This window comes from Apteryx rowi, unplaced genomic scaffold (assembly GCF_003343035.1).
Source record: "Apteryx rowi isolate R43461 unplaced genomic scaffold, aptRow1 scaffold_407, whole genome shotgun sequence".
NCBI lineage: Eukaryota > Metazoa > Chordata > Aves > Apterygiformes > Apterygidae > Apteryx > Apteryx rowi.
The window spans coordinates 187285-258920 of NW_020450598.1; the positions used below are offsets into that span (position 1 = coordinate 187285).

The following is a 71636-nucleotide window of genomic DNA, read 5'->3' on the forward strand; positions in this document are numbered from 1 at the left end:
GGATGCCCTGGCAGGGGCTGTGCCATGGGGTGACCTTCACACCAGACCCAACCGAAAACACCAAACATATTGTTGACCATGACCACAATGGGATGTAAACCTGGAACTCCAGAGCAGAAAGTGCATTTAACTACTCGAAGGGTCAGGTTGTCACAGTGGGATTTTCACAAGAGGCTGAAGGGTTTTCACTTTCAGAAGGATTTGAGCACCCAAATCCCTTAACCCCTTTGGAAACTGCCTGTCTCAATCACCTCCTCCTCATATGGCAGGAGCCAATTTCTCTTCCCATGTCAACTGACCTTTGAAACTTCCCTGGAAACAGGAGGATGTTGTTAGAAGAGTAAGTACCAAGAATCACTACTGCTGGGGTGTTTGAAAAAGTGGAATAATAGAATCCAGGATTTACAAAGCAATAGAAAGCCAGAAATTTTGGGGGACTCGGAGCCATCCGTGCCTGAGGAGGGGAGAGAGATTTAGCAGTAAGAGGCATTCCTGTTCTGGACTTGCTTGTTTTTCAATGAGAAACATAGATGTTTTGGTCTTTGGTGTGTGGGGTTTGGTTTACTCTTTGCCACTGAGCTTTAGCTGGACTGCAAAATGTCATTGAGTGCAAGTATCAAAAGCTAGCTACCAGCAAAACCTAAAACTGGCTGCATTTTCTGCTTTTTCCCAAAGTTTCTTCTCAAAGCCAAGCAAGTACATGCATTTTTGACAGTTCTAGGTCTTACTGGGGTTTGGTTTTGCTCTTTTGCAGCTCTTTGCATGTCAAACAGGGCTACATTGCTGTGGGAACATCAGTGGCAGAGACATTAAAAATGGGCAGTGGGATTGCTGATCTGGTGAAAGACGGCTGAGAGGTTACAAGGCTGGCTTGGGGCCATATTTCAAATCTCTTCCACCTTTATTTTTCTAGCAATCCTTACTGGCACTTTGTAAATTGAAGTACTAGGCAGGATAGTTGCCTGGCACTTTGTAAGCTGAAGTACTGGGCAGGATAGTGACAAAAGGTTCCCAAATAGCATGGGACTCATAATAATAAGGAAATGTCCTTTGGTTTGGGGGAATGAAATATCCCTGTTGTTAAAGTGAATGTGAAAAAAAATGCCAGCTCAGTAGTACTAAATGAAAATTTATGAGCCAAGCTCTTTGAGGAGGAAGGTAGAGAGAGGCAATGGCTTTGTTAGAAGTGAAATCATCAGCTTTGAGCCTGACCTTTGGCTTCTCCTGACCCCAATACTAATGAAGGGGAAAGGGCCTGATCATATAAACATGTCACAGCATGAGGTTCAGTAAGGCAAGATCTTATTACAGCCCAGCAGAGCAGTACCAGAAGTAACAGTTCCAGGCCAATGCTATGCAGTCATGTTGGGACCAGATTCCCCAAATCTTTCCTCCTAATAGGGCCAGGGAAGCCCAGGGATGGGGAACTCTGTTGCAATGGCTTCCTCTGAGAGAGCTTTTGCCTTTGTGTATATTCCCAGCTGTTTCTCACCAATGCTCTAACATTGTCTGTTGGGAGGAGAGCAGATGGAGGAGAGCCGGTGCACTGCTTTACACAGGATAGGTGCTCCCTGGATGTGGACTCAAGGATGGGGCAGGAATGCATACACCGACGGTCCTAGTCCTAGTAGTACCAGATGGTTGTTCTGCAGCTCTGATGTATATTTAGGGGAATTTTTCCCATTAACAAATGACTGACAGGAAAGAGCAGTTTTTAATAACATATCATCTCATGTTGCTCCTGAAGTTCACATTAAAAATACTGGAGTTTGGATTTTTTTTTGTTGTTGTTGGTCTGAATGAACTAAGATTTAATTCTTTTTTAATGAGGTATTAAAAGGTATGGACTTACAAAAGCAGTGCTGAAGTCCCAATTTAGCAAAGCAGAGAGTTTGGTTTGATAAAATTATAACCTGAAAACAATATATATGGGTCTGAGGAGAAGTCTGAATGACCCATCCATCTACACACTGAAGTATTGATGTACAGTCTGCAAGAATAGGCAGATTTTTGTTTACCCTCCTTTCTGCACTGCATACTAAACCTTGTCTTACCCTGACAGTTGATAAGACAGCCCTATCACTGCCAAGTGTGGTGGCCATGGAGGCCTAATAACGAGTGGCTTCACTGTGGCTCATCAGGGGAAGTGTCACGGCTGCTCTGGCTCGGCTGGGCCTGCTGACATGGAGAGTCAAGTGGTAACTCATTATAAACATCTCTCCAGCCAACTCTTTTGACTTCATTTATCCCTGTAAAAAATAGAAAATCAATAAGAAGGAAATTAACCAGCCTTCATGGCTTCATTATCATTCATCATTCATTCAATTAACCAGCCTTCATGTTAAAAATTGAGTGCAGGCACTTAGGCTGTCCTGTAAACCAGATCCATCCCTCTCCTAACCATAACTGTGAGAGAACAGACCAAGACAGCCTCCCCAGAAGGAAAGGAGTGGTAAATGGGGCAGGACGAGTCCTTGAGAGGCGGCAGGCATCCATCCGTGTGCAATTATTTCATAGCTTCCCAGTTCTTCGCCCCTGTGGCAGGAAAAGCTTTGGAAGCCAGTTGTGCTTGCTCGCTCCCTTCCCCTTCCCTGGTTGCCAAAATGCTTGGCAGGAAACAGCATTCCAGCTCTTTTCTTTTCCGTCTCATGTTAGCACATCTCCCCAGCATCCCGGCTAGTGTGCTTGGGTTGTCTGGAGGACTGCAAGGCCACCAAGAGACTGTGACACATTGGTTTGCATAACCCCCACCAAATCCCAAGGAACAGTTCAGATGTCCTTATGCTCCTCAGGACCATCAATGCCCACCTGGGCATTTTGGCTTTGTGTTGCATGTCCATCTGCTGGAAAGGAATTTGGTAACAGAGCAAGGTAGTGGCAGGAGGGTCAGATGGCTGCCATGAGTAATGCAGCACACATCATGAGTGTCCATGAAACTCTGCTCGTGTGCAGAAAGGTCTGAGGAAATGTGATCTGGTAGAGACCAATAGAGAGGGATAGAGGTGTTTAGGGGAAAACTATGGAGAAAAAAACAGACCAAATACGGAGATATCAGAGGCCTCAGCTTGGATACATGTGATGGCTAAAGAGCAGCTCTGGTAGGCTGTGCATAAGACTCACACCTGAGTAAGCAGGATGTGTGAATGGCCCTGTGGCAGAGATCTGCCAACTTTGGTTTGAGCCATGCCAGTGGGGTAGGAGAAGTTTGTGTCTATGTGAACATCACAGTGTCTGCTGTGAGTTGGGCCACTGTGTATCTGAGGTGGTGCCAGGAGTTGCAGAGGGCAGAGCCTTCTGCCTTTCTGCCCTTCAGAGGGCAGAAAATCAGGATTTTTCTGTGCTGGAAGTTTATCACYACCCTTCTGCCCTTGCACAACCTGCTCTCCCCACCATTGAAAGATCTGCCCTTTCCAGCATTTCTCCCCTTTTCAGCCAGTCTTCATCTGAGAGCACAAACAGTCTTTGCTTGTGGAAGAGCAGCAGCAGACAGTGGGTGATTGATGTGATAGTGACAGCATCCTGATTTGAGTGTGACGATCTTCCTTCTTAGACAGCTGTCAGGGCTGAACCATCACTCAGCTTAGAGATCCCTTGCCTGGTATTTTAGGATGATCATCCAGGCAGGACTTCCCCTGTCAGCTGGTGGAGGTAGAGCCCTCTTTTGTACCCGGGCCCCCTGCATGGCCCCCAACATGTGCTGATCACTTAAAGAGGTGAGGAAGAGGAAGGAGACCTTTTTTCTCCTCTGCTTTAAGCAGTTAGTTCCTTATGCCAGTTAGACCAATATATGCAAATCACAGGGCTGTCAGAAGGAGAGGGATCATGGTCAGAAACCAATAGTGCAGGTGCCAAAACTGAGACTTGGCATCAGATCCAGGAGGGCTGGGAGATAGTGGCATGAGTTCCCACCTCCCACAGCATTCTGCGAGCCATTGTCTTGCACATCGTCGGGATCGCGCCAGTTGGTTCATTGCCCAGTTCCTGCTGAGTTTCCACCAGATCACTAATTTGGGAAAGACAGCTACACTCTGGCAGGCCGCTCTTGAAAGAGGTTTCTGAAATAAGGGATGTTAGGAAATTTCATTATGTATCTTGTGGCCATGTGCTAAGCAGGAACGTTTTTTCGAGTAACTACCTGGACAACTCAAAGACACGATGAACTGCAGATGACCCACAAAGCCCATTGTTTCTAGTAGCTGGAGAAAAAGCCATAGTGACTGAGGCAGAGATGTCAGGCCTTGTTTAAAAACAAAGTTGCTTGAAGTGGTGGCGTAAAGTGGGGGGAAACCCCCCATCAGCAGCATGACTTGGTGCCACAAAATGTGGGGGGAACTGAAAATAAGAATAAACCCGGAGCAAACTGCAAAAGTTCCTGGCCTCAAACCACCTTCACGTAAGAGTGAACTTAGTCTTGTGTGCCATCCCTTTGAATGCAGAGCAAGCATGCCAACATTGTAAAGACTCAACTGGAAGCACTTGCTTCAGCCTTATTCATCATCAAGGCTGAAATATGGATAAGGGAGGCGGGCCCTTTTATAGTATTGGCCATAGGAAATACTGCTTATCTTAAAGAAATGAATCATGTTTCAGAAAATGCTTCCTGCAGAAATATTTTTCTCACAGCCTTTGTTTTGGGTTTTGGCAGATCTCAAGTTGCTGGCGTTAGCAAAAGCAGTCCTTCCCGCCCACTGTTCCTGGGGCTTGAATAAGAAATAAGAAATAAAGGCAGAGGGTATGTGGAAGGCTAAATTCATCAGCACTTATCCTCCGTACTGGAACAGGATATGAAGCTTAAGGGCAAATTTCAAAGGAGCTCCCTAGACTGAATCAAACATAGCTCTGTGCCTGGCTACTTCTGCAAACATGCCTATGTTGGGCATTTAACTTGTAAATCTGTCCTTATGGCCTTGTACAAATTCTTTACAAAAGCTGTGAAGTTCTCTGCCAGTTTGGTTCTGTCTGCTTCCAGAAAAACACTGCTGCCCTGGAGGCATCAGGGTAGGCTGAGTGGTGGGGATGCACAGGAAGAGTTGTTGGGTGCAGAGTTTTTTTGCAAAACAGCACCCACTTCCTTCTTTCTTTCCTGAAACCTAGCATTTTTGGGAGAGGAGGAGGGAATATCCTGTTTAGGTTTCAGAAAATTCTTTGTTCATTCCAGAAAAATGAAGTTATTAAAGAAGCAGCTATATTCTTTCTTGCAAATCAACCACTGTCTCCTCATCTCCTTCTGTGAAGCCTCTGCCAATGTCCCTGTCTGTCTGTAGGGAGAGAGCACCATTTACAAATGTCATCTGGGGCTGCAGTTCAGGAGGGGAGGGAGGAAGAAGTCCATCTTGATTCTGGAAAACTTTTTTTTTTCCCAGTGGTAGAGAATTTTTCATGGGAAGGCAATTTCATTCCTCTGCCTGGTAGGCTCACCAATCATTTTAAAATAGAGCCCCAGGGGAATAAGGCCTTTAAAAGCTCCATTTGCTCCCAGTCATTTTACACAGTAACCCAAGCCGAAGTGAAAGATCTTTATTTAAATATGAATTAAGCTCCAACCTTACCCTTTACTGCATTATTTTCCTTTGAGGTTTACTTTGATATTATTTCAAAGTCTTGAAGCTAACAAAATGCTGGCCAATATTTAAAGTGACAGGAGAGTTCTGGAAAAAGATTTAGGAGGCAACTGAAGTCTTTCAGTGCAAGACTCTGAAACAAGACAGGAAATCATAAAAAGGCTGAGTGCACTTTACCATACTCAAAACAAATTCTGAGACTACAAAGGCGAGTCGAATGGCATCAAAACCACAAAAAGCATCAAGATACAGCTGAAAATCCTACATCAATTTGAATTATTGAATTAAAACATGGGTGAAATTCTGGTAATGTATGGTATTTGCTTCTCAATGAAGTTTAGGATAGCATGGTTATGGTTACCGATTTCCTACTAGAAGTCGGAGAAATGTTTAAAGATGAAGCAACACAAACCTGTGACTTTTAATGTGCTGTGAACATGCAGAAGGAATGAAGGAATGGGTTGTGGAAGAGGGTCTTCTGCTTTGCTCAACCTTTTCTTTTGCCTGGCATGCCTTCCAGCAGACCAGTTCCTGCTGAGGCAGCTGCTGGAAGTGTTTTGTCTGGCTGAAAAAGATGGAGGACGTCCCCAAGGGAAGGGTCTGCTCCTCCAAAACTGCTATGTGTGTTGGCCAGTTAGGTGGGGCCAGATTTGATTTCCCAGGGAAGCACAGGTGAGGTCTTCCTGGGGTGATGAACATGGTTTTTGATGTTCATAATTGTAATTTCTGCTCTTGCTGAGTGCTTTAAAAAGGGATCTCCAAAGTCCAAGCATTCAGAAGTCTATTCTGGTTTTCAAGATCCATGTTTTGTTGAATCCAGCAAAGAATAGTGCCCTCATTCAAAATACCTGGGGAGATTTCTGGCCAATGCTGTGAGTAAAGCTATACAGAACAGACGTGGGAGACTTCTATACTGGAATATGGGTTGTGAACTGCAGCAGTTAACCACTTGCCCATGCTTTGCTCCTGAAGCCTGGACGTGCTGTTTTCGTGATGTTGTTCTCCAGTGTTGACTCCCAGATTGCTCCATTAACCACTGGCAGGGTAGATGTCGTGTTTCTTTCAAGGTTGGTGTACTGTCAGAGGACAACAGCCTACTTGTGCTGCCCATTCCCTCTGCAGCTGGAAGATATCATTTGAAGTTTAGATATTTGGACTCTGGCGATGAGCTGGGCAAGTCTCTGCTAACTAAATATGAGATTACAGTGTTTGCACACACACACAGAAAAACAAGGTTCTTGAAGACAACTTCAGTTTTTCTCTTAGTCAGAGCTGCACTATGACTACTCAGAGATTTAAAAGTGAGCTACAATGCTTTCTACCTGCTAAGTCCTGAGGGAAGGTTAGCACATTTCTCCTCAGCGGCACACAAGATTAGTTTCAGCAAAGATCTCAGGGAACAGCACTCTCCACATTGCTTGGGATTTCAGGGTAAGATTTTATCTTTATGTTCAACCCTGATAAAGGTGGCTATGTCACTGTGCTTCAGAATAGCCCTTTCTTTCTCTTGCTGAAGTCAATGGGAGATTTATCTCTATTCCAATTATATAGCTGGCTGCATACAGATGCCCGTTGAAATCTCATGGGCTCCCTCCTCTCACAGTTTTGGGTAGGATGCCTGCTGTTCTAGCCAAGGTCTCAGTGCCAAGATAGTGTGATAAAACTACAGCTAACCAATTGCTTGGAAATGCAGATCGACTACTTCTCTTTGTGGTCACCCTTGCAGGGGGGTTGAATTTTCAGTCCCAGAAATGGTGCTTGGGTGGTCCCAGCCAAGCGAGGACTCCACTTTACAAGCTTCTCTGAAAAAAATTGTCAGTGCTTCCCCCTCCCTGATCCCTCCTTGCTGTCAGTGTCACCTGACTGTATGAAAACAGAGTGACCTTGAGGAAGGTTAGGGAGAAATGAGATCCCAGATGGAGGGACTGGTGGTTTGGTTTTTTGTTGTTGTTGTTTTTGTTGTTATTGTTCATTTGGTCTGTTTTAAGGACTCTGGCTGAGAATGCAAGTGGCAGCTGAAAACTTTTTCCCTTTCAAAAGTGAAGGGTTTGTCAGTGCTTGGCTGAGCTGGGATTGAGTAAAAAATCAGTACACTTTATATCATGACCTCAAGACTTGGCTTCTTTCCCGTAAGTACTTTACTTGGTTGTAACCAAGTCTCCACACGTGATAGCATGCGCTGGATGTTTTCTGTAGCCTTTCACRTATGCAGAGGCCGAACAGTTCAGGAACGATATTTAGCTAGGTCCTGCACATGTGGTTGTGGTGCCGTGGAGAAGCTCCTCTTGTGAGGAGCAAACACTTATGGTTGAGGGATTCAAGGACCCCCCAGTAAAGGATTTGGGTTTGATTCTGTTTTGCACATTGGAGTCTGTCTCTGTCCTTGGGCACATCTCCTAATCTCTCATGGGGCTCAGGGTTTCATGCACAGATGGTCTTGCTGAAGATAAATCCAATTGCATTGGGAATCAGAGTGATTGGTGTTGTGATAAGCATTATTGAAAGAACTGACACGTAGTAAAAAAAAAAAGTTAATATGTCCATGTCATGTATCGTGCATGGCAACACAGCTATAGTTTTAGGATCAGCATTTTGCCTTTAATTTGGCTTCTTCCTAACTGACTCACATTGCTAGTTACAGGTTGCAACTCGTTCGAGAGGAAAAAGGAGAAAAGCCTTTCCATGAGTTGATGAAAAAACGTATCTCTCTTTATCCATCAATTCAAATGTGTTTCCTATTACAATGTGTTATTCAGACAATTGTCAGTACTTCTTGCAGTCTTTGATAATCTTGATTCTGCCCTCGGGGACTAAAATCATTCACCTGAACCACATGGCATTATTCTGTTTCCTGACTGGCATGACCAGCTTTTACAGTTGCTACTTTTTCTGTCTGAAACAATTTTTTTTTATGACTTCACATTTCTGGCCTCCATGCCTCCAAATTTACTTCTCCATGGACATTCACCCACAGGAACTTTGGCTAACCCCCAGTATTCACTAAAGATGTACCAACTTGTGAGCATTTATTTGTGCCATTCACCCAGAGAGCACTTTACAGACAGAGCAAATGCTTTAATCTACCATGACATGTCCTTAAATGTATGGCTTTGGAGCACTGAGATGACCTGTCGTAGCATTAAGGAAGGCATACGGTAGCCAAGGTGATGTTAGGTGGCTCTGCTGCAATCATTGCAGAGCCAATAAAACACATCTGCTTTGTAGCTTGGGTAGGTCTGACCATCTCCTCCTATTTCTAGTTAAGTCCTGGGAGAGCAGAGCAGCACGATGGGCTCTTCTGAAACGCCATTAATGCAGGCAAAGCTGGATGTAGGTACCCACGTTCGGAAAACTTCATTCCTTGGGGTGAAGCCAGTTTGGCAGAATCTGGAGCTTCGTTAAAGATTCACAAGAATGCAGAACCTACAGAAACTATACATCCCCTACTGCCCCCCCACCCCGAAAATAATTCTGTTCACTGCCATTCTGCATGACATATGTTAAATTCACCTTCCCCAATGGTATTTTGGGTTCTATGGATACCAAATAAGGGCTTCTAATGGGTTTGATCTATTTTATCCTTTGCAACTGTGCTTGTTCTAAAATAAACATTTGGCCTTTGAGTTCTGAATCCTATCACACAATTAATGCATTTAATATGCACATGTATGTTCTTGATTTGGCATGTTAAAATGTTTTTCTCTGAAGCTGGTTTAGATGGAATGATACAATTTATTTTCTAATGGCTTTAGACACCACAGCATTGCTTTTTTTTCCATCACTGATTACCTTTTACCATCTTCCCCCCCTCCCCCGCCCATACCTCATTCTCTGCCAATTTCTGAGCAGATCTTTCTCACAAAGATCTGTTTTGTCTCTTGCTTTGCAAAGTTGAATTGATAATTCCTGCAATGGATACTGAGGCTCCCAAACTGCCTTCACAAGGGKCCAGCTGTTTAATCAATCTCTCTCTGTCACCTCAGTGTTTCAGTCCAGATGCTCTCCAGTTAACTGGGGTTGTTGTTAATCCAGCAGGGAAAGGGTGTGAGAACAAAAGGTCATTTGGGATAATTTATCCCCATGTTTCCAGATCCACTGTGATTGTTCTTTAAAGGAATTTTTTCAGAATGATTTCTTTTTAAGCATGTTATTTATGACCTGGAAATTGAAACCTGGCTTCAGCATGTGTACTACCAACAGTCTGAAGAGTCTCTGCAATGCAGTGGAGGAAGTTCAGTGAACGCTAGAAGAGCCCATGGTGTTTGTTACCAGGGTGGAAGGTAAGTAGAAAGGAGGAGCAGGCCAGCAATTCTGGTAGGTGCCTATTTCCATAGTGCAGCTCACGCTCTTTGCCTGGATTGTGCACTTATTCTGGAAACAATACGCAAAGGCCCACAAACAAATAGTAATTCCAAGGCTGAGCAGTTCAATTAAACTCTCTCTGCATGCAATTTGTTTTTAAATGATTACCAAGAGGTCTTAGGAAGGCTGAATGTTTTCCTTGAAAATGTGGAGAAGGGGAACCAAAACAATGGAGGTCTCTTTCTGAGTTGTTGCATGGCTTTTCTGTCACCATGCCTTTGCACAGCGCCTAGCAGAGCAGTGTGCAGCCCTTCTTCCCTTTGAGAAATGGTTGCCCTCAATATTTTCGGCAGCGAGAGTGGTAGAGAACAACATACTGCTATTCTAGCTGAATGCAAGCATACAGAACTGTGGCCCCCGTCGGATGTGGATCGGTGCGTACAGAGGAACATTGCATTTTGTTTAATAAAAACCTCTGCTTTTAGCAGAAGTCATGCAAGCAGCATGTGTGAGGCAACAGCGCAGCAGAGGTGCAAGCCTCCTCCACAGCACTGCCAGACTGAGTAAGTCTCATTAGCACTGATGTGAGTTAAGTAACCAATTACTCCCGCCTCACTCTAGACTATGGGTAGGGAGAGGCTGAGGTCTGTCCACATAAAATGATGCTGATCTAATATCTTTTGTACTGTGGGCTGCAGGATTGTAAGCAGCATTCCCTTTTCCCATCACTCGCTACCTGAGAAACTGATTTTAGTTGAACTAGTGAGTGTTTAAACGTTGGCAGGGTGCAAGGAAGTCACTTAGCTCCTCAGCTTCTGCTCTGAACTTGGCAGTCAGAATGTAAATCAAATACCCCCAGTAGCTGCATGACATCTTTATTTTTATTGGCAAGAGAAGCAGTATACACAGCAACATTGCAGTCTCTTAGCTCATTAAAAATATCTCAATAAATAAAACAAATAAGCAACATATACACTGGAACAGAAAATGAAAAAAAAAAAAGTGGGGGGAGTTAGCGGTAGCAAATCATGGAGCAATAAGGAAGAGGAAGAGTGTGGAGGGTAGTCTGTAATCCAGGCTTTACTTGAAACAAATCATGCAGGGAGCTAGGGACACTGTGGGTTTTTCCTTTGTTTTTTCTGAGAGCCTTGGTCCAGTTTTGACATTACCGTACAAGAAATCAGGTTTTGAATTTAAAAAAATAGACAAAAAAAAAAGAATACAGCTAAGGAAAAGTAAAATCTGAACCCAAAGATTTCTCATAAATGTATTCCTGAATTAAGATTTTTCAGAAAAAGAATAGAAATAAAACCAAACACGCAGGCAAAAACACACAAAACCCAACAACAACGAACAACCAGGAATGTTGCTTCTCTTTTCTCTTTGGTCAGTCACTTGGGGAGAGATGTTGCAAAGTTTCAGACTGTTAGCTTCGGTGCTATTTTTCTGCTCAGTCTAAGTGCTCTGCAGGAGTTCAGAGCTAGGGAGGTCAAGAGGGGTCTTTTGGACCAGTTTACTTGAGGTTGTTAAGGTTTCAGAAGCTACAAACTTGGATACATCCCAATTCCACTTCAGTCTCAGACACTGGACAGTCTAGAGGAAAAAAAAAGAAAAGAAAAATAAATATACTGAATACAGGACATCTTTCTGAGTTGCCTTTTCTCATAAGCTCTTTTCCTGTACAAATCAAGGCCACGGTTCGTGAAAGCCCATGACTGTGTGCTAAAATCTGACCCTGGTTACAGCAATGTGTAGGCACACAGTAAAATCACATCTTCTCATTGAATGAATGTGCACAGACACAATTACTCTTGTCTCCCCCAGTAAGTGCCAGACCTCTGTGCGTACCTACTCTACCTCTTCAAAAGTAAGGTCTTTGGGTGACAAAACCATGCCTTTCAGCATTGCCTCGGTGTGGAACTGGAGGACCAGGCCTCATCAGAACTTGGAAAAAAGCAGATTATACACTGCTGCCAAAGGTGTTTTGGTTGGGCTGTTCTGCTGTGTTTGCAAGGAGCACACCCTCTTTGTGCCGTCCTCATTCCCCAGCAGCTGGGTAAGCTCCAAAGCACCAGAAATAGTCCATGCGGCCTCTTAATCAACTAAAATGGGAATATTGGATGTTCAGTCCTAGCGGTGCTGCCAATTTTGTGTTGCACTTAGCACAGGACTCCCACCAACTCCTGTGGAGCAGAACGAAGCGTCTGAGATGCAGTTTAGAAAATCCCACCCACAGTGACTCTCGGCTCTTCCTGCAAAATCAGGCAAACCCCACAGGAAATGAATACGTTTTCTTTCCATCTTGGGGTAACACGTTTATGCAATCACTAAGCACATCCAAAAAACAACAACAACAACAACAACAACAACCAATTACTTTGAACTTTGTGTGTGTGAACTCCACAGGCTGGTAATGTCACAGTCTTTTTTGCATTGTACAGTGAAAGGGTTAAATCTATGGGCAGAAGCAATGCATCTGTCAAAAAGTCTATATGCTTCCAGCAGCTTCTTTGATCCCAAGAGTTCTGCTACACCCCTGTTTTCCATGTAGTTCCTTGCGACCCAATCCTTTCCAACCTTCCTCTGCCCCACTCATTGGAATGCGACAGGATTCAGGTGACACACCTGGGAGCCTTTATATCTGTGGGGTTTGCTCTGATCATCTGCAGCAACCTGCTGCTGCTCACTTGTGGGCTGGTGGGACAAACTCTGCGACCCAGCAGTGCCCATGGGATGTCCCATCTAGTTTGGGGGAGGGATGTCTTTTCATGCAAGATGCTGTTTCTGCCTTCAGAAAGCCAGCGCAGCTCATATATCAAAAAGGAGATATAATTATTTCCTCCCACTAAGGAAAGCTTCCATTTAGCTTATTTCCTTTCCTTTCCTTCTCAAAGTTATTAATTATCTAATTACAACCACATTCTGCAGACGAGTTCAGAACTTGACAGGCTGCCCAGGACCACTTAGGAAAGCTTAAATGCTTGGTGTGTGCGAACGGCAGTGGTTTGTGTGTGCACACATCTGATGACAGACTGGCCCTTTCTTAATGTTCATGTTGCTGCAGCTCTAGCAGGGGGACTCAGGAAAAAAAAATAGAATAAAAGGAGGAGGAAGATACCATGGAAAGTTTTTTTGCTTGAGCTTGGGGCAGCCCTTAAGGGCAGCACTCTTTTTTTTTTTAATGATCCTTTCCAGCAAGTAGAAGATGGGGTAGAGGGTGCTCACCATCAACTACACGACAAATTGCTGTGTCCTGCTCTTTTCTGAATCCACCTGCTATATCAAACAAGCTGAAATTGGATAGAAAGTGCCCTAATAGTGAGCTGACCTATTTCCCCCAATTTTTTAAATCCCATCCAAGACCGGACAGGTTGAGACAAGGCTGCTTTTAGAGCAAAGCTGGCAATTTGCAAGTTGCAGTCTTTAACCTCAGATAAGACACCTCAGTCTGGCCTGCTGCTGCAGTGCTGGGATCTGCTTCTCACTGCTTCTTTCTGATCTTCAGCAGCTCTTTTGGCTCTGGCAACTGGAAAAATGAGAATTTCACAGTAGCTCAGTGCTAACAGGGAATTTTGGCTTCCCCATTACAGTGAGATGAATGACCGTGGCCTACCTGGCAAAGAACATCACTGTTGTGCCCCAGGGCACTGGCTTGGCTTTTCTAGGTCACCTCCCATACTCCAAGTTTTTAACCCAGCCCTTCCAGGGCCATGAAGGGGCGAGTGCGTGGGCAGATGTGGCTGTTATTCGGCCACTACTTGGATAATGTCTAGTCATCAGCCCTTGCTGTTGTCTCCTTGCTTTCTTTGTGATGGGCCATGGGACCCCTGTCTCACACCAAAATGGTGCTGCTTGACTGCTAGTCCATGCTTCGCTGTTACAGCAGTGCAAGTCATCACAAATTTAAGCCAGCACTAAACTTTGCCAAAAATGAAGGTTGTTCAGCTCTCTTGAGACAAACTGCCAAGCTGCTGCTGGCTACATAGATTAATTTGTTAAATTGTCCTCTTGGACCTTTTAGAATTGAAATGACCCCTTGTGGACATGACCTTGCTTTTTCATAAAGCTGATCAGTGCACTCATTCTCATTATGGGTGAAACCATAGGGAAAGAAACACTGTTTGGAGAAACAATAAAAGGACATAGTAATAATAAAAAGTCATTTCTCCAGCTCCACTGAAAGTCATTTCCACCCTCACAGTAAATAGTCAGAGGAACTGTTGTTCCCAGGAGCACCTGGTCTGCATTGACTGTAATTCAAACAGGTATGATACAATCACATGCTCCTGGGGAGTAAATGCCAAAAGAGTCCTCAGGCAGCAAGCCTCTTGGGAAAGACTCTTTTAATGATTTTTTTTTCTTTCGGTGATGTAAAGTTAATAAATTAGACCAAGCAACAGGTAACCTGTTATCTTCTGCTCCTTCTATACAGTGGAATCACTAGAAGTCTGTGGGAATGGGTTAAATAGCCCAACAACCACCTGTCCTTGGTGTAGCCAATCTACATGCCATCTTGCGCAGCAGTGCTAAGATGGGACTCATCCATAAACACACAAAAATTAGGCCAAATGTTGAATGTTCCTTTATTACTTTTGCTCTCCCCCATCTTTTCTTCTGTGTGAAAGTATGATTTGGATTTGGGGGGTTGTGTGTATGTTTGTGAATCACTTTCTGAAGTACTACATCTTGCTAATGATTTATGAACTGTAGGAAGGGAAACACAGGATCAGGTGATATGGTAGGCTATTTCCACTCCTATTTGCTATGATTATCCATTGAACATTAAAACATCATCTTAGCTGATGGAGTAATACTGTGGTAAGATACAAAGGTCACCCAAAGGAAGCAGGTATACCTGCCCATGAAAGGACACAATTACTCTCCCCATCTTGAGACGTATTTGTGTTTGGGTTTATACTGTGTAACATTTTCTGACTTTTTTTATAACTAAGATCCACAGCAAAGAATAAAAACCATTCATTCACAGGCAGACCCGATCTATCAGCTCAAGAGAGGGAAAGAACTGCACAACATGAGAACCTGTTTTTCTTCTTATGTTGGCCTTAGGGACATTGGATGCTGACCTCTTTTGAGAATCTGGCTCTAAGAAGCAATTTTGAAAACATGCAAATGATTAACAAAAGTAGGTGGGCATCTCCTTATTGTGTGAGGAACACACTTTGGTGGCAGGATGTGTGGATAATGATGGTGGGCAAAGAAATGGCAGAGAAATGGCAAGATGAGTGGCGTCTGCATCCATCTCTCCCCAGCTTGTTTGTCCTCAGTAACACCCTTTAGGTGATTCAAATAGAGGAGTACTGTGCTAAAAACCTTCTGGTATCCCACATGGAGCTTAATAAGGTGAGAGGACTTCAGTGGCTTCTCAGTTTGCTTCAGAAATAGCTAAATATATTGGAGAAATTGTACTCTGAATCTGGCTTGTGATTCTCTTCTCACAAACCTGGTCCTTGATATTGGGTGGGCTTGCTCACTGCAAGGTTTTTGAGTCTTGTAGGAGGAGGATTAGCTCTGGGATGAGGAAGAGGGATGCTGCCCTGAGAATATGGTCTTTTCTCTGCTCCTGCCTAGTGCCAGCAACACCACTGCAATCAAATCCTTCTCAGTGGCTGTTTCCTCCTGCCCCTTATTTCTGGAGAGCCCCAACTCAAGGCAGAGGAGCTGGGCACTTGTACCTACAGCAATGGGGACCATGCCCAAGAGTAGGGAGTGCAGCAAATTTGAAGTGTCCCAATAAAACCAGTGCCTTGCACCCAGAACAGCTGGCTCTAATCTCCCAACTCACTGTACAGAAAGGGGACAAGCACTGCCCTGTTCCTTCAGGAGTTATAAAAAGGAATCAACAGGGTCCTTCTGGCTCCACGCACTGTTAAATTATAGAGAGCTTTTCCATAGTGTTTTCATGCTTTAATGGACCCTCCCAAGGTCATGCTTCATGTTTATGATCCTTTAATCCCAGCGGGGCTCAACAAGGCATTCTTCAAAGCCTGCTAATATATTCAGCTGGCAGCTACTCCTAAGGCACTTCTCAGCTCTGCCTCTGTGAGCTGGACCCAAAAAAGTTTTGAAACGAAATCCTGCAGGCCTGGCTCAGTTGTGGCTCTGCTGTGGGTTTTCTATGACAGCTGAATGACTAGGTATGGATTTACGGGCCTCTTTCCTAAAAAATACAGCACAACCCATAGCAGATTTCATAGGGGGGACCTAGATTTGGGGGACACTTGCTTGAATGGCACTAAGCCTGCCTGAAGTGAGGGATGCAGGATAGCTCTGCAAGTTTATAAATGCACAACTATGTATGACTGCTGTGTCCTCCAAGTGGGTATGACTGCTATATTCTCCAAATGATAATATTCTTTGATATACTGAGTAATAAGCCCCCACAGATGGAGTGGTTTTTGTCCCCAGTCCCTTCCTCTTCCAAGCTGGCATGGTGGGACAGAGCTCAGAGCTCAGTTTTAATCCCAGTTTATGCACAGGATTTTATGTAATTGCTCTCTGTGCATATGCCTCAGTTTCCCTGGCTTGGCATGTGGGTTTTAATTAACTATTGCCCATAAAGCACTTTGCAATACTCCAGGCAKAGTTGAAGGGTGTAATATTATACGATAACAAAGCATGATTATAGTGTCTGGACTGAGAGACGATAAGCTGTGAAGTTCTCTGCTGAACATAGCTTCTAAGCATTTCACTTATGCTGTAGCTTGTAACATGGAATATAATTCCTATACACTTATGATTCTTGCTCCATTTCAGCCCGCATGCAGCTTCCTGCAATGGCACAGACCTATGTACAGTGAATTGAGGGCTTGCCATTCTTTTTTTGCTTTAGTCCTCAGACCCAGAGAACAGCTTGGAAACCATGGCAGCTGAGAGCAGGATACTTGATGTAAAGTGGCAGCAACAGCAGGGACCTGATCACAGGAAATTTTGCAACAGGCCCCTGAGGTCCTCACTTATACAGGATTAGGTTTGGGTTTGGTTACCAAGGGGCTGAAATCATTTCCATAACATGGTCAAGAGTGCAAAAGCAATAGGAAAGACGGCAAAAACCCTCTGAGAATTCTTTTTCTTTAAGAAAAGGATGCTTTTTCAATTTGTTTTAAAGTTGGGGATGTCAAAAATGGTTCCTTATTTCYAGCAGAAAAGCCTCTCATGCTTGATTTGTTGTGCACAGCTTTTTTCAGGGTGATTGCTGCCAGCGGTGGGTTGCGGGCTGGGTACAGGGAGGATCTAGCTGTCTGAAATGTCATTTAAGCAGAGTTGAGGTGTCGAAGGCCAAATTTATGAATTGCAACAGTCCTCATCCGGCAGCTGCCTCCCTGGAGCGGTGCCCAAACTCCAGCTATACCTCAGCATCCGCCAAGCCCTGGCACGTCCCTGGATGGCTCCTGGCAGTCAATGTGCAGGCCCACAGGACCTCCTGGAGGAACAGGGTCCCTGGCAGACAACTCCATCTCAGGTCCTCCTGCACATCCCTGGAGGCAGCAAGATGGCTGGGCAAAGAGCCTCAGGGACAGGGCACAAGCAGCGTGAAGGGCCTAGCCTCTCTTGACCCACATGGGCTTTGGCTAGCCAAAACAGCTGCTAGGAAGGTCCCAGCCCACCTCAGGGATTGTGGACTGCCTGACCCTATTGCCTTTTGTTTGGGGCTGACTCTGGGGATGGGGTGGGCAGTGAGTGGGGAAGGCGAGGGGAGAAAGTCGGACAGCCCAAAGCAGCACACACCAGCTGCCTGCCACTGTGCCAGCTGTTACTGATTTCAGCAGTTGCTGAGAGGTTTTTAGACTGTTTCCCCCCCCTTCTCCTCAATCTTGGGGAAGTATAATACAGTGCGAGTCAAAGCTGAGACCCCAGCCCCTCTCCATCAGCACATTGGTGAAGGGTGTGCCATCCATTCCCGCGGGCTGATGATGCTACCTTGATAGCCTCCTGAGTGGATGCTGTTTCTGACCAAATATTCTTCATTGCCAAATGGAGTTTGAATTAAAGCAATAATGAATTCCTTATAACTGACATCAGCAAGCGTGGTCCTGACTGACCCCATGTGCTGTTGTCCCTGTGATCCCAGCTAACAGAAATGGGGAGGTTACAGTTCCCCACTAGTCCAGGTTGGTCCTGGTGACTTTGCTGTATTTGGCACAGTCTCCACTGCTGCACTTTGTCTCCTTTGAAGTTTCCCTCCCCAGACCGTGCTTGCTCTTTAAGTGTCCCCACACCATTCATTTTAATGGGATGTTAACTTCAAAGGCTGCTTTTTTACAGACTCTGGGGGCTTACAGGGAGCAGGAATTCCATGGGCCAGGCTGGCGAGTGATGGGGATGCCTAGTGCGATTAGGTAGGTTACAAGAAGAATAGGAAGTGCTGTTGGGCATGGACAGGAGCAGAGCTCTGTGATCTTCCTCCCCAGGAAATAAACATGCACCAAAGAAACATATGTTAAACCAGACCAAGAGAAAGCCCCAAAGAAACTCAGTCTGATTTCCCCATCACCACTGCCTTGAAGCTCATCCTTCAAAAGTGAGACTAACCAGAAGAGACAAATGCAGGAAAACATAGGACAAAAGACTACTCAGACTGTCACTAGTCCTGGCCCATGCTGATGATCAAGGCTTTACTCTGTTAGGTGCTGCACAAGAGCTGGTAGTGGGATTTTCCTCTCCCAGAAGACTAGCAGAACAGAACCCGATTTCCCTGCCCAAGGAGAAGCTGCAGGGCCCTCTGCTCCCAGTGAGCAGTACAGGGCTGTCCCTATTTCCCCTGATAGTGACTGGAGCATAACTTTTTGGATGGGGAAGCAGGTTGCACTTTTCACCTGATGGGAGTCTTCTGTCCCACACTCCTGAGACTTGGGGCTTGGAGATAACACCTTAGTGAGAAGGGGCAGGCAGTCTTCCCTTCTCAGAGCACGAGTGCGAGGCTCTCTGTAATGTGAGGCAGTTATTTCTCTAGCTGTTTTTACCCAGGCCCATATTTTCAGCACTGGAGATTCTCTGTATATTTATAAAGAGGAGGCAGAATGCGATGTAGCCCAGTTATTTTGGAATAGTCCAGCCACCAGGTTGAACCCCAGTAGATTACAACACAAAAGGGGACGCTCCACTTTAGAAAATCAGTAAAACATTTCAGCCAGTGCTAAGTAGCAGCTGCCCTTAATAATTTTCAGAATAAATAAATGTGGCTAGTTCAGCTATTGCATTATGTCATACTCCCAGTATGCCCAGCCTCCACGCCAGTGCTGCGTGCGTATTGCCCTGTAGGCATGCCGTGCTTGGGGACTGGGAAAACAGCAGCGAACAATGTGAAATGTGACATGAGATACACGTATTCACACCCGTGCCTTTGGAGAGAAAAGGTCAGCATGGCCTGATGTGAATTTTTGAAATGCCAAAGCAAACAGCTCCAGAAAATGGGTTATTCTTTTTTAGATTAGGAAATGACAAGCTGGAGGGGAAAACAAATCCCAGTGTCTTGATTCTCAGGCCAGAAGGTCTGAATTTGGACTAGCTCTAGCCACAAGAGCCTCCTCTCGCTTGGCTCCCAGGGGCTGTGGGTTGGTTGCAGCTGACGACTGGTGAGCTAGACTCATGAAAGCATKCTGTAAGAGGCTGTGCTCTCTCCCCAGGGCCTGTGATTCAGCTCAGCTCCAGATTTGCCAGCCAAGAGGACTGCCATTAAGTCCTAATTGGCAACTTGAAGGGCATAGGTCTGAGCTACCCAGGATGAACTTGCTGGTTGCACAGAAATCATCTAACCTGGCTTACGTGGGGTTATCATCACAGACATGGTCCCTAGATGCAATGCTTCAGCTTAGGCACTTACCACCAAATGCCCCCAAAACAGCCCTTAACCTTGCTCAATCCTGAGCTCGGTGGAATGGGGGCCATTGCTTCCAGCTGTCTTGGAGGTGGCTGCTTTAAAAAAGCATATTGCAAGGACCAATCATAATATCAAGGGTCAGGTTTGTAAGCTTTGCCTTCCAGCTTCCTGTGTTCTTTTTTTTAATCTGCTCATAACCTTTTGAAGCTTGTGCTCTTTGAGCTGAAAATTTTCCATGCCTGAAGGTGATTCCTCTTTCTTGTTGTTTTCATTTTCTGGAGTCTAGGCAAAAATGGCCCAGCTGTTTTGGAGCATGGGGAAGTGGAAAACAACCACTCTCCAAAATGATAAAAACTTCCCTTTGACCGCACGTTGGAGACTGCCATGGCCGCCGGTTGAAGGCTGAAGGGCAGAATGCAAATTGCCTGGTTTGAAAAGCAGCATCCCACCTGGACCTGGAGGAAATTAAGTTTGTTTTGACTTAGTTCTGAGCCTCTCAAAATCGCCTTCCAATCATGCACAGGGTGAGCACTTCTGTGAGCCATATGAAGTAGACCTATGGCAGGAAGCATAAGGAATTATTTTGGCTTGGATTTTAACATAGTGCCATTAGGTCCAGTTAAACTTGCAGCCGCTGTAAGGCAGAAGGAATGTGCTAGGGCGGATGCAAGGTGCGTGGCAGCTTCTGTGGAGAGGAGCTGGATTCATGCCTGGCATGTTGGGATGTACACAAGTAAACCAGGCATTTGCTAATCTCCATCCTGGGGGATTAAGAGTAGCATGTAACTCCATGCTGCTATTGCCCCTGTAGATCAGAAAAGCTAGAAAGGAGCAAAGTGAGTTGCAGTAGAGATTTGTAGATGAAAACCTTGCTCTGATTTCCTGTTGCATAGGAGAAAAGAGACTTGTCTATAATCAGCCAAACTTCTCAGAAGCAATACTTGAAAGGAGGGGCCCCATCCTGGCTTCCCCAGTTGTGGAGCTCCAGTCTGCGGGGGAGTGAGTCTCCTTTCTGAGTGTCCATCAGGCCCCAGGAGAGGTGGAAGTGAATCTGCCTTTTGGATGTGTTTCCCTCAGCACTGGGGAACATGTAGGTGCCCAAAGCAYGGTAGAAGCCTGTGTTCCCAGCAGAGTGCCTGGTCAACTTTAGCAAACCAGCACAGCTCCTTAACTCTGGGAAATGGGATGCCTTTTATCTCCCTTCCACCTGAAGAAACACATGATGTCACATAGTACGCTGAAGTCAAGGTATGCCCAAGCGGAGGCAGTACATGTAGTTTTGCATCTCTACCACCACACCCACAACCTGAGCCCTTCTAGGAAGGGTCCTGTTTACAGAATACTGTCCTCCCCTGCTCCTTTCTCTGACCCTTTCACACCAAAACAAGAGCAAATGCTCCATAGTTGGTAGTTGAAGGCAGTCCTGCCAGCATCCAGCATGGCCTGGCCCTCTCTGTCCCTCCCAGACTACCCCACGAGGCATAATAAACCCAAGATCAGTGCTTGAGCATCACAGAAGTGAGTACTTCCCCTACATCCCATTTTCATCATGGCCACTTCTGAGTGAAATGGTGGACCCCCAAGACTGAGAGCACTTTCATCAAACTTTGGTACTAAAGTACAGAGTCCTGCAACAGGCCTCTATGCTCAGATTGGAAAAAGTGAGCACAGAGGTTTTGTTTTCTTTCCCTACTTGGATAAACGTTGGTGGCATCCCATCCTGTGAGATGCCTGTGCTCGGTGCAGGACCACTGAGATGGACTAGTGGAAGCTTAAACAAGGAAAAACACTGAATCAACAGGAGAGCTACCTTTTCCTGAAGCTTTCCTGAAAACCTGCACTTTTGGAAATAGAGCTCCATTAATTTTTTTAAGATCTCCAGGGATGAGAAGTGTCCCAGTTCAGAAGACATGTTTAAGAGCCATCCCTACTTCACTAGCTTCCTGCTGCAACAAATATGGTCTGCAGGAAATATATCTCCTACCAGGAGATTTTGACCACAATAGTACATGGCTTGGTTCAGATTTGATCAGCTTCTTGCTTCTAGGTAGGCAAACAGACCCCCCTCAACAGTTTTCTAGAGAAACTGTTGCTGTGTCAATCAAAACTGGTTGTCAGAAAGCAGGGTGGAAGGTTTGGCGTGATATCAGAAGAATTTTCAAAGGCTTTTCAATTCTGCGATTTCCATGCTGAAATTTTTACATATAAATGTAACTTGTAGCAAAAAGGCTAAAACCAAATTGAAACACTCAGAAAACTTGAACTGAATTCCTTAATCTTTAGGTGTGTTTATGAAAACTTCAATCCGTTCTGTTTAAGGATGGGAAAACTCTGTATATGCACATATGTTTTGTTTGTGTGTGTTTACGCAGAGTTTATATATGCTCAAGTATTTTTATAGCGAAGCCAAAGGAAGAAAGGGTATGTTGTTATGCATACAGTGTACACAAAGCTACACACGCTGCAGGCATTGGTTGGATCTGTATCTTGCAGAGGGATATTCTCAAATTATCTTAAGGATTTGTCAGCTGTCCCCAGAGCCAAGGTAGACAGTAGTGTATCTTTGAGATTTAAAATATTTTTGTATTTGGCTGGCCCCAAATTTGCAACTTTTTGAGGAAAAGGACCATAGCTCTTAGCAGCAGCAGGATCTTTATTAGCAGGTAGCTGCACACACTCTCATGGGGGAAAAGCCAATGTGTGACAATCCAAGAGAAGGATCGAGAAGCTTATTTCAGAGAGCCATTTCCACCCACCAGAAAAGTCTCCCTTCCACTTGACAGCACTGCAACAGATTGGCTTGATGGGGAAAATGAGATGACAGGGGTATGAGATGGAAAAAACAGTGCTTTAGTTGTGTCCTTGAGCACATCTACCTTGCTGACCATGCATCTGTCTGGCAAACCAGCCCTTATGTCCTTGTGCAATTCTCCCTGGGGATCCCCAGCTGAAATGCAGAGGGTTGCTGACCTCTTTCTGAACACACCCAGAGGCAGGTGGCAGAGGTGAGACACAAAAGGGAAATGAAGGCACAAAGGAATGGCTCAGGGGAGCAGTTAGGTGGCCAGAATAGCAGCAATCCCTGGATCTCTAAGGCATTTCCCACCACAAAAGGCTGAGAAGATGCCAATGGGGTATAAATTATCATCATCATGGTTGCTTTCAGCCCTTCCATGAGTACCAGTTTTTGTGGCTGCGGCACAGACACCTACTTGGGCATTAGTTGGCCCTGGAAGGAGAGGGCCTGCTTTGGCAGCTGATCCTAGAGCAACGTGTGACTGCTTCTCTTGCGTAAAAGGCACAAGGGTCTGTCTGCAAGACTTCAGAAGGGAGGAAGCAGTGGAGAAAGGAATTCAGATAATTGTGTACATGGAGTGGGGGGAGAAGGCCAAAATCAGATCTAATGCTGCGGGTAAGGACAGACTGAAACCAGATACCCTGGCTTGTGTTTTTCTGCCTTTGCTGGTATGAACCCTTATCAACCATCCGCTCTTGAAGTCTCCCAGATGAAGGAAAGCCACAATTATGTTCATCTTACAGCTGGGAAACCATTTAAAAATGTATCCCTTGCAGTTGTTCATTCCTGAGCCTGCAGCCCTCCCTGCTATTGTCAAATGTACCCCCTGCTTCAAGTGTTCTTCATCGGCCAGAGGAAAGCCTCTAATCTAATTTACCCCAGGCTTTTCAGACCTTGAAGGATTTTCTGCCCATTGCTGCTCCAAGGCAAAATATCCTCCCTGTGTCCCAAAGCTCTCTGGTTTGTAATTCAGCACCATTAATGCGAAGGTAACTAACTGTTTGAAGGGGACGTGGAATAAGAAGTACAGCCCATCTCGAAGGAGATTTAATCCTTTCAATTCTCTTCCCTCCAAGCCTGTTTATGTCTCCCCAACCTGGCCTGACAACTGTCAAGAAAAGCTGAAAAGCTGAAAAGCTTGCTCACACCTCACAGTCCTGGAAAAATAGTGGTGATAAATGACCCTAAAAACAACAACAACAAAAAAGAAATCAATAGGAGACTTCATGACCCTGGTCCCTCCTGCCCATCTCTTCTCTTAGCCAATGGAGCAGGAGGGAGGACATATGCAAACCTCGAGACCAGCACAGCTGCCAAAAATGGTACCTTGCCCACAGCTGAAATAAACCTGAAGCACATATGAGTGCTCCTCATAAATAACTATAAAAAGGAAAAGAGGATTCAAATAAAAAAAAAAGTCTGAAGTCTGCAAGAAGCCAATAGTGATTGAAATAACTAATCAATCTGGCTTTAAATATGTATTTTTTCTCGTTCTTCTCCTCCAGAAAGGCTCCTTGGTACCTGTTGCCTTGCATGGACTGTTTCTATGGAATAGATATCAAGGCTTGCTGCTCAGGAAGATCTGCCAGCCCTATAAAGTGTTCAAGTCCAGTTTTATAATGCTGACAGGTATTTGTCATTGTTTATTTTTTGTTTCCATTTTGTCAGATGATTTTTGAATTAAAAAAAAAGGAATTTAACAAAATGCAGAAAACTGACATTTTAAAAGTGTACTAGATACCATACATTTGTATGGATCCAGTGCCGTTGATGCTGTTTTGTTTGAAAGAATGGCCTGCATTTAGAACTGTTTTATTAATCTATAACCTATAGATTTATCTACTAATGTATTAATCAGCAGTTACTTGACTGTTTTTTGATTTCCATATCCTTTACTATTTTGGAGTCTATACAGCTCATTTTCTTGCACCCACTTCTTATTTACAGATTAAAAGCTGGAAAATGAGCTTTCCTGTTCTCCCAACTTCAAGTGTGCTGCCTGCAAAGCCAAACTACCTGGGGATAAAAGAATTGTCTCCTGTACTTGCAGAGGCTAAGGCTGTCACAAAAAATTTAGCACCCCTCATACTCTGGTTTTGAAGTTTGCTTGGCTCCTGATAACGGAGTTGTTAAACTTCCTTACAGGTTCAGTTCTTTTTCACTTTAACTTTTGTTTCATTTGAATGTGTCATAACATATGAGCCATTTGTGCTTGGAAAGGAATAGGGGTTGTGATAATTTCACATTACATTTCAAAGAGCTGTGTTTTAAAAAACGTACTATTTTCTTGAGGTAGGGGACATCAGTCCACTGACTTGTCCAGATAAATTTTTTTGAAAACTTTTCAGAAACTTAACACTTTGGAAGCCTCTATCAAACTGATTGACACCAACTAACCAGTTACAAAAGCTGAAGAGAGATCATAGTTGAGGGGTTGGTACAGTCCAAGCTTAAAGCCACAAAATGCCTAGAAGCTCAAAGGTCCCCTGACAGTGGAAAACCAGCTTTGCCTCTGATGTAAATCAGCATAATCAGGTGGTGCTCAGGTACACATGCTACTGCAGGATCTGGATCTGAAAGCTGAGATTGCCTCTGTCATATACACAGAAACTGGTGGGGTCAATCACTTTCRCCAGGGGAACTTGCCCTTTTGGGTCCTGAAACATTTAGAGAAAGCCTCTTCTTTTGCATTTTGGCTTGCGGCTGATTATTCTAGTCCAGATAAAACAAGTTGCATGGGATAAGCCTTGCAGGAGGGAGCACAAGAGAGAGCTCTACAACGGAGTATTTTGCTGCTGGGACTCTCAGTGTTTCTGTGTTATGTCCTGTCTCTGCAGCAACCTACAGGCAGTTAGTTTGTTTGCTCCAAGGTGCTGTGTCCCTCCCTTGCCAGAAAAAAAAAAATTGTTTTAAACAGGAAAGAAACCCCCAAAGGAATAGTTCCCCCAGCCCTCCACTCCTCCACAGTCCAAGTGTTGGCCTCTCTGGGCCGGTGGGGTTCATTGCAGCCGGAGGAGGAGGCAGATTTGTGGGAGCCCCTTGTTAAAATCTTGGCAGCACATCACTGAAAGCACGGCTAGAAATTGCCAAAAGCCGGAAGCTGTTAATGAACAGTTGGAGCATGAAAAAGCAGAGCTGTTTCAACATTTGAAAGGACCATCTAAGCTCTGTCCTCAGCTCTAGCCAGCCGCCTCGTGGGTGGCTCGGAAGAGTAAGTACTTGGGGACATCACCAGCATCCCCTGACCAAAGAAATGGCTCACCATGCAAGAGGCTAGGGAAAGCAAGTGGACAAGAGCCCCCAGAATGCACAGAGAACAGGGATGAGATGGAGCTGGCAAACTCTGGCCCTCCCAGCTAATGGAGCAGTAGAGAAAGACAGAGCCTATCTCTGTGACAGGTTTCCTTGTGTTCTTCTCTCCTCCCCTCCTCAGAAGCAGGGATGCTGTTTTTTAAACTAAAATATGACCTCAGCTTTGCAAGAAAGGTATGGAATAAAGAAGGAAAGAGGGAGGGGAAGAAAGTGAATGAGATTTTCATCTTGTGAACCTCAGGTAAAATATATGCAGGATGGGGGAGGAGAGGTAGCACACATACATGCATATCCTTAAACTATGGCACTGATGCTAACGAGACACATGCTAAAGATGAGTGCAGTCATTTTGCTTGTGTTAAATACATTCCTTCTCATATCTCTCTGTCTCATGAGTTCCAGACCTTCTAGCTTCTGAGCTTCTCACTTAAATATGGGTTTCAGCTGCTACACAATAAGCAGTTTTGGTTACAGCAGGCACTCGACCCACCCTGCCTGAAACGCACAACCAATATACTCATGGGCCAGCCAAAGCAGTGTCATTTTGTGAAAATATAGTATGTAGAAGCCAGATAAGGAGGGCAGTGTTGTCATGCAGGGGCAATACACTTCTCCTGAGGTGCCCACAATAAAAGCTATGCACAAACACAGCCAGGCTGTTTACTTTAGGATATGCTTGTATGACCTGTTTGCTTAATGACTTATGCCATCACCTGGCCTATGATGACTAACCATGTATATGCTCTAAGCTGGCCCTGTTTGCAAAGCAAAATATCTTGGTGCGTAAGAGATCTGTGTTCTTGTAGGCTGGCTGAGAATATCTGAGAGAAAAATATCAGTAGGAACGTGGTTCTCCTTCCTCTTGAAAATATGTGAAGATGGTGACTTTGGGCAGCTGGCACTACCTCTTGGAATGTTAAGTCAGGTGTAGGTGAATCAGTCAGCAGTGGTGTCTGGGAGCTGTGCGCAATGCAAACACTGAGCATCACAACTCATTCCTTGAAAGCATGCCACACTACCCAAAATGCATCTCTATGACCAAATTCTGCTAGGATAACTGTGCACCTTGGAGCATGCAGATGTCACATTGGCTGTGAATTGGGGCAATGTGCATCTGTTGTATTTGAATCAGAGTGGGGGAAAGAGGAGAGGAGAGAGGGGAAAGCTGCTGGACACTTTCCTATGTATCAGCAAGCAAAATATCCTGGTCAGCCATGGAACTGCCTGCCAGATGTAGACCTATCTTATGGCATCAGCAGCAAGGCTGAATATCTGCTTGTGGGCAGCATTTGCCAGGAGGGATGCAAAGTGAGCTGAAAGTTAGAGAATCCTGCTGCCACCAGGTCCTGTCTGCAAAGCCTGCAGGCTGTGCACACCATGTGGGGCAGCTTGTGAGTGACTGAGGGTTCCCAAACAATTTCTTGCTTTCTTCCCCTGAGTTCTCCTCTCAGCCTCTATCAGAAGCAGAGGCTAAGATCACTTGCAAGAGGAGTACTCTTCTCTGTTCCCTGTGTTCCCAAGCCAGGATTTGGCTTCCCAAGCGACAGGATACCCTGACAGGGTTTGCCTTCAACAGGAAATGTGTCTCTGGTCCCTGCCTGTCTCTGTAGGGATGAACAAAACTGAGATATGAGATGGTCTATAAAAAAAAAACCCTGAGCCTCCAGCCCCTTTCTTATACACATCTTATCAATGTGTATAAGTATCTGAAGGGAAGGTGTAAAGAGAATGGGGCCAGACTCTTTTCAGTGGTGCCCAGCGATAGGACGAGAGGCAACGGGCACAAACTGAAACACAGGAAGCTCCATCTGAACATGAGGAAAAAGTTCTTTACTATAAGGGTGACAGAGCACTGGAACAGATTGCCCAGAGAGGCTGTGGAGTCTCCATCCTTGGAGATATTCACAAGCTGTCTGGACACGATCCTGGGCAACATGCTCTAGGAGACCCTGCTTGAGTAGGGGGGGGGTGGACTAGATGATCTCCAGAGGTCCCTTCCAACCTCAACCACTCTGTGATTCTGTGAATAGTACAGAATATTGGATGAAGGAAAACCCTTTCTCCTCCCTTTCAGTTCCTGCCAAAATAATGCAAATTCTAGGAAAAAACACCTTCTCCAAAAGTAAATTTATTAATCTCTGGCTTTATTCTTTTGCTAAGGGAACTCTTTCAGTCTGGCCTGCTCAACCAACAGTTTCCCTGCCCTGCTTATTTTTCCTGTGTGCGGCATGTATTCAAATGCAGTCTCTAAACTTCATGAAAGACAGCGTCCCTCTGTGAAGAAAGAAGTATTGTTTACTGGCTCAGGCACTGAGATTGGGCACTAGCAGGTCCAATCCTTTGGATAGGTCCTTTCTTACCACTTTCCCCACTCCTCCTGTCCCTACCCTATTTAGATTAAATACTTTAGGGATGGGAACAAGTCTTGCTGTGTCTGTACATAGCTGAGCACAAAGAGGACTAGCCTTAGCCTTTTTTCATCAGTGCAGCACAGAGACTTTGTAATATTGTTGACATCTCAGAGTAAATCAGCAAGCCATCCATTATGACTGACTCAGCTATGGAGATTAATGCCAGCAGAATTAACAACAGCAACAGAACCCCTTCTTAGAGAACATCTCTGGTTTAAATTCCATACAAAAAAAAAAGAAAAAGAAAAAGAACTGGGGCCACCCATTAAAAAGCAGAGACAGGTTGCATAAAATCAATGGTATTTCATGGGCTCCTGTGAACAATCTGTGGGACAGGTATGATTTCCTTATGAACCCAGGGTGCTTTTTAATGTTTAATACAGTTACTGACAGATAGCAGCTGAAACACCTGTATGCCAGATGTGCACAGCTGTATATGTGCTGCTGATGATCAATCTTCAGATTACATCACGTTCCAGATGCTTGACTTCAGAAAGGCTTGGAAGAGAGATCTGGAGTGAGTGAATTGCAAGATAAAGCATTTCTTTCTTCCTGACAGTGATGCTGTGCCTCCTCTGCACGCAATGCCGAGCTCTTTTTTGTCACCTTGTCCTGTGCAATGGTACCCTCAAAGAAAAAGAGGGGCAGCTCCAGACAGTCATTTGAGGAGAGACATTGGCATCCCATACTCATGAATAATGTCTTTGCATAAATAATGTGCAGGGGAGATGGGCTACATACCATTCACCCTGCGTTTCTACTACCTGAGACCAAAAAACCATCAACATCAGCCTTTGAAGAGGTTTATTCTGCTGTTTCTCCACACTACAACACAAAGGACTGCTTAAACCTCTCTCTACAGGCACATGTGCATGTGTGTTTGTGAATGTGTGAGTGTGTGTGTGTGTGTGTGTGCGCGTGCGCGTGTGTGTGTGTGTGTGTGCATGTTTGTGTGTGCATGTAAAGGAACAGTTGTGAAAGTGAAGTGATTTTAACTTTAAATGGATTCATTTCCCACTGGAAGGACTGGCACTTGTTCTTATGACACAGGGAAGTGAAGCTTTGCTTGCCCTGAGAAAGACTTGGAGGTATTTGCTGCAAAAAGGCCCCATTTTTTGGATTTAGAGTGGGGAAGATAGTTTTCCCTTTGCTGCATGAAGCTGCATTTTCTCTTCAAAAGTGGCAGTGATGCCAGGACAGATTCCCCAGAGCTCTGGGGATTTTACTCTCCATTTTTACATTAAGGTCCTTTATAGAGCATCACAACAAGCCCTTAATGTGAAGGAGAATGATTTCCCTCTGTTTGCTTGCCCAGCGTGCTGCATGTCACCATTTCTGGTTTTTGGCAGAGCTGGGAACTTGCATTCTGAATCACATTCACAAACATTTGCAGAGAAAAGAGTGATACTTTGGCATCTCTCCTCCTGACATGAGGCAGTGTTCAAAGAATGTGCCCTCGCTCACCACACCCTGGTCCCTGAAGTCGGCAATCTCAATTGCTTGGCCCAAGTCAAGCGGTGTTTTACACCCCAGCAGGTGCAGGTTTTTGATAACCACCCAGACTCTGAGTAACTGCAGTGATTCAGTATATGTGTTACTAATCTCCCAGGACTTTTGGAGGGGATTGTACCAGGCCAGGTCTCCATATGGGATTAATCAACACAGATTCATTGAAGTCAAGGGGCCAAAATCTCACTTGGAATAAACCAGCTTAACTTCACTGAACTCAATAAAGCTATTCTGATTTTTTTTTTTATGACAAGAATAGCCCAGCTCTTTAAAATATATGGGTTATAGGGTGTTGCCCTTATGCAGAGGGAGTTACATTTTTATATGCCAAACAGTCCATCGAGGTAAGAAGTACCTGGCATTGAGTAAGGGTACTCTGATGTCTAATGGTGATGTACAGCAGCCCAGGAAACACAGCCCATCTTCCTGGTGCTCCTGTGCCCTGGTGCGCCCTTAGGCCTGGGCTCTGCTCCTGTGAACCCCCTCTCTGTGGGCAGGAATGGATGGTAGGATACAGCAGGCCAGGAGCCATGGTGCCTGCACGTTAACCACCACTTCCACTTCAGGGGAAGGGATTGCCCACGATGCAGGGTTGGGGTGAGCACAGTGCTTTGGATCGGGATGGAGCATGCCAGGCTTGCAGGCGGCAGCCAAGGCCCAGCTGCATAATAACAGGTCGGCTATCCCTCTTATAAACTTTGCAGCCTTCACCTTCCAAGCAGACGGCATTGCGGATGCTTAAAACCAGCCCTCTAGCTGTCAGTCTGCAATGAGACCCTCTCGCTTGCTGGTGTTCACAAGCAGCCCTGATGCCAGCTTCTTCTCAAGGCTGGCTTGCTGCTGCCTAGAGTACCCGTATTGCTTTGCATCAGAGGACCTTTCCAGGACAAGTGGCAGGAGGTAAGGTAACTTGCAGAGCAAAAAGGGGGTTCAGAGCCTGCAAGGTTTTTGTCTGAATACACTGCGCTTCAGCACAGCGTTGCTCACTTTGCTTTAAACCTCTTGGCCTCTGTTGGCTCTGGTCCCACAAATGTGTAAATGTCTGTGTTGTTCTTTGGCTCTGTTTGTGCACCTCAGGCTATGGTGGTTACTAGAGGGAACCTTAATTAAGGCAATGGCAGGGTTTTCTGGAGAGGAGGGCAGTAATGAAGTGGCTGCAGTGAATAACGTGGCAATTAATCTCTCTCAGGGACTGGTCATAGGTGAAATATTTTATCTTTATTTTTGTGGTTTCTGATGTCACCATCCTACCCAAGGAGAATGGTTTCCTGAAGAAATAATAATATCCCACCAGTCACTGTCCATGCACTGAGTAACTGTGAATCACTGTTTTTCCAAGACTTGTAAGACAAGCATCATTGCTTGTAATTTGGATTTGGGTTGGCCGGCTGCTTTACAGGCTTTCCTAAAGCTGTTAACAGGGTGACACAGGACAGGCAAGTAACGGGAAGCAGGAAAGGGAAGAATCTTACTCAGAACCTCTTTTAGAGACATGTTGCCAGTTCAGATGGTGCTGTGAGCCTTTGCTGGCCAGCTCTGCCCCCGGTACTGCTCCCCTGGGATGAAGGCACCCCATCCTACCCAGACTTGCTGCTCTGCTCCAAGAGGCTGCGTGGCTACAAACTAATCCCACTCTCGCTGCAGTCCTAAGGGCTTTAATCTCCTCTACACTGAAGAACTGGTGATATTTCATGGACATCAGTGGACTGGAAATGAACACAAAAGGTGTTACATTCCGGTTGCTGTCTAGCAGCTTTATATGTTGATATTTCATGTTACTTTTGTATAAATAAGCTATCCAGAGGACATTTTCAATTTTTCATTTCAGTTTGCACAACATTTCTAGAATTTATAGCTTCATGAGAAGTAAAACATGAAGTTCATCATTCCCTCACTACTCATTTTCAATGGAGAGCAAACACAATCTCACTGTAGCAATGAAATATCTTCGTTAAAGAGGCAATTTAGTGAAGAAAGCCAGTGTGTCCCTAGCTTGTCTCCATTTAGCAAAGTACTCAATCACACGCTTAATTTTTAAACGTGTGTCTTAAGCCCCACTGACTTCAGTGGGATTTAATGTATGCATTAAGATGTGCTGTGTGCTTTGCTGAAACAGAATAGACTAACAAATGACTACTGAGAAGTTGAATTTGATGCAATATACACACAGAAGCCTATTAAAAAAAAAAAAAATTGGTTTCCTTGGTCTTTTCCAGCCTGTCATTCTGTAAAGGATAGATGTAAATTTTCCTGACTCTAGTTGTCAGATTTCTTTTGTTGTGTTTGGGTGCTTAAATGAATGAGTTAAATCAACACTTTCAACCAAATTATTGTGTGGATGACTCAGCTCGACACCAGCTGGCTGGTCTTATTTAGGTTTGCCAGCTGCAAGCTGGACTTGTTTGAACCTTTGAATCTGAACCCTGCTAGGTTCCCACTGAGCTAATAATCTATATTGCTGTGGTATCAGCACAATCTTTTTTTTTTTTTTTCTTGGTAGGGGAGGGAGAGAGGAGCTTTCTGTATCTTCTCAAAACAAAGACTTTGTGCTTTTGTGCTTTGATTTTGGCAATGTTCTTCCTCTCTGAATTTCAAGAACTGCCCTCGGATTTGCAGACTGTATGCTTGACCTAAGCTTGTGCTCCTGTGAACCAGGCACTCTCTCTGAAATAGCTGCCAGTGTACTTCTCATCTCTCTGACTGCCTGGATTTGTGACCAATGCTGAAGAGCTTTTCTGTTGTACACAGCTGCATTTTACATGCAGCTTATTCTTGCAGTACTGCAGAAGTTTAAAGCTTTTTTCCTAAGATTTCTTGTCCCCCAATTAAAAGTGCACATCTGTTTGTGATGAGTGAGGGAGGTTGGACATCATGTCCAGTGATTGAAATCAAAGTTTACAAGGCTCAGTAAGAAATCTAGGTGCAGGTAGGGTATAGGGAAAGTGTTGGTCTATGCGTCTGTCTAGAGAAGTAAGCGTGTGTGTGTGTGCTTATACACACACTACCTAGATATATCATCTGTGATACAATATTTATAGCTCTAAATATACTATAGATATGGAGGAATATAGGATATCTATAGTGATTTAACTTAGTTTTCTTTCATTCCTCTGCTTTTTTCACCAGTTAAGAAAGATGAACAGATTTCTGTTTTCTCTTGCTGAACTCCAATTATTCTGGACACCATTCTCATGATGAATGAGATGCTTACATCTCTGCCTGAATATCTATACATACACTGCACACTTCCCCTATGCCTGTATACCCCCATACTATAGCACTTGCCTGTATATGTGCATATTTGTTGGTGTGGGTGTATATATATAATTACATACTTTTATATGTATGTATATATATGTAATTTGTGAAGCTGGTGTTCAGCTGGTAGACAGCACATCCACAGGGATAACACTGAGGTCTGTGTATTCAGTTAGGCTCTTGGTGTAAGCCATAAATAGTTGTAATTCTTGTTCTTTGTGCTTGGCTAGAAGCAATGTGCACACAGGGATCCTATGGCCCGTAATCACTTTAAAGAGGGAGTTTCCACCTTCCAGCAAGGAGGAAACTGCTGCTTTCTTCAAATGTGACATCTACCTTGAATTTGCCGATGCCGTAGGTAACATCTCTCTGCTAATCTTCCCTAGACATCAGCCCACCTTGTCCTCCTGGATGTCTGCAGTGCCAATAAAACGGGAACAAAGTTTGGTGGAGAGCTTTGCTTTGCTCTTCTGCCCAATGCCCATCTCACCTCTGTGAGAAATAGAGAGCAGGCAGGGGTCACGTGCTTGGGGCAATTTTGGCCCAGCTTAGAGCTGTGGCCTGGGACCATGCTCACGCCATGGGCTCAGAAAGGTGAGGGCTCTTGGTGCCCTTCGTTTGGAGTACCAGGGCAGAGTAAGGGAAGCTTTTAAAGCTATTCACTTGCTGTCTCATCAAGTTTTCTCTTGAAAGATGTTTTCCCCCTTTAGCTAAATTCTTGCCAAACTCTTTTTATCAAAAAAAGTGAACTCCTGAGATTTTAACTTTTTTTGGACAACCACAATGATTCTGGTTTTAGACACCAGATCTTGAAGAGACAACCTTTTTCTCCCCCTTATCCTCCATTATTAGCAAATGTGATTAGATGCATTTCTCATTATTTGCTCACTTGAAAGGTGATTAAGTAGGTTTCTAAGGATCAGCTGTTCCTCAACTTAAAGACTCACCAAAGACAGCAGTCATTTAAACTCACATCAACACATGAGTGAGCCTTTGAAGTTTTAGTGAGAGGAGATAGGCTCAGGAAGACTGGCTGGTACATAAAGCACAGGCTTTTTTTCTCAGAGGAGGAAGGAATAAGAGAAATGCAAATGGAAAAAAATTTAGCCAGGGTTTCCCCTACCCAAATACTTCAGCTAGGAAGGATGAAGACCTTTAACCAGAGTAGCATGCTTGGTTGGAAGTTAGTCTCTGCAACATGTTTGAAGTTGCAACCCATTTGAACTGAAGCTGGAAATCCTGCTGCAATGCAACATGCTTCAGTCCCTGTGGGACTGGCAGGAAGTGCTTGGAAATCAAGCACTCCACACAAATGCAAATGCTAGTTCCTGCTCTCTCGTGCCATGCCCAGTGTCTGGAGTTGCTCGCTGAGACTGGTAGAATTTTCTGGCCACATTTGTGTCCTGGAAGTACATACATGCACCCTACAGGAAATTTAACCTGACGTCCCACGCGATTTGGCCGAACGAAGCGATCTCTGCCCTTTCCAGGGGAACGGATTACTTATTTATATTTTTTTAGTTGACTGCATAATCTGAACCTCTAGAAAGTCCCTTTAGGAGGTCACACAGCTGAAATAATAGCTAATGAATTTTAAAAAAATGATTTGGGAGTTATTAAATACTTTCTTCTTTCTTTCCTTCCCTCCCCTCACTCCCTCTTTGGCAAACACTCCTGGGTTATTCCACAAGATTGCTTCCTCTTCCAGAGCAGGGTATGTTGGAAAAGCATCCTAACATGTATGAACAAAGGACCTACACTCACCTCCAAATGTTTGCATGTCCTCCCCTCCCGCCCCAAACTGCATAGGGTGGTGTAAGAAAGCTAGCTGAAATAAGAAATATCACAGTAGCTCCAGACAATAAATGGACTATTGGCTTTGCTTTTCCTTACAGAAATGTCCCTCTTCTCTGTTTCCATCACCACATTGTTTCATCTCTGGTTATGGGATTCTCTTAAATCCAGGCATTGGTGTTCCCAGGTCTCTCCAGTATAAACCAGCTTGTTTCCACCCATACTCCATTAACCAAAGGGGGAGCTCTGTTTGTTGCCTTCAATGGAGCTATGCCAGGTTACACAAGCTAAAAATCTGGCAGCAGAAATCAGTGGCTTGTATCTGCCCTGGGGGAATCTGCTCCCCTTTTCCATGTGTGCAAAGACCCCTCCCTTGCTCCTGCATGCATGAGATATGGATGGGATGCTTTGTTTTCCGGGGGCTCCCTGACTGGCCAGAGGATCGCATCACCACAGTCCCACTTCTAGGAGACTGGACTGGGGCTGAGAGCCAGCCAAGTGGTCCTGTTGCATGAGGATCACTCCTAGGCACCAGAGAGCCAACAGGAATGCCCATGGGCTTCCATGCTGGGAAAGGAGGTTTTGATTTTGCCCAGGAATAAAATGATTGCTTGCTGACAGCAATAAGAGTGATAATTGAGGGGGTTATGCTCTGAAGAGAGACACGTTTGGAGCTGTGCAGAGATTCAAAGCTGTGCCTTGTGTTGCTCAGCAAGCAGCCTCTGGAGGGGTAAGGACTTCCCAAGCTCTGTTGTGGGAATGGGGCTCACTTCTGCCTCCCCGTGCTGTGAAATGGGGCATCCCAGCCTTCCTAGGAACAGCTGGAGAAAGGCAAAAAGGAGTTAGGCAGTTGCTTCTGGGCTACAGAGCCCATGTGCCCAGGCTTTCTCTCTAGGCCAGGGATAATAACACTGCCCTTGCTCCAGGGTGTGTGGTGAGGGTTTGTGTACAGTGAGCAAAGCATTCCAGCTTTACTGAGAGTTATACTGATGTATCAAAAAGACTCTTTGGTTACAGGTGCAGGATAGTGGTGGCTGTCTGCGGAGATGGCCTGGGCTACTGGGCTGGGCTACTACTGGCTACTACTGGGCTACTGCAGTAGCAGGATTGCGAGGGAGTACTCTGAACCAGCTCATGTCTTCTCCTGGACTTCCACCAGTACATTTAAAATCTGAAAATGTTGCTTACCCCCTACTCTTGTTGGAGTCTTGCTATTTGAATCTTTTGAAAAAGCTTCTTTAAGCCCTAGCATGCAACTAAATAAAGACTCTTAGATATGAATGGAGGATGGCATTTTCAGAGGGATCAAGGAAATTTAGTGCCCTTCAAAAAATTCCAGCTCTGGTGGGGCCCTAAGTCTTTTCAGCCTCACCCCTCAGTTCCAGTCTGTGCATCAGACCCTGTGGCCACCCTAATAACAGATCAGAAGAAAGAAATCTCAGCCTTTTGAAGGCTGAGTTCAGTGCATGATTCTTGGAGGGGAATGGACACACACACACACACACACACACACAGAGTGAGAAGGATATAGTTTTATCATGCTTCAGCTCAGCAGTGTTGGACTGTGTCAGCTCTTTCCTTTGCTGGCTTCCAAAACAGCTTGGCTGCCTGCCAGGTGGGGAGCTGCAAAAATATCAGGGTGAAGTTTGAACTATCTTGGGTTTGGTAACAGATAAGAGCTGGGGACTCCCTGGACTGCAGGTGGGCATCATGCTGGTCTTGTGGCAGAACTGGTGGAGGCTTCAGCTCATCTTTGAGTTAAGTTTGGGTCTTGCATGGGAGAGAAAGCAAGAAAACCTTCTCAGTGTCCTACAGCCAGATCCTGAACACCATTTACGTCTTTCTTCCTCCCCTGTTCTTTGCACCCCTGAAGCACACAAGAGGTGTGACAGCGGTGAGTTTGGCCTTGTCCCCATCCCAGCTGTGCTGCTGCACTCCTGGGCCTTTCTGCATCCAGCATATTGCTGCTCCCTCCCTTGACGCTGGTGCTGGTGGCAGGCCTGGCTGCTGCAACTCTTTCAACCCAGTTACCATGCCCAGAGTATATCTATACGATGCAATGCCTCCATGGAGAGATCTGTGGTGGCCATGGTCTGCACAGACAGCAGAGATCTCCACTGGAAGCAGGCTACTCATGTTAGTGTGGTGCCTGGTTACTCTCTGCCTTCCTTCATGACAAATCCCAGCCCAAGTTACTCTTTCCACCTGCTGTCTCTCCCCTTTCCCTAGCCTTTAAGGCTTCCTCCACTTTGCTTCCTCCACTATCTGTCTCCTGGGCTCCTTCTCCTAGTCTAGTCTTGCTTTGTCCCCCTTGACTCCCTTCAGTCTCTCTATGCTTCTTCCATCACTTGCCTCAGCAAAGAAGGGAGTGCAGAAGAACCCAGTTCTTCATTCAGATTCCACCTGCTCCGCTTTACTCTGTGCCTTCTCCTGGACTGGGGGTCCTTGATGTCTGTCAGGCTCAACTAAATGCCAGCTTGCAGATAGGAAGATTTGTATGTGTGCACAGATGCTCCAGCAAGCCATCTGTCATCTCACTAATTACATTTCCTAAGGCTTCCCCTCACGCAAGGCTTCAAACGCAGCAATGTTTGCTGGGGAAATTCTCCTCCCATGTAATCAGTGCAGATTTGTCTTGCCCAAGAAATATCTGATGCTTAAATCCCATCTACTTCCCAGTGGTTCTCTGGCACCTAATTCTCCAGGAATGACTCCCTCCTGCCACCACCATCTGTTATAGTTGCACTGCAGAAAGGCATGTCTTTCCCAAGACCCCATTACACTTGGGAGGGGACTGCAGCACTGAGCAAAAAGAAGACTGCAGCTTCATGTCTGCTCTTTGCAGTGTGCAAATACCACTCTGTTAGGGGAGTTACAGCAAAGAAAAAAAACCCTGAACAAATCAAACAGGAGACAAAGGTACAGAAACACATATCTGGAAGTGCTGGCACACTGCTGGCACAATAGCATCTTTAATCTGAAAGTCTTGATGCTTCCTTCTGTCCTTTCTGCGCTATGTCCCACCAAAAGCCTCTCTTGCTGGGTCACAGTTGCAATGCCCAGCTTTGGCCCTACTTAATTGGCAGTTTCTTAACCACCTGATTCTAGAAATAACATGGGGCTTTAACAGAATATTTAATGTTTTTTTTTAATCAATTAATTTAATAGATTGATTGTAGCCTTTCTTAAGAAGGTGTGTTTCTAGTCTTCAGATTTTAGGTGGAAAAGCTTGAACACATGATCTCTGAAAAGTTCAACCCCCAAACCAGCAAAAAACTTCAAAAGTTCTTCTCTGATATCTTGTCTTAGTTTGCAACTGGCCCTTGAAGCTGGCAATTGCACGTGGTTGTGAAGGAGCCAAAAGCACAGGCTGTTAAAAGCTGAAGAAACACAAGGGGGCTTTTGTAGCAAGGTAGAGCTCAAGTGCTCCATGTATCAGCACGACTTTAACATAAAGAAGTTCAGTCTTGCATTCAATAGCAGTTATCACTGTCATAAAAATGGGGGTTTTCACATCCCTAATCTAGGCAGTCAATGAGAAACATAGCCAAAGAGGTGTTTCAGACTCAACTGTTATGCAGCAGCACTGCACAGACAGTTCTGTCTCTGTCCTTGGCATAACATCTGTGCGCTGATCACCACAGTGCATTTTTAAGTGCATCCCTAAATCCACACACTCTCTGGAAAGCCTGTGAGTGTGAACAAGCCTTTTGGTGCCAGTCCCTGGGGTGGACCTAAGCAAAAAGGTCAAGATTTGGGGGGGAACCCCTTCGCTGTCATGCACCAGGACCCCACCCAACCCTACTAGCCCTTGACCACACTCCCATATCCTGAGAGCAGATGCTGGCTCGGAGCCCAGCTGCCATTGGTAGGTGCCTGGCATGGTAAATACCAGTGTGGAGGTTGCCCAGGTGTGCCTCCACTCTTCATGGAGTCAGGAAGTGCCGATGCCATGTGCTGCTCTGAACTGGTTTGTGAATCACAGCCTAAGACCCTCTGATTTAAAGTGTGCCCAAATATTTAAGGAAATCATCAGGGTTCCTCTTAATTGTTCAAACCTATTTGCTACCCTGCGCTTTTTACAGTGAAAGTGCAGAGGGTATGGGGCCAGTTCTTAGGGAGCCAGATGTTCCTAACACCCTGCTGTGAATGCTGATGAACAGTAAAACTGCTGGGACTCTCAAGCCCCCTTGGCTCCTTCAGTCACTTTGCATGCCTTTTTAGTGGAATTCTGCTTTAACAGAAGACCTCGGGATGGCTCTGGCCCAAGTGAACTCCTCAAGATTCTTGTGCAGTATTCTCTTGGTGGTACCCTGAGATCAGCAGATGCTGGCCTTTCTCTAAACTCCCACTCAGTGTCTCAAATCCCAGGGAAAGCTCTCCTTCCGTTGCTACACCCTGCGCTTTGAAGACGGAAATAGAGAGATTGAACAAGATCTTGGGGTTTGTACGCTTCAGCTGTCTTCAAAACTTGCAAGGGTTTAAAAAGCCAGGATAAGGACATTTCAAATACACAGCCTGCTCTGTGTCTTCAGTGTCAGCCCTCTGCAGAGTTTCCTCAACATCAATGCATATATAGCCCGTGTGCATAATATGTCTTGCCTGTCTACATACTGTAAAGCTAATTCTCCAGTGAATGTTCCTGTCTACCTGTATGGTATGCCTGTTTGCAATTATGCAGGGAGCTTTTCCTGAGTTACACAGCTGAGACATGTTTTGCCTTCAGCCTGGTGCTTCTAGCCCACAGAAAGCTGCAGCTGAAATGCCTAAGTGAATAATTTGGGACTGTATTGGGCATTTTGGGTTGAGTCCGTGCAGCTCCAGGGAAAGCCTTGGGGCAATAAGCTCCCTTGCATGAGGTGCTTTTTGAATGGAAGCCGTACTATTGACTTCAGCAGGAGGAGGATTTGGGGCCGTATTTTCTTTTTTCATTATGCCGTAAATTACAAATGCTTGGCTGTGCAGTCTCTCTCCACTTGTTTGGAAAGTCATCGCTCATACTGTTTGCTGTGTTGTGCTGGCTGGACCAGTTCCCGGAGATGAGCACAGCCTGCACTCAGTGTTTGCTTCGTTATCTGCTCTGCTAATGTGTGTGCCTGTCTTCTTGCCTTTCATGTCTGCTGTTTTTTCTTTTTTTCCCCTTCTTCTTTAGGTCACTCATTTTAGGTCACTCTCTCTTTGGTACTAATTTCACTGTAGTGTTTTCCAGATTGTTGCTTTTCTGACTCTGGAGGGGTTTCTTATTTGTTTTACTGGCCAGAACACAAAAGGTTAAACAGTTTGGAGAACTTTATTCTGTATTTACTGCCGAGGTAGGTTTCTAAATCAACAGTAACTTGCGTATTGGAGTGACTCACAGAGCTGTTTAACCTTTTTCCTTCCTTTTTGTCTCCCTCCAAATCTGAAGTGCACATCTGTAATTTAGATTTCTGAAATGAGAAACTGTGAAATGCATATAAATTGCTGGAGATAGGCTACTCGGAGACTGGCCCTGATGCAGAGCAGTTTTCCATTCGGCAGGACTCAAACCCTGTTGAGGTGCAAAAAGCACCTAGAAATACATGGAAATGGATGCATGTTCTTGTCCATGAGAGGCCAGTCAGCAAGAAGGACTGTCTGCTGGGTGAAGCATAGAAAAATTGAGCTCAGGACTCAGCTCTGATAAAACCCGACTGCATGCAGGTCCCTTTTCTGTATTTCTACTGCATGAAGGAAGGTCTTGTCTCAGGGAAAGATTACAAGCTGGACAGGCAAACAGAAGCACTTAAAGGATAAGTGTTAGCGTTTCCCTTTCACAGACAGGGAAACTGAGGCACCAAACCTTGCCTGAAGTTGCATGGACAAATTTGGTTTGAACCAGCAGTCATTGCATCCTGTCTCCTTCAGCCAAGGCATGGCAGAGGAGAGCATCCCTGGGATCAGCTAAAGGCGTGAGAAGGGAGACGGTACCTGCTGGAAAGCATCTGCACACGGTGGCCACCTCGCACCAAACCCTGGATGGCGATACAGGAAAAGAGCTGCTGTCAACACAATTTGTCTAGAGGCTCTGCTACAAACAACTACGCCAACAACTGACCTTAGCTGGCCAGCCCAAAGCCAGCTGCAAAACCCTGTGGCACCCAGGGGATGCTGAAACATGCAGCCTGCACCAAACCAGGCCGAAGCGGCACAGGAAAGACGGGAAGTTGGGCAAAGAAGGCAAAGGCTGGGGATCCTTTACCAACCACTGTTTTTGCAGAGGCTCCCTAATTTGCCATTCTGTGAAACACCCCATTTCCTAGCAGCTGAGAGTATTGTTACAGACACTCCCCCTCTAGCAACAAAACTGGGCTAAGACAACTGCATCCCCAAATTGCAATTGAAAACAAAATTCATCTCTTTAGAAGGTCTCAGTGACTCTCTTCTAAGAACATGTTGAACTGGCATATTTTGGTTTTGTCCCTCCCTTCTTGATTTTGGTTGCAAAAGGTCCCCCCGGGGCCCCACAGATGTCATTTTTAGATCCCTCAGCCTAAAATGCAATTTTTGAGCAGAGTTTTCTGGGCACCCTGGCTCTTCCAGGATACAGCTGGATCTGGCCCTGGGCCGAGATGCAGCAGTGCATCAGCTGGGTACAGCACCTCTTTGGGGCTCAGTTTTGTAGCATTCGTCCAAGTCTTTTCATTTTAAAGGAGTTCAGTCCCTCAGTGGAGGCCAGATGTTTTCTGGCAGATGATTTTATTTAGTTTTTGCCCTCCACTTTCTGTCCTTGCTAGATGGGGAAGGGAACGGATTCGGCTCATCCCGTGAAATGGATGAAGGAGACGCAAAACCAGTCACTTGCAAAGCTGTTTTCCTGGCATTTTGAAGCAGCCACCACCCTCCCAGGCAAGAGCAGAGACAGAAGCCGGAGCACGCAGCCCTCCTCCATCTGAGCTGAAGAGCCAGCTCCCCAGCTGAGCCCTGCTGACCGACTCGCGTCCTTCAGAAACGCCAGCAACCGGGAGAGACGTGCATCGCATACTTGCGCCTGGATTGCATTTACCAAGCCGAGGCACGTCCCAGCGGAGGCTGCTCAGACAGCAGCGCTCGGGACGGGCTGCGATGTCTCGCCAAGGATGGCTGGTGTGCTTGGGCGGCCACCCCAGCCTAACCCACTCCCTGGGCTCTTCTGGTCCGTTTAGTTGCCACCGTTCATCACAAGCTGAGGCGTCAACAACAGGCACAGCTTAACCAGGGGTATGACCTGCCTCTCCCGGTTTTCTTTCTTAGCCCATGACATTTTCCGCAGTCGTGGACGTTAGGGCCTCCATGCTGCACAGCGGCGCGCTGTGATTGCAAGATCAGGGCCTGGCTGCAAGGGGCCCTGGAAGTCTCAAGAGATTTTTTGCTTGCCTTCAGACCACAAGATTACCTTTCTCCTCAATTCTGCCGAGTCCTGTGAGGTTTTTGCTAATGGCAGCATCGCACATGGGGCCCTACTCTAAGTGATCTTTCATGGTACTGGCAAATACTGATTACTTATCAGAAGTGGCTGCCACTAAAGGAATGGAGCATATCTGTACTTGTTCCATTTGGAACTGCTCTAAAATCTCCTCTTAAGAAAAGACAACAGTAGAAGTTTAATCAGAGAGAGAGAAAAAAAAAACATGCCAGAGGTACAGAAAGTAATGAAATACTTAAAAGAAAAAAACAAAACAAAACAAACCCCCCCACACCCCAAAAGATATTTGGTAGCCTGACCCTAAACTAAGAAGCACGGGAGCCTGTTGTCCTGATGATGGCATGCTGGGTGCAAAATTCAGGTTTGCTTTGCTCTGTGCCATCAGACAGCTCCTGACCTGCTTATACTGCTGGCAGGGAGAGTTAGGCATGTTCTCCTATTAGGCTTGCAAGAGATTTGCCCTTCGGATGCTATCTCTGACCCACATTAGTCGTTTGTACAGTGTATCCTGCCCTCTAGTGCCAGCAGGTGCTGAGTCAGCAAGAGCTCAGCAGCAAAACGTGGCTTTCCACCCTCTTTTATTAAACAGACTATTGCTGGGCTATGTGAGCCCAAGCAACTGCTACATGCCGAGCTGCTAGGAAACTGGGAGCAGCTAAATATGTTGGTGCATCATTGGGTTGTTTGTGCCTCAATTTGTGCAATGTGCACCTAAAATGGCCTTAAAGAGGCAGCCGGGAACCAGATATGACATCTCAGACCCTGCTCCCGGGGAAACTGTGCACACAGGGCTCTGGAAGAAGCACAGCTCGTCCATAAGTCTTTACAGGAGTGGTTTTTCAAGGAAAATGGGCTTTACAAGGGGAACAAAATTACGCACGGCAGGTTCTTGTTAAGTTTTTGGGGTTTGGAAGGTTACTTTGCTGAAAGTGAGTTAAAAATCTTGGAACCCGGAGACCACTTGGCTGTCAGGTAAGGAATGGATAAAGGAGGGAAAACACCTAAAAATATGCTGTTTTAAAATATGTAAGAACAATTTTCTGTATCTGTTTAAAAAAATAATAAGCTGAGAAGGTTTCGTTTTGTTACAGATTCTGCTGGGATGGGAGTGAAGGTTTCTACCGGCCATTGTCTGGGACTCACAAGACTGCTCCAGGCTTATTTCTGCTGTGAGTTGGGCATAGTCCCTCAATGCTCCTCAACGCTCCTCCATGCTCAAGCGAGCTCTTGCTCTCCCTTAAGCGTCCCTTGCTTTCCGCTCTTTTTAAGACCCCCCCCATTAAAGGAGCGCGTCAAGATTTGCAATGCAACAAATGACCAGGCTAAAACTGCTGCTGGGGCAGGCTGCTCCCGAATCCAGAGCTGTGCATGCTTCTGGCAGTGAAGAGTTGAACCCTCTGGAGCTTTTGCACAATTTCCTGGGTTATTTTGAGATGGCAGGAAGGCCTCGTAATGGGAGCCAGGCTGCAGCCATGAATGGGAGGGGCGCGTGGTGTTTTTGTGCGTGAGCTGAACGCAAGCGAGGCTGCACAAAACGGAAAAAGCTCGTATAAACTACTCTCCTCCCCTGTCCCCTCTTCCTGGATCAGAAACCAGCCCTCAAATGCTGGCGATTTGGAGGGGGGGGGGGAACAAAACCAAAAAAAAGCATCTAAGAGGTCACCCATAGTTTTCCTCTGATCGCATTGTAAAGTATGAGCGCTCGCATAGCTGTTAGGGTGGGTTTGTTTCTTTAAGGTGTCTCCCAGTGGGAGGATCAGCAAAATGCAATGTGGCAGCTATGGTAACTCCTATTGGCTTTTAGCACGGCCTTCGGCTGATCGCACAACTTGCTAGCGAAGAAGGTACAGCTGTCCAGGCCTTGGCAGGGATCCCCACCCTCTGCTTACTGCCAAATATCATTTTTCTTTCTCTCTTTTTTTTTTCTCAGTTTCCTAAGAAAATTAAGCTTGGAGGAATGGCCTTGTCTGCCTGTTGGCCCCCTCCAAGAACTTCTGGACCTGCTGGGATAAAAGTCTCGTGGCGTCACAGCCCTCGGCAGCCCTGGGACGCTGGCAGCCAAGGGAGCGGAGGACCCCAAGCTGGGCGCGCTCCTGCTGCATTAGGAGATGCCAGGATGCCTGTTACCTCCCTGCCCTTTGAAGGTGGTGGAGAGGCATCTGTTCCTCCCTGCGCATCCCGGAGATGCTCCTGCCCTGGTACCCAATCCGTGCCGGCCAGCGTGGCGCTCTGCGGAGGCACGGTCAAAGGCTGACGGCACTTTGCTTCTGTCGCGCCGCAAAGCGGGGGGGGGCCGCGCTTCCCTGCGAGCCAGCTCCCCAGGCGCTGGAGCTGGGCGTGCAAATCCCACAGGCGCCGCTGAAGGCCCGCGCGCTGCGGCTGCGTTTGACGCTCCGTGCTTGTTTTCCCATCCTTGCACGGGGCAGACGCAGGTGGCTGGGGGGGGGCACACGTGCAAAAGGTTAAAAAAGCTGGAAAAGGCGAGCGCCCTCAGGGCAAAAATCCTCCCTGCGCCACGCACCCCTGGGGGGCCAGCAACTTTATTGAATTAACTCCCTGCTTGCATTAAGTGCCGCAAAGCCTTAGCAGGCTGCGGCGGGACAGGTGCTTCACCAGCCGGTGCACGGCGAGGTCTGACGCCGGGGTAGCACGCGTTGCCCTCCTGCAGCCCCTGCCTCCCCAAAGCACATCAATGCACCGCTGTAAGATGCATTTGCACTGGGGTTCCTCGGCAGGCAATTTTGCAGTTCGTCCAGGCACGCTTAGCAAGCGCGGGGCGTATTTGAGTGAGGGCGACAGAAAAATCCGGGTCAAGTTTCTCCCCTGAAGTTTGCCATGCTTGTTCGGCAAACCAAACACCCTGGCACAGCCCAGCAGAAGCGACCAAGAAGCCGGCGGTTTTGAAATGCTTGGGCTGCATGTGCCGTTTTAAGGAGTCACCTAAAATAAATAAGAACAGTGCAGTGGGGGTGCAGAAGTAATCCACGGGGGGAGTCTAAGGATGCCCTATCTAGAAAGAGATTTTACGTTAAAAAAAAAAAAAAATGCAAATGTTGCTCAAGCTCCGTCACACGGAAAACTCGCGCAATGGCTGTTAAACGTAAGATGAAGAAAAAACTGCACTGGGGAACAGAAGTGCGACACAACCCATTTGTACAGCTGGGGAAATTATGGCATTAGGAAACAGCACAGAACATGTGCTGTAAACAGGAGGTTTATTTTCTGAAGGAGCAGGGATGACTGGGCAGATCTTATAAATATACTCAGAACTTATAAACATACCTTCTGATGCATTGTGTGGGGGTGCATGAAAAGTGTTTCTAACTACAGTAGAAATAAAGTGCACTGATGACTTATTTGAGAACAATAAAAGAGATGATAGAAATACATTTGAAGACTGCCACTTTTTAAGCCAGGCATTGCTCTTTAATTCCGACATAATTTATTGCTAAGAATAAAGGACTACAATTTTCAAGAGCAATGAAGGTATTTTTGAGAGTGTTTCCCTTAGTCAACTGAGTCACCTTAAAATATTTACTTTTTGCCACCCATTGGGAGTGAAAGTATTACCTGATTTAAAAACAAAAAAAACCCTCAAAACCAAAACACTTAAGAGTAAAGCTTTCAAATTAACACAGTCGCATTGCAGATGAGTGCATTTTAAGCTCCCGATTCACTTCTGAAAATGCTGTCCCACATTCCCAATTCTCTATGCACACCTTAGTTGAATGATATTTGCTGGCCAGAATGGCCACCTGTAATATATTTTGGAGCAATAGGTCTTTTTACAGTGCTTTTGCGCAGTCGTTTCCCCGGCATGAAGGCGTAAAACAGTGACGAGTTATTACCTCGCATGCGTTAAGTTATCGCAACAATTTTGATCCCTAGATTGTGTGTTTAAAATTTTCGAGGGCAGGGCTCATCACTGGAAAAAGATGCCCTGAGCTCATTTTCGCTTGGGACATAAACTGCAGCTTGAGCAGCTCAAAACCTGATGTTCTGAATCACCTCTCGGCACCAAAGTGCAAGCACAATTTTGCTTCTTCCCTACAGGGAAGGTGGTTAGAAAGCAGACCTTCAGCTGTGCTCCAGCCCCACTCCAACAATGAACATTTCAGACACATGTATAGTATAAAAGAGAGATTATTTAGTGTTGGTAATAACAGGAATCCATTAAACAGCCCTTCTCGTGGCAAAGGATGAAAAACCTCTTGCAAAATATCTGGTTGTTCAGTGCATAAAACCCCACTGAGCTGGAAGAGAGCTTTGAACACAGAGATTGCTGGGTCGTGCCTGAAGCATTGCGCTAACAATTAGAGCAAAATGGACTCGGCTATATTAGAAATTTCCTGAGCTCCTCAGACAAAATATTAAATTGCCTTAGAGCATGCAGAATAGCCATTTTACATACTTAAAATGCATAAAAATATACATTAATATATTTTATAATTATATATATTCTTTTTTTAAGACAATATATCTCATCTGGTCTGCTTTTATCACGTCGTTTTATGTCTCAGTAATTTCTTGCTAAATTTTCGTGTTGTTGTTTTCTTGGTGCTCTAAGCAATGCTGCTGTGGACTGCAACACCTCTTTCAGTCCCCTGCAAATATTCTTGAATGGGTTTGATTTCTATCGCTTCTCATTGGAAGATAACCCACCCCATGCGGAGGTAGCCCACCGATCTCCTGCGTCCCACAGCTACAGCCCACAGGGCTGGTGTCGGTGCGCATTCAGAGGAGAAGAAGATTTAATGGCTTGCAAGAATTTGCAGAAGGTGCTCTTGGGATGTGAACCCGTACGTACATCGCTCAAAATGCATAAAGACGGCTCTGGTTATTGGGGTAGGAAGCGTGCAAGACAGGGAGAGACAAAGAGAGGGGAGCTGAGTTTTGGCATACTGAAAAACTATGTTTCCCCTGTCCTAATTCTTCTGATTAACGGTTTGGTTGTGCCCCAAACTATTCTTCTCCCAGGAACCCCGCTGGGTCTGCAGCTATGCTGATATGAGACTATGTTGTTTGCATCTAGGAATGGTCTACTGTGGAAGACGACACCCTGGTCTGCCCCCGTGCACAAGGTGGGGGGGCATCTCCAAGCACTTTGGTAACGTTAGCTGCTTCTAGACCTTGAGCAAGATGGGAATCTGCTGGTGTGTTTGGCATGGCACCTGGTATCTCACGGGGTCACTGGCTCTACAGCAGGGTTTCATCTTGAGAGTGCAAGACCGCTGTCGGCCCTCCTAATGCAATCCCACCACGGATGGGCATGCGGTCCTAAGCAACCCCTGCAGAAGCAAGCAAAGTGCGGATGTTGAGGCTTTGCTCAACAACCCGGCTCTCTCTGGGTCGTGCCGCTTGCTCGAGGCAGCCTGAGGGCACCTTTTTCCCTCTGGGGTCTTTGCCATACAAATGCCCGAGTTGGAGTTTACAGCTTTTTCTTAGATCAGCCTGCTGGGCTTCCCGCATGCTGGGATGTGGCGCGCTGCATTGGAGGCCCTCTGCTGTGATAGCTACATTTGCAAACACGAAACGCTTTAGCCTGTTTGTCCCTCTTATCAAAAGCAGCTGCCTGCAGGTTTGACGTTCTCCACGCCGTGCTCCTGGCGTCCCCGGGCAGCCGCCAGCGCAGAGGCTCTGCTGCTGGGAGCACCCCACTGCAGGCAGACAGCACAGGGACAGCCAGCGAGGGCGGCAGCACTTCCAAGGCACATGCTCCGCGGGAGCATTAAGAACATTTTTTTGTTTTCAACTAAAGATAAATCACCCTGTGACCAACAGCAAATCATAAGCAGGTACAGGGAAACTTGTATCTGTTTGCCTCAGAAGTCTCCTGAGTCTGTTCTTTCTTTCTAATATCCCCACAATATTTTCTTAGGTTCCCCGCCTGACCAGGAATTTCTTCCTATGAGCCATATCTTGCTGCTAGATTTCTTCATGGTACACATCAAATGTGGCATAAGGGTCAGGCTTAAATGGGTTTGCTTGTGCTCGTGCGAGTGTGAAACATTTTCTCTCTTTGTAATCCCTCTGCCAGATTAATATAAAGGAGCTAATACACACAATGTCCTAGACTGTGTTTAAATTCCTTCACAAGGCAGAGAAGAAGCATCCACGGGCCAGGAGGCCCCTGTGCCTCCAGCAGGGTTTGCAGGGGCTTTGCTGAGCCCACCCTGGGGTTACCTCGAATTGCCATTGTCTGGGTCCAGGCTGTCCGGGACATGCTGGAAACATCAATGCAACAGCCCTGGCTGAGTGCGAGGAAGATGGTGTCAGGCAAGCTGGATGCCAATCTGCCAGGGAATCCCCCGAGCAGTGCAAAATGCCGCTTTCCACTTCTCTAAATAAAATATGCTCCCCTGCTCCATCCAACCCCCCCTCCCCCTCCCCCCCCCAGATTTTCCAAGCTCAATGAGCTGATTTTTCACAGGAGTCCTAGTGAAGCTGTGATCCCTCCATCTCTCCTAGCTGGAGCAATTAGGTTTATTTAGATTTAAGCACAAACATATGATTTTTCAAGGAGGCCTGAACAGCTTAAAGAGAAGGCATAATCACATAAATTACTGCATGAGGATTTCTGGTGGCCAAAATCATCAGAAACCTAATTCATATATTTTAGAGCGTGTGTTTGGCAAGTCTTATATCTCTTAAGGAAATGCTAAAGCTTCTTCTTGGGGGTGGCAGTTAACAAGGCAAACTATCTTATTAAGAATTCAATTAAAGCTAGTACAGGCTCACTGGACCTCTTCCAGTAAATATATATCAAGCTGAACTAGTAGACATTTTTTTTTCTTTCTCTTTCCAAGCCGTGGTTAAAAGACAGAGAGGAGAAGAACATAGGAGGAGAAGGGAAGGGGAGGGAGACGAGGGACTATTGCTCATTTCCAGCTCAATGTATAGTGCAGGGCAAAAGGGTTATTTTCTTTTTGATGTCTGATCACTTTTGCAAGCTGTGCAAAGCGAGGCCAGTCTAGTTGCTGCTTTCTTGAGCAGACAGCAAGGACATCTCAAGGTGCTGCTTACGCTACAGCTTGCTGAAATGAGACTCTTTTAGCAAAGAGAGACACCGCAGAAGCCAAAAAATAATTCCAAATTACTTTAACACTTGCAAAAGGTGTCCCTGAGAGAAGCATGGTGACGGTTGCCTCTGAGAGCGGCAAGATTGCACTCAAACTACCCAAGCACTGTGCATGGAAAGCGTCGCTTACATTGAAAAATGCCCACTGACGGCTGGTTTGGAGAAGTGATCGTGCAAGGCACAGCCCTGCTTTTTGCCTGGGTGAGGTTCAGATGATTAGATCAAAATGCCTTTTTCCCCCCAAAAGGCTCAGAATTCTGAAATGACCATCCGTAGAGATCGACCAGCTAATGGCCATATACCTCTTTGAAAACCCCAGCTGCCTATTTTAGCAATACTTAACAGTTGTTGTTTATTTAATATTTGTGTAGGAGTTGGGCCAAAAGCCTCCCTGGCAGGAATCGGAGTCCCACTGTGGTAAGCCGTGTGTACCCCTCTGCAGCAACGACTGGTCCTGACATCTCCAGGTTTCCTTTCAGCTAACCTTGCTTCCCGCGATGTGACAACTGATTTTCAGGGGTGAAAGGCAGATTTGCCCTGTGTAAGTGAAAATGCTCCTTTTTTCCTGAAGGCCAAAAGCCTGGAGGCAGTGAACTCTATGAGTGAGAAACTGTGCAAAAAATTAAAATCAAACTCCCCCCAAAAGTCCTGCTGTAATATAGGAGGAGAAGCATATCCAGAAGAACTAGCGTCACCCTGGTCCCTCCTTACATGCCTGTACACACGCATGCAGAGAAAATATGAGCACCAGCAGTACCAGGGAGATCGAGAAGAGCGTAACAAAACGCTGACGGAATGTTTGCTGGAGAACAGCATGTTTTCTGCTTAACTAGCTCAGTTTAACAGGATTCTGCCCCGCACTCTTTACTCCAGCAAAAGTCCCACCAAAGTGGAACCAGGAAGGCAAGACTGGCTCCCCTCGCAAGGCACGCAGTGAGCCCTGAAGAAGGGACAAGCGTATTGCAAAAGCTGGCTTTGATCGGACAGTTTTGACGACACAAGGAGTCTTCTGTGAACAGAGGAGCCCTGCTGTAGGACCAGGGCTGTAATGGTGACAAAACACGATAATGCTTAATTAGAGTTGGAGCTTTATTCGTCCAATGCAATGAAAGACCATCATGTTGCAGCTGAACCTGAACACTGGCTTGGTTGATCCGCTGCAATTGTCAAGGTCTGGTTGGGGGGCTGGAGGTCCCTGGGGTGGAAATGGTTAAAGAGACAGGTATGAGGGTAAAGGCTGCTGTGCTTTGATTTACTGGCTGGCTGAGTTAATCTGTTATTTGTATATGATCAGCTCTTGATGCTGAGTGGTCATCTTCTACAACTACAAATTTAATTTAACGCTGGGGTGCCTAGAGGTTTGGGGGGTTTTTTGGCAAATATTTTTACTGCTTTAATTCTTGAGACCTAATCATTAATTAGCATGATGCTGTTAGGATCCCGCTGGAGGACTTGTTGTTTTTCCTCACATCCAAATTTGCCTCAGAAGTAAATCATAAGTGTTGGTGTATAGCACTCTCCAAGTCACTTAGAGCAACCCACTGAGATGTCTGATGGGATCATCAGCTAGCGAGTATCAGCAAGGTTGCTCTGAGCCAGCAGAGAATCTGGCCCAGCACATTTTTCATGGCACAGCAGTTTTTTTAATCAGTTTTTTTCCCCCTAATCTTCTGTGAAGCCTGGATAGGGAAAAAAGCTACCAAAAATGTATGCTTTCCCTGACCGGCAGCTGTAATTCCCTGATTACATGTAGGCTTGCTTTGTGCTCTGGGTTGTGGTGGCGTTCCCTTACATGTTCATGGCCTCATCAAACTATTCCTATGGCTTGCAGCAAGACATAAATTCTGTAGGTTTCAGGCTTGGAGATTTCAAAGTCTTGCTGAACCACATGGAAATGATTCTCAGAACTACGGCTATAAAAATAATTATATTGCCAGGAGGAAAGAGTGACAAGAAATGTCCCCAAAAGAGATTTCAGCTGTGGTTACAGGATCTGTCCCGGCTCTGTAAGAAGCTGTAGTGATCTTCAAGGCTAATTTATTGCCGCTACCTATGCCTATATAAAATATGCCCAACAAATGCTGAAGGAAGAAATGCAAAGGGCAGTATTCAGAAAGAGTTGCAATCTTCCCCTTTGTTTTAATAATGAAGCTTGCAAGCTCTTAAAATTGGAGCTACTCCACACAGATGACCAGTGTGGAGATGACTAATTTGGAGACAAATTAGGTCTACTTAGCTAAAATGTATGCATTTACTGTTCCCTTAATGACCCTTCAATGCACATCTGTCACGATAGGACTTTTACCACAGCACTGGCTCCAGCGGATTAAGTAATAACATGCTTTTGCTGCTCTTCTAAATGGTCCTTTAGTTCTGATCCAGCATTTCTGTCCACCATGCATGTCTCTAACTCTGTACAATCGGTAATTAGTTTATGTGCATATATTCCATAGCAGATTTGTCTTTTGCATTTGTGTTTCTCTCGAGAATTTTCCTTGCACCCTTTATTTCAAGGGTCTCTTAATTTGAGCTTTTGCTGGCTGAGTGCTATGCATTTGGTGTACACTGTGTAACAGATTTATTCTTTCCCAGGAAAAGACAGAAACGTAAACAGAAGATCCAAAATGCATTTTGCTGGGCTTTTAAATGCACTGAGATGAAAAAAACCCGCTATAAACCTATTAATGTAAATACCAAACTTTACAATCCTTCCTGTCAAGGAAACATATTTACATTTTCTAAGGATGCGTATTAAAAAAAAAATAGGGCTTTGGGGACAAAAAGGGCTTAGTTCCAGTGTCACAACACCCCCAGTTAACTGTAGTTCTCTCATAAACTATAGAATTAGGTTGTTCCCAGGGCCAGCAAAGATAGCATCTGTTTGCTTCTTTAAGGACAAAATGAAATAGGATGCTAATGTTTTATTCTGCAAACAGCCCTAGAACTCTTAAGGAACAATTGTAAGAATGCTGCAGCTCGCATGTGTGCATTATACTCATCTCCCAAAATGCAAAAAGATGGCAAAGGCATTATTAATCGAAGTACCAGCCTGTGGAATGCAAACAGCTCATCACAAAGCCCACTGATGATAGTGCAAATGGAAAATGGGTTTTGCTGGCCAACTTGTCGTATGGCCCCAGGGTTTAATGCTATATCGTGGTTTACACTTTGCTGATGCTTTTGCGGTTTTGTTCTTTTCGTGCTGGCTTTTATTCCTGCTGTCCCTGGCATCCTGGTTAGATACTGTTTTTCCTTACCAAGTGGCATACAGGAAATACGTATTTTCTGTTTTCCTGATATTTGTGCAGTTTAGAGTATCTTGAACTTCCCGAAGGAAGACAAAAAAGGCGATTGCAAGGTAAGGGGCACAGGTGCCAGTGGTGAGGAGGTGGAGATGGGGGGAAAGAAGGTGCAGGGAGACCTGCCTTTCAGACATTCGCTGAAACATCCTATCGCTTGGTACACTAATCAAAGTGAGAAGTTGTGCCTGTTCCTCTTGAAGCGACAGGAGTAAGTTGTCTTTAATGACAAAGAGCAGAATAGGAAAACCTCTCCTTGCCAGAGAAGTGAGCAACAGTCACCTACTGGCATTTGTGGAGGCCAGGTGGCATTTTACCAGTTCCCAGGGCTCTGATTTTCTAATCAAAAAGCTGCTCTGATTTTTCGGCTGAACGGCAAAGACTGCCCCTTCAAAGAGAAATCCTTCCTTGCCTATTTCTTTCCAAAACCCAAGGAAAAGGGAGGACCTTCATGGCAATACAGTCCTAACGGGACTCACCCCGTTGCTCAGAGCACACCCCAAGTTTGTGGCATTTGCTGATTCCGAAGAAATGCAGGATGCTCTCCCAAATTCAGACAGCTGTTTCCTAAGGGTTTTTTTTTTTGCCATCCGGACCACAGTCAGATCCCTCTTGTGTGCAAAAGTTCCTTCCAAAGGGACAGATGCATGCAGAATCCCATGCCACACCAGCTGACTATATGTGCCCATTTCAGTGCATTTCTCGCCCATTTTTTGCTGGCAGACACAAGTTTTGTTGCCATAAGCGATAGAATTTGACACCCCACCACACCGCACCAGGCCATTTGTCAACAACGTTTTCAACAGTTCGACCGCACGCGTGTGCATGCACACACAGACACAAAAAAGGATAGGCAAGCGGGGAAAGTTTGGGGGTTTGGGGCTACGCAAGGGAAGACTGTGCTCCCTAACCGTGAGTGCAAACGCAAAGTAAAAAGGCACCTCTAGCCAGCTGGTTGGAAGCTGAATTTTGCAGAAGATACCAGATATCAATTCACCGCGAGGCAAACAGAAAACATGTCTAGGTTTGGCTCTATTTCGTAGGTTTTCATGCAATCCGAAATGCCGCTCTGAATTTCTTTTATTAAGGAGCCGTCTCTGAGGATCCACATATAACATCCACCTTGTCAGAACAGTGTTAGCAATAATTCCATTGATAGTGAATTTGAAACACGGTTTAAAAAGCAGTTTTTGCCCCCAAAGTACTGTGTGAAACAGAGGAACAGATATATATTAGATAATAGATTAAAAAAAAAATCATTGGCTAATGGCAGCACATCATTTAGGAAACAACAGAATAAATGCATTGTTCCATCACAGCACTTCAGTATTCAGCCAATCTAAACTGCTGAAGAAATATGTGTTTGGGACATTTTACATCTGTTTTTGACAAGAAGCCTGGGTTTTGTGTGTGTTTTTTTAATCTATTTGCTGCAGCTTTTTTAGCCAGATTAGCCTGGGAAAAGGCATTAGCTTTTATAAACGGAGAGTTTATCTTTTGAAAAAGTGACTCGACTTTGGCTTTTTACAGTTGAAATTAGGGCACGGCGTGCAAAAAATAGTAACGCTAGTAATACCCATAAAAACCAAGGCAGCAGAGTCACCTATTTAAACAAAATGAAGTAGCAGACAGTTTTAATTTCCTGAAAGCATGCAATGGATAGAGCAATTAATTTTTTTTAAAAACTAATCTTTTGGGGGCTTCCTGGAAGAATGCAAAGAAACTTTTATTGCAGCACTAAAATGCAGAATGTTTCAAGATGCAAGCGAAACGTCTGCTTAAAGTGGTTTCTAAAATGATTTTAACTCTGCATTTTACACCAGCAGTAAGTCCTTTTTTGAACACTTCTTGACTTTTTCAAATAATGTATGGTAATTGTGTGAAGGCTGTTAACTGGGCCATTTATTGCTGATAAAACAAAGATGGATTTGCCTCTTTAAAAAAACTGGCCAATGGGCTGGGATGAACTTTCTTTTCGTCTTTAAGGAACTGAGTCTCTGCATGATGAAATTATTTCATTTTGCATCATGCGCTATGTTACGGGCAGCAAATTTCCCTTTCGAGGTAACTCTGTCCTGCAGCTGTAAACAGCATTTCTTGTGTGAAATAGGTTACCGGGGTCTGCTTTATGTACTGACCCCAAGAAAACAACTGGATGTATGCAAACTCTGGCTGATATAATGCAGAGCTGGTCTGCTTAATTAGCTTGAGGTGAGGTTATTATTAAAGGCCTTTTCGTTTTTTTACAGTTTTTTTTTTTTCCCCCCAGCACATTAAAAAGGAAACATAAGAGGAAGTAGTTTTCTGGTAACGGAAAAAGATGAGGAAGAGCTTAGCGCTCAGAGTAAATCAGAAACTGCGCTCCAGCCTAGAAAAGCCTAACGCCGGCCTTAAATTTACCGGCACTTTGGGGAAGGGAAACTGAACAGTTTGAAAATTGGACAGAGTTTCTTCTGTCTCCGTTTGCCTTTTGTGGCGTTAGGGGGAAGGGGGGGAGAGGCAGGCGCAGCCCGGGCGAGCGGGCGGCCAGCATCTGCCGGCCGTTTCTCTGAACGGCAACGCAGCCCGGACCGCGGCGGAGAGGGGCTTCGTCGGCGACCCCCGCTCGCGTCCTCCAGGCCAGCCGCGTCCCCCCCCCCCGCCAGCCCCGGGGCGAGCGGAGGATGCAGGCGTGCTCGGCGCCGGGCTTTTAGGGCACGGCCGCCCCTCCGAGCCGAGCAGCAGCCGGTTCGGATCCCCTTGGCAGGCCGTTTTACCGATTGCCTTTTCCTCTTTAAAAAAAATAAAAAATAAAACCCTTCCCCAAAGCAGCACTTTGCGGCAAACTTCACGCGGCGATGGTTTCCCCCCCTTGCCTTGCCTTGCCAGCCGATTTTCAGCGCCGCTCCCCTCTCTGCCCCCCCATCCCAGCAGAGGGGAAACACGCTGGTATTTCTCAAAACGGGCAAATCTGACTTTCGCATCCCTGGGAGCTTCTCAGTTTGAGTTTTAGCTGGGGCAGCGGGGTGGGAGGGGGCCGGCCACGTTTGCTCTCACCGCTTAATTGCCAGGTCCGCGGCCTGCTCTTGCACCCCGGCCCCGTCGCCCGGCAGTGGCCCCGGCCCCGGTCCCGGCCCGGGTCCCGGCCCCGGCCCTGGCCCCAGCCCCGGCCAAGCTATCCCACCTCGCCCAGGCACTGCTGCTGCACCGTCCACGGCCGAAACGCTTCAGCGACCCCTCTGCCTCCCCGCCCCCCATCGCGGACCACGCCAAGCCCCACATCTAGACGAGGTCAGCAAGAAACCTTTGGCCACTCCAGCCCTCACCCAGGGAGACCTGGAGCGCCTCGATGCAGGCTGCAGCAAGCTGGGAAAACAAAAGAGGTACCTACCCTTCGGCAGATGCATTTGCTTTGCCCTGGCGGTGGCTAGTGTGAGGCCGACATGGACCACGCTCCTTCCATCCTCCACACTGAAAAGGCATAACTCAGCCTCTCATGAGCCACGTAACTGCAGCTAGTCATCTTACTGTCCATCTCGTCGCTCTGTAGGACCTGGTAGAGGAAGTCTATATACCTAGCCGCGAGCTTGAGGGTCTGGATTTTACTGAGTTTGTCAGAGGGCAAGGTGGGGATGATTTTCCTCAGGGCTGCAAAGGCTTCATTGAGCGACTGAGTCCTCTGCCTCTCTCTGACATTGGCCAGGATCCTCTGGCTCTGGAGTTCTTCATAAGATTGGGAGCTGGGACTAGACTTTTTTCCCCTCTTCCCTGGGTTGGGGCTGCCATCTTCGCTGGATTTCTTACTGTATCTTCTCTTCCTGCCAAATCTCTTTGGCTGCCTTTCCAGCTCCTCTTCACTGGTCCCCAAGCTATCCACAGGGGAAACAGGAGAACTGGAACTTTCTTCCATGCTTTCTGCAAGAAGGGGAGGGGAAGAGACTTTCCCCCCCTCCTTATGTTATGTGAGTGTGTGTGTCTTAAATGTGCTTTAAATTCCTGAGACAGATCCTTTGGAAAAACAGGAGGGTTTTTTTTTTTTGCTGACCAAACGTTTTCCAGGTTGCTTGAAGGGCTCTTATTTCAAGGACGGGGTTGTGCAAAAATTGAGGTCTTGGAGAGAGGAAGTTATTCTAACTTTTTGGAAACTTTAGCTGAGCTCAGTTGCTAAATAGTTGTCAGAAGTGAGGGAGGTGCGGGGCTCCCTTCTGATTGGCCGGCCAGGTCAGTGGGAGGAAAGCTTTTCCCCTGCTAAACTTTCACAGTTTTATGTTACACTTAACTAAAATCTTGGGAATGCACCTCGAATAAAAGATAGCTTGCGACCGTCGCCCCACCCCACCCCCCCACCTGCCCCTGATAGAGTCAGGATTTGCAGCTGGGGAAGGGATCCCTCCAGAGCAACCCCCTGCCTGGGCTTTTGGGGTGCCGGTTTGCTTCTGGAGTGCTTGCAAACTTTGCAACGTGCCTCCCAGCCCCTCCACACGGCTCTGGGAGCGGGGTCCCATCCGGCCAAGGGGTAACTCCCAGCTCTGTTGCTGGGCTGCAGTGGTACCTAGCCTGAATCAGACTGCCACATATGGTGTATGCTATAGCTTGACTTTTCCCTGGGCTCTTGTATGTGCACAAAGCGAGGAGAAGGCATCGGCTTTTGCTTTTGCCCTGCTGCAGTGTTGGGGTTCCCATGCCAGAGGCCTTGCAAAGTGTCCGTGGCAGGCTGCTCTTTGCAAACTGCCCTTTGCAATGTGCTCTTGCCCGCTTCCCCTTGCAGACCCTACTCACTCAGCTGTGTCCTCCCCCACACAGCCTTGGAGGTGCCATCTGGAGATGGGGTGGGGATCTGCTCCCTGCCAGGTATGGCAGTGTGACTTTGGATTGGCAGGAGATCCCTGGGGCACAAGGCGCTGTGGGGAGAGTGGAGGTTTGGGGGTATGAGGCAATGTTTCCACTGGCAGGGGACAAGGGGGCGTGGAAGGACCCTCCTGGACAAACCCAGAAGAGCCCAAAATATGGATCATCCAGAAAGCAGCCAGTAGTTTCCAGAAAACCCTGGGGAATATGCCCTGGGAGGCAGTGCTGTCCACACAGCCCATCCGCCTCCCCACTTTTTTTTCCCCCTTAAATACTAATAGTGCTTTTTGGGAAGCAAGACCCGAAATAGGTAGGAGGTCATCTTCTCCTCCAGTCTATCCCGCCATTGAAATTGTGGTATTCTGGGGCATAAAAATTGTGGCAGTAGTTCCAAAGTTTCTGATGTATCAAACAGAAGATGAGGGATCTATTTTTCATCTCCATCACACCAGGGAAAATGTGGGAAAACTCTGCTTGCTTCCGTGGAGTTAATGCAGAGTAAAATCAGATTTGGACCTCTGATTTCAGTCAAAGCCCAAATTGCAGGAACAGATGCATTCCTGAGCAGCCAAGATCATGTTTTTGATAAGGATCAGAAAAATAAAATAAAATTTAAAAAAAGACAAAAGAAACTCATAAAATGTAGATATCGAATCAGAAGAATTAGTTTGGAGTAGATTTCTTTGCAAACTTTTCCAGTAGGTATCAACACTCATTAATGGAAAAAATAATGTCTGGTTTGATTGGAAAGTGTTCTTTGGTAGGAGAAGGAATTTTGGCTTGCCTGGGGCTGTCTCTACTACTGGTAGGTAATGTTTATAGTGGAAAGACTTCCCCAGGCAGCCCCTGGGGAGAGCCTGTGTTTGCTTTCAAAAGGAAAGGTTTTCAGGTGCAGCACAGAAGTCGGAAAGCAAAGCAGTTCTGCAAATAGATTTTTAATCCAATTTAAGACCCCGCCGAGTCGGACGGGACGGGTGCCTCGCACTCACACTCAGACCCCAAAGCCAGGTTTCCGAGAGAGTCAGGCTTCCAGGAGGGCTGGGGGGTTCACAGCTGGGGCCAGGGGTGGTCAGTAACTTTGCATCTGCAGGAGCATGCTGAAATCTGGGGCTCCGCAAGTGCAGGGTGCCACGGTGGCGTCTAACAGCGCCGCAGACCTGACAGGAGAATATTGTCCTCAGATGAGTTAGGGCAAGTGGAATTTACACTGGGAAATTAGAAAGCATTTTCCCATGCTGCAGCGATTGCCGAGATTTGATTTGGGGCTGGTCTGATGCTGAAGTGACTCCACTAAAATAATTTTGAACAGTACACTAGTGCGGCTTAGGTGATTGCTGGGCTCCAGAAAGGCAAGGCAGGGTGAGAAAAGAAGTTTAAATAATGATAACGGCTCCTGTCCTGTCCTGTAAGCAAAATAAGCTGCTGCTGATTTAGTGGTGTCAATGTAAAACTGCACCTCGGAGGGCAAAACAGGCTTCATAAGTTGTATTCAGTTTTGTACTTGAAGTATTTAGAAGTCTCCTATTCTTAGTCTTTGGGATCATTTCCAAGTATTAAGAGAAACCATTGCACAATGAGCCAGGGAAACCAGCACTGAAGATCTGAGGGAAATCTCTGCTTTCCGGCCTCAAAGAGCACAATTTTCTGAGCAAACGGGTTAGCTATTAGTGGGACTGGGTCCTCTGCTTGCTTGCACCAGATTTATGGTAGTAAACTGCAATGGATTTGCACAGATTTGTTGTGCGAGAGAGGGCAGTTGGGCTGCTAAAATCCACTGTGTGGGGTTGAGCACTGTGGTCAATTCCAGTGCATAGTGTGTATTACCTGAAGATGCTAAGGACACCTGCAAAAGGCTTTCTGGAGAGGGCAGTTGGACTGTGTTGTGGACTGAGCACAAGATCATCAGGAAGAGGGGGAGCAGAGCTCACAAGAGTAAGTGGGGATGCTCATTGCTTCTTCTCCTCTCTCCCTGCCCTGCCAACATGTGTGTTAATACTTATTCTGCATCTCTTCCTTTTGCTCCTCAGTGGCCACCATTTCCTGGGGGGTATGGGAGTGAGGTGCTTCCACGGGGTAGGACTGAGTCCTTCCAGTGGTGAGGGACAAAAGAGTCTTAGTGGCAGACTGTGTGGATGTATCTCAAAATGCCCAGCTCTCAGCTGGGACAAGCTGTTTTTCCGCGGGGCTCGTAGTGTTTGCAGCAGTCGCCAGGTCCGTCCCATATGTATATGGCCACAGACAGGCGCAGTAGGAGACTCGCAGCTTCTGGGTATCTTACTGAAGCAGTGGTGGTAAAAGGCCCACCTGGCGTAGTCCTGTGTGGAGGATCGAGTCGTCGGCTGCCAGATGGGCTGGGAATAACTGGTTTCATAACCTGACTGTGCTGTGCCATCCTGGGCAAGCATCCGAGCCATCAGCGCTCCTTATGCTCTCTGATGTGCCTTCTCCAATTTTGCAGCATGGGGAGGAGAAGCGGGCTCTCACAGCAGAGGGAGTGCTGTGTCTGGTGAAATTGGGCCCCGTTCTCCTCCTGGTCCTGTGCATGCTGGGGCTATATTAAATAAATAAATGAACAGCCCCAGCCCCCTGCCTGGCTCCTGTGAACAGCCTGAAGGACTGTTTGCATGACAAAGCACAGCAGAATTTCTCCCTAAGGGGACCGTTGCTGTGCATAACCTCTAAACGCGCAAAGCTTTTTAGTTTCAGGCAGACTTCATTAGAGGAAATTTATGGTGAAACTAGGCCATGTCATAATTATAAAGTCTATAACCCCAGCTCCAACTAGAATTGCTCCAGAGCTGCTGTGTATGTGTGTACACTTTATGGCCGTGGAGTCCCCTAGCAGTACTTAGTGCCAGAGCTAAGTACAGTGTTGACAATACTGCAAATATCTTCCCTTGGAGCAGATCAAAGGCTGAGTCTACTTGTGCACAGACCCTGGTGAAATGTGATCTGGTTCTCCTGAAGAAAGAGGGAGTTTGAAAGGTCTGTGGTGGGGCCACGTGGTACAATGGTACCTTGTTCCCCAGCTCCTCTTAGCTCCTTGCAAAGGAGGACGGTGAGTGCGTCCCTACTATTACACAGCAGGGCAGGAAAGAAGTTAGGAAATAACTGTGATACAGAAAATAGACAGTTCTGGTGAAAGTTTAATGCCACTGTTTAAAAATCTATTATGACATTAATTATGATGTTGCTACTCTTCCATTACCATTACCATGCTCCTAAAAATTAGAAGAATACAATGAATGACTGGACTTTGTGATTTTCTCAATTTAAAGTGATTGTTCTCAATTTAGTGATTGTTCTCAATTTAAAGTCTGTGGTCCAGTTGTCCCACTGGCAGGGACATCTGCGCTAGCAGAGAGCTATGGAGGAGAGTGTCTGGGTGTCTGCCTCCTGCTGCCCTTCCCCTTAGTCTCCAGTATGAAGTAGGGAAAGGTTTGGTGCCCTGGCAGTAAAGGGGATGGCTTTTCAAAGCACCGGGGATCACAACACTGTCTGCTCCTCCAGCTCCCCTTTGTTCAGGGGATCTGCCAAGGATGTGAATCTTTGGAGCAAACTGAAAGATGAAAGATGCTGTTGTGCTTTCTGCTTTCCTTGTCCTCACGACCTATTGCTCTAGAGAAAAGCATAATTTCTCCCTTCAGAAATGCCCTAGTTGCAAAGTGCATCCAGCATCAAATGGCATCTACCATGGCCAGGTCTAGTTATACTGATTTTTTTCCTTGCCTTCTGCGTGTTTTAGAAAAAAGGGCCTCCTGGGGTAAATCCTCATTGATTGTGCAGCAGCCACCAGTTCTGATCTGGCGTGTGCATCTTTCACATGCTGTCTTTGCAAAAGCAGCCATGTTTAGTGCTCTTTGTGGACTTTGTTTCTTTATTCTTTGTGTTGTGCTGCAGCAGCAGCCAGACGTGGTGGATGGATGTTTCCCTAAGCACAGACCCTGCATGACAAGTTCATAATCAAAAGCAAAGAAGCAGTGAGAGGAGCAGGAGGTAAGGAGAAAAAGGCTTTACGGATAAGACAGTTGGAGCAGAGCACAGTTTCAAAGTAATTGGATATGCTAACGTTGGAGTTTTGTGCAGGAATGTACATCTGTTTCTGAACTGTTACCAGCTGATGTGCCCGCTCTTCTTTTCTGCTTTCTCAGTTATAAACCCTTGGAGCAGCATATAAGCATACACAAGGAAAGGAGAGGCTGAACTGGGGACAGTGTGTCCTGTTACTTGCTTCTCCTGACAACAAATGTAGTCAAGTTCAAGGTGCGCTTCTAATTTGCAAAGGTGTTGGTTGGGCAGCTGAGTGTGCAGATGCCAGCCCCACAAAAAGGTGGAAGCTCTCTGCTGGTACCTAGAGTTGATATTTGGTTTGATTGCTCCATTCAGCTTCCTCACCTTTGTGCATGAGGATGCTGGAAATAAGGACTTTTTTAGGGAAGACATTACAAGACAATGCTAGAAAATAGAGAAGGAAAAGACTTGGAGATTGTCCTGGTGGACATCTCTTTCTGTGGGGAAAAAACTCCCGAAGGCCTTTGTTCATCTCCTTTACTAAGCTGGAAACTCCATCCAAGCTTTGATGTAGCATATGACGTGCAAAGGCTGTTTTTTCTTATTCCACTTCTTCTAGAATGAGACTTTCAAAACCATTATTTGGCCCTCCCATTCCTTCTGCAATACGAAAGAATGACCAAAACGAAATGTTGGGAGAGGTGTGTGTTACACACAGATGCTCAGTCCCCTTGTCTGCCAAGCACTTGCCTTTTTTGTTTCCTTCTCTCAGAATGTAAGTTATTCAGTGCTTGCTTTATGTGCTATGTACAATGCTAAGGCAGACTGTCAGCAATGTAATAGTGATCAATATAACTTATAAATAACTTTCAAAATATACTGTGGTGAATCAGATTGTTAGTATGTTGTGTAATTCATAGCTTTTCTAACCTATGCTGAGATTCTGCAAAGCACTTAAGCATGCATTACAAGGGAGAGGTGCACTTGATTCACATTGGCTTCCTTGGGACATAGGCAGGTGTTTAAAGTTAAGCATATGCTACATCCAGGCCTAAATTTCGGATCCAAAACCCTCCAAAATAAGAAGTGAGATCTTCAGTGACTTCATCAGGTTTTGGATCAGGCTCTCAGACATTAATCTGTCAGACAGAGGACCAGTTCGCAGCTCCCAGTAGTCCAAGCTCCGTCGTCAATAGAATGAGGATAATTTAGACCAGATACAGTTCTGACCTGAATGCTTAGTGCAGCGTTTCAAGTCTAGTGTTGATTGCTGGCAAGATTAGAAATCCATGTAATTTCCCATGTCAGTCGCATTGGAAAGTGTGTGTCTGCTGTAGGAAGAAACCAAAATGCACTGGCATTGTAATTGTGGATTCTATTTTTAATGATCATGCGAAGAAAAAAGCAGAACCAGTTTTGGGGGGAGTAAAATGTAGTAGCTATCATGATTCCAAAAATAACATTTCTACTTTAGATCATTTACCCAAGGCTACCACTAATTGCAGATCGAAGTGGAATGTGTCCCTGGGAATCCACAGGGAAGACAGATTTTTTCCTCCTTTTGGAAGGTGAAATATTAATTGCAGCTGCAGCACTAGTAACTGTAGCTTAAAACCTGGGCTATGAAAAATGAAAATATTATTTCATGAACTGAAAAATCAAAGCATGCAAAGTATTCTGTTCTCCTTGACTTTTCTCCCCCTTCTCCAGCTTCATTAAGTTGTGTAGGAAGTGCTTCCCACCAACATCAAGGAGAATCCAAAACCAACCTGGCCATTTCAAAGGCATTCAGGCACTGTTGGTCAGGCTTCTGTCCATTTTTCAGATTGCAACACCCAGTTCAAGTCAGGTACATTCATCAGAATGTCAAGTTTGGCTTCCAGTTTTTAGTGTAGGTTGCTAGCTTGTTCTTCAGAAGATGGAGGAGTGTTTCCACTGAGGAGCCAGGACTTGCTCCTGAGACTAAACTTTGATTGACTTTAGCAGTGCAAGCGCAGACTATTGCCTGAGGAGGATTCAGCAAGGCCATTGCTAGTGTAGGGAGACTGACTCCCTACAGACAGAGGGTCTGCCCTCTCTGGATCCTCATGGTGGATCCTCTCTCTGGGATTACAAAAAAAGTCTGCAGGGGCTGACTTCCTCAGGCCAGTGCTAATCTTTTTTTTAATCTGTGAAGCCCTAGAACTGGTGTAATGAAAGCACTGATCCTGTGGAGCAGATTTAAGGCCCCTGGCTTTCTTGTCTTAGCTACCTTCCATAGCCGCCTCTGAAGGGTGTTGGCAGGCTCCTTGGATGAAAACTATTGCTGCTAGGCACAAGTAGCCTTTGCAAAACACCCTGCTCCTTTGTCTGCCTCTTGGTTTGGATCCAGCCATGGGTTTGGTCATGTTTTCTTGAGCACTGTGTACATTGTGCACGGTGTGTGCAATTACTCTTTTTACACCTCTTGAAACCCACAATTACTGTGGAGTCACATAACTGGAAAGCCCACCAAGAAAAAGTCCAAAGTACAGTTGTTATTATTCCTGGATTTTAGCATTTTTGAGGATTTATCAGGACCCCAGAGAGCTAAATTAGCTTGTAGTTAACTGTTTGGCAAGGTGAAATGATAGCAACAAGGTACTGAAAAGCAAAGCCCTGGTGTAATTATATTGCCAGTGAAATAAATGATTTTCCTCCTAGGCCCAGTAGTTTTACGTAAGAATCCTTCTCAAAGCATGTTAAGAATCACCTTTTTCCATTTACTTTGGCAATGAAACTACTTTGAAGGCAATGTCAGGGGGATGCGTGGCTTCAGTGACTTGCTGCTGTCCAGACGACGTTGAGAAATGTCTCATAACTGAAGAGATGAAAACACCCAAAATTGCAGGACATGCAGAAAGGCAAGTAGAGAAGGAACTTTGCCTGGGTTTATCACTTGATGGATGTGCATGTAGCGAGGGGGATTCATTGTCCCTAACATTAGCCAAGTAAAAATATAATCACTGGGGTACCTGTAAAATTTAATCATCAAAGTACACTATCTGGCAGTTCGGAAGGTGGGATGTTGGGAAGCCTGAATGATGAACTTGAACTCAAATGGCTATGAGATTACTCTGCCCGGAGGAGGTGAACCCCACCCAAGAGTTGGGTGTCTTTGCAGGTGGCCCCAATACAGCCCCGGAAACAGCTGTGCAGGAGCCCACGAGGGTTTTTGGAACTGTCGGAATTTGGAAAACCCCAGTTTTGAATGTCAGGGCAAAACAAGGGGAAACTTGTTAAGGTTTCTGAAGTAAGGAAGCTTGAATTTTCGAGGAGAAAAGGGTGGGGGCAGTTAAAACCTTGGATTTTGCTCTTACCTGAGCTACTCATAGCTTGCAAATCCCCAACCCTTCTTTTGCCCAGATAAAAACTTGCAATGTCTGTCTTCACTCCTTGTCCCAGTGAACCATAATTCTCCAGTCATTTCTTCCAGGCTTTAGGTCATATTTGTGGCCATGTAACATGTTGCATGTGTCTTCTGGTTAAGAGAGACTGGACTGCTCATTAGCAGCACTCATTGTTGAGCCAGATGAGTCAATGCTGAGTGACAGGTCATTCATCATGGTTCCCGGTAGTGGAAAGTCCTGCCATTGAAGTATTCCCACTCCCTATCAGCCTGATAGTGGCATCCTAGGGACAGGACCTTGGTTTCCAGTACCAAAGGGAAGGGCTCTACTTCCTGGGACATTGCCAGTGCTGGGCCAGCTCAAGATACTGGACTAATCCTCCTTTAATATTCATCCACATAAAATAGAGACCCACACCTTCTGCCTAAAACCTCAAAAGCTATAGAGCTAGTTATGAGCCAAATCACAGCTGTGTTCCTGTGCTTTGATGGAAAAAGCAAATGCTTATTATTTGTCTTCCCTTTCCTAGAAACAGTGCTCAAAAATCATACTCACTCTTCATGTCTTATTCATCTTTTTTAATTACATTTTAATCTTTTAAAGTTCTTTCCCACCAGCATTTCTCTGTGCTCCCTATGCACCTTTAGGTATTAGGGACATTTCCACAGCAGGAGGACAAAATATACTCTCCTAGCCACCAGTCTCCTTATTGCTTTTTGTTTGAAAAACATGGGCCTAGCCAAAGCCCCAGGAGAGCAGTGGCTGATACTCTATGGAGGTCAGCAATGCTGTGTCATGTCTTTAATGGCTTAGCATCTTAGCAGAAGGGTGTGATCTGATGAAGATTCCTTGGGTTATCAACTGCAAAAATAAAGTGAGGTGGAAGAGATCCTCCGTTTCCTACTGTTATGTATTTAAATGGTGTAGAAGAAGGAAAGGGACCTAGAGAACTACCTGGTTGACTGGTGAACTTCTCGCCAAGTAAATAAATAAATACCTGCAGAACTAATTCTTGAGGGAAAATGTTTGTTTTTTTGGTTTTTTGTAATAGAACATTTCATGAAACATGCCAACATTCCTAGGAAAATGTAATTTCTTTTGGAAAACTAAGCACCTTAATTCTGAGCCGTTTCCCTCCTCATGTTTCAGTTTAGGTTTACTTGTGCCTCCAGGTACTTTAGCTGTCTTCTGCCCCTGCTCCCCTCTGTGGACATCCCTTACACACCATGACAGCTGAGCAGGAGGGGGTTTGGTGTGTCCCGGGTTGTCCGTCTGCAATTTGAGTGGACACAGAAAGCCATAGTGCCTTTTCTTTGAATTCTGCTCCAGTAATGGGCTGGCACCTCCAGATCAAATTGCTTAATTTTCAGATGAATTTTTTTTTCATTTTGGTATTTAATTTGATGCTGAAAAGTTGAATTCTTGCTTGGGTGGGGTGGGGGGTGGGGTGGGGAATGATCACTGACTAGTTACACTTACAGCATCAGAGGAGACGTTCAACCAAACAGGCTGAGCTGAGAGGGGAAATTATTTTTCTTAGCCTGATTAAAACTTCTGCCTTTTCTTTGTCTTTGCTAACACCTGTTTAACTCAAGCACCTGAATAAACTTTGGAAAGAAAAGATAGTTTTGTTAAATACTCAGCTGGGCTTAAAAAGATCAGGTTCCACTTCTGGGACCCTCAGCAAATCCAGGGGAAACTAGGCTTGACATTCCTATTAAGATCTGGGGAGGAAAAGCAGGAAAGTCTATCATTTCTTTGAAAAGCAATTGGGTGAAAAAGGCTCAACCCAAACAAACAACCTCTCAAAACTTAAGATTTGTAGAATTTTTTTTAAAAAAGCAACCAAAGAAAGTCATAAAGCATTAACATTGGTTTTGGACCATAGCTCCAAACCACAGCAACAAAGTGGTCCTTTTCTCAAGAGTAATGACCTCTATTTGTGTAGATCACATAGTCTTTTGGGATATCATGAGGCACATCTCAAGCCCTGTTGACCTAGGTCTGGTTGTAAACATGCTGCGGTATAGACATGCAAGCTGTTGTAAGGAGCATGTAGTAGCTGAAGCCTGCTGAAGCACCGAAAATGAAATTATCAGGGAAACAGCTGTACCCCTCAAAGGCACAGGAAGAGCATTCCTGCAAACATTAGCAAGCATCCATGAGTTTGCATTTGTAGTGTCAGGGAAGACGCATGTTTGGGTGAGGTAGCAGATATTTTACCTCTTGCCCCCCAGGCCTGCTGCATCCAGGAGGCAGAGTATTCTTCCCCTCACTTCCTAGCTCCCACTGATGCCTTGCCCTGTTGTGTCTCTGGCATTCTCCACTGTGCAGGGACAACTTGCTCAGTATTATCTTGAGCCTTGCTGTGTTGGGATTAGATGGTGGAAAATGATGCTTCAGCTGTACTCCAAGCAGCTGGGCTCTAATTTTCCATCCCAGCTGCTCACGTCCTAACTTCAGCACCTCAGATGGGAAATGCATGTGTGAATTGTTCCTTTTGGTGAAGCTGTAAGATGCATTGCAAGGCTGGGTGCACCAGTACACTCTGCCATGCTGGGGCGTATCTTGGCCTCTGCAGAAGAGAATGACATCCTACATGGTCAACTTGGAAGCATTGCAAGGCTGGGTGCACCAGTACACTCTGCCATGCTGGGGCGTATCTTGGCCTCTGCAGAAGAGAATGACATCCTACATGGTCAACTTGGAAGCATGTAAGTCTTTGTGTTGAAGTTAAGGGGATGATGCATGTGCTCAAATCCTTTCCAGGAGCAGTCCCCATTCAGGAGGTGATGTGGGCAGCAGCTGCTGCCTAAGGCTGTGGTCTAATTTCCATGTTATTCAATCCTTAAGTTAAAACTATATCAGTGCATATTTGTGGTCTCTGCTGCAGTGCTGAGAAAAACACTGGTAGGGTTTGCCATGAGGAAGGGCACCACAGCCTGTAGTGGACTGCAAAGTATTACTTTTCTGTGTATTTTTGCTCAGAGTTCTTTTAACTTGTATTTAATTGTTGAAGGAGGAGAGCTATAAAGTGTACCTGTCTTCAGCCTGAACCTCCCCCAACTTTTTCATTATCTATTGAGCTTTGTGATTTCTTTTTTTTTTTTTTTTTTCTCCTGGCATCGATACTACTGTGATGTTTCATTTCCTTCTCTTTTGCTCTTTTGACTAAGATGAAGTTTACTGTTGGTTCCACTATATTCTCTATCGGGTGACCTGTAGTCTGAGTTGTTGCAAGTTGCAGAACTTGCAAAGTCAGCAGAAATCTTTACGTTGCTCTCAGCAGGCTTTGCAGCAACCTTTACTAATTCTGCCCTCACAAGAGGGCTAAAGTACGAATCCAGTAGGCATTTGTCATGTCTCAGTCTCCTAAAGGGCCAATAATTTATTGCAATATTTTTGTAGGCCTTTGATCTATCACTGTCACTTGATTATCCTTTGAAGACTTAATAGTGCCCCATATCCCAAATTTATTAAATTCAAATTCTCCAGTTGCATTTCCCTGGAAGATACATAAAAATAACACATGGAGGAAATATAACTGGAAAACTCTGTATAAACTGACTTATATTTTGTATATGGGCAAGACATTGAAACCATTGCTTTTGCACTAAAAGTGCAAATAAAAGTTCGGGAAGTTGCTTGCTGACCTCAAAGCTTCAATTTTCAATATTCTGTGAGGCAGCCTTTCATTTGGAAAGAATTAACATTAGAGGGACTTAGCTGTAGAAGTTGCCATTGGCTCTGACAATAGATGTGCCTGGAGGGAATTTAGTGTGGCTCTTCTGTAGTTTTTTCATCTGTATGAAATTCTTATTTTAGGACTGGGAGAAGAATACCATTGGAGGTTCCCAGAATTGCTCAGCTGATTGAAACGGAAGGATAAAGCAGCATGATAAGCTGTTTTCTTGATGGTAGAGAACAGAGTGGGAGATGCAATTGGCTTTGAGAGGGATAACTCTCACATCCAAGCATGAAGACTGTTGGTCCGTTAACTTCTGGGAAGACTAGAGAGGGAGAAAACAGGCGTCTCCCAGGAGATCCCCAGTTTATTAGATTCCTTTACCATCTTGTTCATGCTCAAAAGAGCTCCTGCTCCTGAGTGACATCCTGGGCTGTCTCATTCAGTGATGGCTGGGTGAAATTCTTTCATGGGTCTCTGGGCACACGAGCATGCGTGGGTTCCCACATGGTGACTGTGAGCCTGCTCTTAGCTTGCTCTGATTGCTACTGTGAATTTATTTCTTGGGAAGGATGGGCGAACTGATCCTGCGGTAGACAGTGTGTACATCTATGGGATATGGACTGCACCGCTGCAGTGTCGCTAGCTGGGAAACCCTCACTGGTACCTGCAAACACAGACGGCTGTGAGCTGTGTCCCTTGCTCCCATTCTTGACCCTGGCTGGCCACGCCTGCCTGCTCCCTGTCCCAGACACTCAGTACTTTGCAGAGTCTGGTTTCTTCATTGCTGGGTGCACTGGTGTGTCACCTCTATGGGTCACCGCTCACAGCCTCCCAGGATCTCGGGCTTTCAGTCTAACCCTTGGTTATGCCACTCAGAGTGGAATCTGCCTTCATTTCTCTGAGTCTTGGCCTTGAAGGCTGCCCTTGGAAATGCAAAGACTGAGGAGGGGAGAAATCACCTTTCCTGACTGCTTACATGACTTCCTGGAGTGCTTGAATTTGCTTAAGGATTCTGGGAGGATTTATTCTCCCAGCCAGTCACCCTACAACACTTCACCCTTTCTCCSCATCTTCTTGGTTGTCTTCTGTTTTCCTTCTGCAGTGAGGGCAGCACAGATCCACAGTCCCTGCAATGAAACTGGTGGAATACTTTTAGGCACACCTTATTCTCTGGGGTCACACCAAGAGGCAGGTCAAATATTTATGACCCAGATTAAATTCCAATAAAGCCCTTTGATTTCTATGCAAAGTGCCTTGCAAGCATCAAGCTACATGCTACATGCATTTACTCAGGCATAGCCTCCAAAAACCCAGGTTCTTCATTAAAAAACTCTTCTCTTTGACTATGCAGTGAAAGAAGCCTGAAGAGAGCTTGGCTGCACCAAAAATAAAACAGGAGAAGAGCAGCCTTGGAAAGGGTATTGGAAACACTTCATTGACTTGGTTTGTACTGGGTCAGTCTCATCTTCGGAACTGAGACTTGCATGGCTAATGAAGAGCCAAGTTCTGCAATGTGGCACCACAGAAAGCACAAATGGCACTTTCTGAACTTTTGGAGGGGTTGGTGGGACACCTTCTAGCTTATGAGCCAAAGCCTAAATTAGAAGCTATGAACCTCAGCATCTCACTGCATATTGTGCAACCAGCTCTCAGTGCTATTTTGTAACTTGAGTTGCTCCATGTTTTTTTCAGTGTGATTTAATTTTTGATGGAAGCACATGTCACTTTTGTCAAAAACCTGATTTGGAAAACAGACAGAAAAAAAGTTGGTTGAAAATAAACAACCTGTTTTCAAGAAATCGAGAACTTTCTAAAGGGAGTTTCTGAAGGCATGAAAAGTTTTATTTAGGGGAAAGCAGGAGGCTATAGGCAGCATTGTTTACCTCAGGTATAACAAAAGATGAGTCTGCAGTCTGACCTCGCTTGAATAATTTTGAAAACCTCAAAGTGTGACTGCTCTTTTAATATAGTCTTCTCTCTCTTTGCAAAAATACTTATGTGGAAAGGAATGGAGGGAGCTTTTAATGTGACGCCTCTGCAAGTTGGGTGTTGCCTAGCAAAGGTGCATAGAAATATAACCTGTGAATAAGATTTCCCCAGAGGTGTTGGGGAACCTGGAGGAAGCACCTTTGTTGTGCTTCCTTATGATGGTGTGATTCTGCTAACAGCAGCAGAGTGGGTTGTTTTAGTGGCACTTTTTGGTCAACAAATGAGACATGCTCAGTCTGTCGATGATGAAGGGCCACCTATTAGTCGCAAGGTCCCCAGACCCCTTCTTCCAGCCCTCAGTTGACAGATGTGGGCTTGATGCTGGAACTTAGTGAGTGCTGTTGATGCCGGAGGGATAACTTTCTTAGCTTGTGTGACATGAGGGTCAGATCAGAGCTATCAGAGTGCTTTCTGCTAGGGGATCTCTCTGCATTGGCACGTTTATTTTGCTCTCTGGCAGAAGACCAGGAAAATGTAGGAAGTGACACAGGATGGTTTTCTCCCCACTGCATGTTCCCAAGCAGTTTGTTTCCCACCACCGCTGTATTGGTTTACCAACTGCAGTGGGAAAGAGGCAGGAATAGGTGGACTGCTTTGCTCCTGATACAGACGGGGTGAAATTCCTCACAAATGCAGTGGGAGCAAAGTGAGGCCAATCCAGATTGATTTAGAAATTTGCAAGCAAACATCTGTCAGGCACATAGCATAGACGAATAACAAAATCAGACTGGAGCAGACATATGATGAAATCCTTCCATGTGGCGGGAAGGGAAAGGGGGAGGGGATGGCAATACAACGTGTACTAATATTTTCATTATAATGCAAGGCATATCAGTAACAGGCACACGTGAAGCTACAGAAATGTGTGGTATATTGTTGTGCCATATGTTTTAAATATCATTAAGTAGGCTAGTTTTGTTGCATATTTGATATTCTGGCTGTTGTCACCAGGAGTGGACCAACCAATTCGTATGGAATATCAATTGTCCTTAAACTTAGTCTAATCACTGACCCTAACAGAGTTTGCAAAATGTATTTCTAACCTGAGAAATGATAAGCTAAATCTTGTGCTGTAGAAAGAGGCCAGTTGGTCATACATTTGACCCAGATACAAATCTCTTGGGTTAAAAATAAGATACTGTTGGAGAGTGGAGACCAAAACACGTCACCG

The 71636-nt window shown here is 45.6% G+C and overlaps 1 protein-coding gene across 1 annotated transcript; it reads right to left on the reverse strand.

The window, feature by feature from the left end:
* Nucleotides 1–10832: 10832 nt before the first annotated feature.
* On the reverse strand, nt 10833–56627 carry TWIST2 (twist family bHLH transcription factor 2). The gene is made up of 2 exons (XM_026075604.1): nt 55953–56627; nt 10833–11456 (listed from the first exon to the last, which is right to left on the reverse strand). Exon 1 carries the CDS (start codon nt 56469–56471, stop codon nt 55989–55991), a length of 483 nt encoding a protein of 160 aa, XP_025931389.1. The 5' UTR covers nt 56472–56627; the 3' UTR covers nt 10833–11456; nt 55953–55988.
* Between the last annotated feature and the right edge of the window lie 15009 nt (nt 56628–71636).

Coding starts and splice junctions, on each gene's coding strand:
- TWIST2 (XM_026075604.1), bottom strand. CDS start 56,471: ATGGAAGAAAGTTCCAGTTCTCCTGTTTCCCCTGTGGATAGCTTGGGG.